At 44.3% G+C, this 72,089-nt stretch overlaps 2 protein-coding genes across 9 annotated transcripts; both read right to left on the bottom strand.

Moving 5' to 3' along the window:
- Positions 1–36,724: 36,724 nt before the first annotated feature.
- LOC123044856 (splicing factor 3B subunit 3) lies at positions 36,725–61,497 on the bottom strand. Of its 8 annotated transcripts, none has more exons than XM_044467728.1 (15): positions 61,262–61,497; positions 55,341–55,461; positions 55,124–55,203; positions 54,092–54,175; positions 51,866–51,954; positions 51,587–51,725; positions 49,566–51,477; positions 46,394–46,704; positions 39,826–40,141; positions 39,006–39,161; positions 38,758–38,896; positions 38,168–38,244; positions 37,738–37,859; positions 37,389–37,497; positions 36,725–37,281 (listed from the first exon to the last, which is right to left on the bottom strand). In XM_044467728.1, exons 2-15 carry the CDS (start codon positions 55,374–55,376, stop codon positions 37,108–37,110), a joined length of 3,744 nt encoding a protein of 1,247 aa, XP_044323663.1. In that variant the 5' UTR covers positions 55,377–55,461; positions 61,262–61,497; the 3' UTR covers positions 36,725–37,107. The 8 variants fall into 8 exon arrangements, 6 of the variants coding, with proteins under 6 accessions (XP_044323663.1, XP_044323659.1, XP_044323660.1 ...); XM_044467724.1 differs by lacking the exon at positions 61,262–61,497 and adding an exon at positions 56,028–56,404 and having other exon boundaries at positions 55,327–55,461; XM_044467725.1 differs by lacking the exon at positions 61,262–61,497 and adding an exon at positions 56,028–56,403 and having other exon boundaries at positions 39,826–40,138; positions 55,327–55,461.
- Positions 61,498–65,479: 3,982 nt separating this feature from the next.
- Positions 65,480–71,280, bottom strand: LOC123044857 (uncharacterized). Its single transcript, XM_044467731.1, has 7 exons — positions 70,892–71,280; positions 70,192–70,326; positions 69,989–70,068; positions 68,959–69,042; positions 66,732–66,820; positions 66,452–66,590; positions 65,480–66,342 (listed from the first exon to the last, which is right to left on the bottom strand). Exons 1-7 carry the CDS (start codon positions 71,132–71,134, stop codon positions 65,670–65,672), a joined length of 1,443 nt encoding a protein of 480 aa, XP_044323666.1. The 5' UTR covers positions 71,135–71,280; the 3' UTR covers positions 65,480–65,669.
- Positions 71,281–72,089: the final 809 nt, after the last annotated feature.

Raw genomic sequence — 72,089 nt, 5'->3', positions numbered from 1 at the left:
GTTGCAATTAATAGGAAGTAATAAGGAAAGAGGTGTTCACATACAAATATATTATCTTGGACATCTTTTATGATTGGGAGCACTCAATAAGTATGACATGCTAAAAGAGTTGACGTCGGACAAGGAAGAGAACGTAATGGTTTATGTTTTCTCACATCTCAGTTAAAGTATATTGTCATTGACCTTCCAAACATGTTGAGCTTGGCTTTCCCCCTCATGCTAGCCAAATTCCTTGCACTAAGTAGAGATACTACTTGTGCTTCCAAATATCCTTAAACCCAGTTTTGCCATGAGATTCCACCATACCTACCTATGGATTGAGTAAGAACCTTCAAGTAAGTTGTCATGTTACAGGCAATAAAAATTGCTATCTAAATATGCATGACTTATTAGTGCAGAGAAAATAAGCTTTATATGATCTTGTTGTGGAAGCAATAACATCGACGAACTGCATAATAAAGGTCCACATACAAGGGGCAATATAAAGTGACGTTCTTTTGCATTAAGATTTTGTGTGTCCAACCATAAACTCACATGACAGCCTCTGCTTCCCTCTGCAAAGGGCCTATCTTTTACTTTATGTTTTTACTGTATGCTTGAGTCAAGGTGATCTTCACCTTTCCCTTTTTCATTTTATCCTTTGGCAAGCTCCTCGTGTTTGAAAGATCATGATATATATATCCAATTGGATGTAAGTTAGCATGCGTTATTATTGTTGACATCACCTAAAGGTGAATACGTTGGGAGGCAACACAATAAGCCCCTGTCTTTCCCAGTGTCAGGCTGAAACTCCATAACCACAAGTATTGCGTGAGTGTTAGCAATTGTAGAAGACTACATGATAGTTGAGTATGTGAACTTGCTGAAAAGCTCTATTCTTGACTCTTTCTGATGTTATGATAAATTGCAATTGCTTCAATGACTGAGATTATAGTTTGTTAGTTCCCAATGAAGTTTCTGAACCATACTTGACATTGTGAACTGATTGTTACTTGAGTATAAGAAATCATATGATAAAATCCATATATGTTGCTGTTACAAGAATGATCATGATGCCCTCATGTCCGTATTTTATTTTTATCGACGCCTCTATCTCTAAACTTGTGGACATATTTTTCGTTATCGGCTTCCGCTTGAGGACAAGCGAGGTCTAAGCGTGGGGGAGTTGATACGTCCATTTTGCATCATGCTTTTATATCAATATTTATTGTATTATGGGCTGTTATTACACATTATATCTCAATACTTATGGCTATTCTCTCTTATTTTACAAGGTTTACCATGAAGAGGGGGGATGCCGGCAGCTGGAATTCTGGCTGGAAAAGGAGCAAACATTGGAAACCTATTCTGCACTGCTCCAAAAATCCTGAAACTCCACGAAACCTATTTTTGGAATTAATAAGAATTATTGAGCGGAAGAAATACCTCAGGGGGCCCACACCCTGGCCAGGAGGGTGGGGGCGCGCCCACCCCTACTGGGCGCGCCCCCCTGTCTCCTGGGCCCCCTGGTGGCCCTCCGGTGTCCATCTTCTGCTATATGAGGGCTTTTACCCTGGAAAAAATCGTGGGCAAGCTTACGGGACGAAACTCCACCGCCACGAGGCGGAACCAATCTAGAGCTCCGGCAGAGCTGTTTTACCGGGGACACTCCCCTCCGGGAGGGGGAAATCATCACCATCGTCATCACCAACGATCCTCTCATCGGGAGGGGGTCAATCTCCATCAACATCTTCACCAGCACCATCTCCTCTCAAAACCCTAGTTCATCTCTTGTATCCAATCTTGTATCAAAACCACAAATTGGTACCTGTGGGTTGCTAGTAGTGTTCATTACTCCTTGTAGTTGATGCTAGTTGGTTTACTTGGTGGAAGATCATATGTTCAGATCCTTAATGCATATTATTACTCCTCTGATTATGAACATGAATATGCTTTGTGAGTAGTTACGTTTGTTCCTGAGGACATGGGTGAAGTCTTGCTATTAGTAGTCGTGTGAATTTGGTATTCGTTCGATATTTTGATGAGATGTATGTTGTCTTTCCTCTAGTGGTGTTATGTGAATGTCGACTACATGACACTTCACCATCATTTGGGCCTAGAGGAAGGCATGGGGAAGTAATAAGTAGATGATGGGTTGCTAGAGTGACGGAAGCTTAAACCCTAGTTTATGAGTTGCTTCGTTAGGGGCTGATTTGGATCCATATGTTTAATATTGTGGTTAGGTTTACCTTAATACTTCTTTTGTAGTTGCGGACGCTTGCAATAGGGGTTAATAATAAGTGGGATCCTTGCCAAGTAAGGGCGGTATCCAAGCACTGGTCCACCCACATATCAAATTATCAAAGTACCGAACACGAATCATATGAGCGTGATGAAAACTAGCTTGACGATAATTCCCATGTGTCCTCGGGAGCTCTTTTCTCATTATTAGAAATTGTCCAGGATTATCCTTTGCTAAAAAGTATTGGGCCACCTTGCTGCACTTTATTTACTTTATTTACTTGTTACTCTCTACAATTTATCTTATCACAAAACTATCTATTACCTACAATTTCAGTGCTTGCAGAGAAAACCTTACTGAAAACCGCTTATCATTTCATTGTGCTCCTCGTTGGGTTTGACACTCTTACTTATCGAAAGGACTACGATAGATCCCCTACACTTGTGGGTCATCAGGCAACTATTAGGAAAAGTCCCAAAAAGACTCCCTCGGGGTCTTCTTTCTTTAGTCCCAAATGCCCACTTTTAGTCCCTAAAAGTCCCTCATGTTTGGTTTAGATGGGACTGACACGGAGTGTTTTTAGTCCCTACACCAAAATGTCCCTGTAAAGAAACACCCTCTAATAATGCCGCTGGAAAATTTTGCCACAGTTAAAAGCAAATTACATGTTTAATGAATTTTATTGTTAATATAATCTCTATGTTAATATTAATCAGTGCCACCGTTTGAGAAATGCTACTGTCTTGCTTTCTTTCCCATTTAGATAAGGTAGATGCTTCTTTTGTTGGCTTCTATGTCATCCACCGTTATTGACCACTAGTTGTTTCCTTTGCACCTCTGTGTAAACAGGGTTATCTACTTCACCTCGTTGCCATTGTGACCTTTTGTTGCACTGCACAAAACACTTTTGTTTTAAGAGTGTTTTGTGCAGTTCAACCAAAATATCACACCGACAACGTTGCTTGATTGCTTGATCTTAGTGGAACTACACAAGAGGAGATCTTACTTCCTATCCATGTTGGCAAATTTGGTTCAGCTCTTCTTCTTGTGAGTTTTTTGAATTCCGCATCATGAGAGGTTAGTACTAGCCTTCTTTCACATGATTCTGTAGTGTGCTTTCATATGTTGTGCTACTTGTATGGTAATGTTGCTTGATTTTAGTGAACTGCACAACAAGACTTCCAATCTGTATGTGCACCGTAATATCCCATTGAGGTAAGATAAGGATATTTCACAACTGTTGGCCTGTATTTTGCCACTTTCATTAGAAAATTAATGTCATTGTTTAGTGTTATACTTGTGCTCCCTAATTGACATGCCAAATCTTACATTGAAGGCGAAGCTTGTTTGTTATTGAACCAAGTGATGAAGGGGAAGAACAAGTGGAAGAAGAACAAAATTCAACACCCGGTGCTGTTATGAAGCACTGGAATTGTGATGACACAAGTAATGATATAGTTTTGCATCTTAATTTATTGCTATGGATGGAACGAGCAATTGGTTTGCCACTGATTTGATGCCACTCTTAATGTAATACGTAATTATCTCTACTTGTGCAAACAGGGATCTTCTTTGAAGATACCATATATTTTAGTGGAACTGCACAAGAAGATGTTGGAAACATTAAACTAATCGAGGAGTATATAGTAAGCATGGCCACCATAGTAGATAGCAACAGATGGTTCTGGAGAAGTGCTTCATCTGTATGCTCTACGGAATAAGCCTCCTGACAAAGGTTGGTACTCGCCCACTAATTTCATCCATATGATTGAGCTTTATCATCTCTACTGGTGTTGTGCTATTGTTTAGATACTGTCATGAAAAAGTGGTATTGTCCTTGAGAAGTGCTTCATTTGTGTTGTTTTAAATATTTCCTTTCCTTTTTTCGAGCAAACAGGGATGCTAGCATTTAGTTCTCCTCTTGTCTTTGCACAATAGGATCATCCTCCTCTGAAGAAGAATATGGAGTACGTGAAGTGACTAGTTCCGATTATGCCAGGATGAAGAAGCCCTGTCTATCTTCTCATCAGAAGGAGCAGTTGAAGGATGGTCACATTATTCCCCACAAGACCAAACTAACTTCAGCTCAAAAGGACAGGCAAATCTCCATTTTTTTGCTGTGATGCGCGAGTACAATATTGTTTTAGGATTTTTTCTGGTGAGTTCCATTTTTCTAAAAGTGTGCTCTACATGGACCATGTAGGTGCCTGTTTAAACTGTCAATTCATAGTACAATTTGCTTTATACTAATCACTTTTTTTGTATTTGTGCAAACAGGGGTGCTCAGCTTGATTTCAATGGGAACTGCACAAAATGTTCATGAATACATCGAATCATTCATTTCCATCACAAGAAAGGAGGTGCCGATAAGTTCAAGGTGTTGCAACATATAAGGGTGAAATCATACAAGCTACGCGCGAATTTGGTTGATTTTGGTCGAACTGCACAAAAAGAACAGCTGGTTTATTTTGCACGAGGTGCCATGTCAATGTCCAAACAAATGGCAAACCCTGCCCATTCCACAATCATAGGCATTTGATATTTTGGAATGGGACAACCTTGTCAAATTTTGCTCATTGATTTTAGCAAGAAGACATGCGTTTGATATTTTCGAATGGGACGCCCTTTGCCGTCAGCAGCGTCGATCAATTTTTTCTTTATTCTTTAGTTGTGAAGTAAATATTGGCTCTGACATGTGAATTGCTGAGATGCATAATCATCGATTGTTTTGAATGTTCTCTATGAATTGCCAGCCTTGTGTGTTTGATTGCAATGTACAGAAACGCTAAAAAGCTGCTCAAACTCTTTGTACTCCTTATGTTCCTTTTTACTTCGCACATTGTGAAAGTGCATACTTTTTTCTATAAGATTGGTCAAAGAAGAGATACTTTGACTGCAGACAAAACTTGTATGCAGACTAGAAAGGACCGGAGGGAGTACATGTGAAACTACTACAAACGAGGTGATCACGCTGGGAATAATGCTAGTATGTATTGTTTTGCATGTTCATCCAATGCCAGTGATACAGGAATTCGAACTAATCGAAATAAATTCATTCATACACGGTCGAATTTCATATAAACATGCCAGATTTCATTACATTTCATACATTCTTCAACTAAAAAGGGGTGCGCTGGAGGTATAATTAATTAAGTGAAGCTACCAACCTGTGTCCCGCTAAGCCGAACAGAAGCTTTAGTGACTTAACTGCAAGTGCAGTTGCATAACTGACAAGTGGCCTATTGGGCCCATGTGTCAGTCAACCAACTGCACAAGCAGTTAAGTAGAAGCAGCGTCCTTCTCCAACACAGCTCTCTGACCCACGTTGCCGCCAAGAAGCTAACTGGCCATCAATGGTCAACCCGCCTAGCTTGGCTTCAACCGGAGGGTAGCAGGGGTGGCCTTACTTGGACTCGAGCGGCGGCGACCTACTGTGTTCTACTCTTCCCCGTTTTTTGTGTGGCGCGGCCTCGTTGGCAGCGGGGCGGGGCCTCGGCGGAGCCGGCGATGTCCTCTGTCTCATTGCCGGCGGGCGGCGCCTCGGCAGAGCGGTGGAAATCCTCCCTCTCTTTGCCAGCAGGGTGGGGCCTCGGCTAAGCCGGCGATGTCCTCTGCCTCGTTGTTGGCGGGGCGGGGCCTCGGCAGAGCCGGCGGTGTCCTCTGCCTCGTTGTTGGCGCCGCGGGGCCTCGGTGGAGCAGGGCCTCATCGACACCAGCAGAGCGGGGACTCGTCGGAGCCGGCATTGTCCTCTGCCTCATCCTTGGTCCCGCCAAACAGTGCCTCGCCCGCTTCATCACCCTCTTTGTAGGCGGCCGCAACCTCCGCCACCCGCATGCGGTACCGCTAGCGCTCGAGGCAGCGCTCGCGACCGGAGCGGTACGAGTCGAGCAGCGCCTCCTGCTCCGCCTGCTCCGTGGCGATCTGCTCCTCCACCTGCAGGTGCTCCTGGAGGAGATGGTGGTTGTAGGCAGCGTTGGCCTGTGCCTCCCAGAACTGCTCCTCATGCTTCTGCCTCACCGTGTCCATATATTGGGCACGGGCCTCGCCAATGGTCATGGTGCAATGCACCAGCGAGGATGGCGCGGAGGAGGGGGTTGGCGCTGGATCGTCGACTACCATGTTCTCCATTAGGATGTCGTCGTCCTCTGGCTGCCTGTCGGCCAGCCAATCAGCAGCAATGGCTGCCATCTCCTTGTGGTCCATCGTCCGCCCGTCCCGAAGAACGCTGGAGCACGAGGAAGCCATGGTGGGCAGTAGTGGTGTGGACAGGAGAAAGGGAATGGATGTGGATGACTGCGGCTATGGCCAGTGTAGCAGTTTATATAGCAATGGTGGGCGGCGGAGGGACGGACGTGCGGCGCCGGAGTAGCCACCTTGGCAACCGTGTATCATTAATGTGGGCGGCAGATGGACGGACGGACGGCACTTGTGTCGTTTGAAGGCGGAGCAATCGCCTGCACCGGGAAGCGGGGCGGGCGGCGCTGACTGTTTCGGGCGGAAAGCGCGTGCGGGCAAGGAGATGACTTTACTTGGACAGGATGACAATGGGGACCCACCAGGGCCATAGCCTCACGTACGCAAGTGCCTCCTTATTATATAAAACTATAATTCTTTTTGTTTCCTCCTGGTTTCCTGACATCACGGTCCCACACCATTGTCAACCTATGTAGTCAATAAACGAGAGAATTGCACAAGAAGCGGCCGACAGCTGGGACCAAGCAGCTCGAGCAGTATTTGTGTTTTTGAGGTGTGAGCACTGCAGAGTTTTTTGATGTTTAGCCCAGATATTAATTTTTCTCCTCTGAACAACAACGAAAACATCATTGTAGGTATTTACTGGGCGGGTTGTGGCCCTTCTAGCCGAGGCCGGATATCCATTCCAGATATTAATTTTTTTCATGCTAAAAATGGCTAGCCCAGCTATACTTTTCTTTAGGAATACCCAGGCAAGGTCAAGTTGTTATTCTCAGCCCGCTGGGCTGCAAATCTTTCCTAGGAGGGATGCATTAGGCTTAACAAGAAAATGGGCTTTAAGACATAATAAATGGGATGTAGTTATAAAAACTGGGCGGTAACTATAATAAAATGCACCAAACGCGTAATTACTTTATAAAATATAATTTTTGGATATTGAAAATTTTAATTTCATTAATTGTTGTGAGCGCAATGTTTCGTTGGATTTTTACATAATATAAATTTATATTAAAATTGTATTTAATCTGACTAGAAATTTTGGGCTAAAAATATTTCGGATCCCATCAAAATGTGGGAAATTATATTGAATTCTGTTTTGTGGTTGAAATGGGTTGTACTTTTAACAAACTGTAAATGGGCTGTAGTAAATTCCATTAGAATTCAAAAATGGGCTGCACATTCTTACAAATCTCAAATGGGCTATAAGTTCTCTGCCACACACTTGTGGCCTTACTAAGTTGACGTGTCCCCTAAAAAAAGAGATTTGACATGTATGCAAGGCTTTGTCAACTTATAGTCAACACACGGTTCTAGCAGCAGTGGCCATTGGATGTCCATCCAATGGATGCCGTGCTTCTTCTTCAATCTCGGATATTCTAGCTTCACCCGCCCAAAAAATGATTCCTCCCCCTGACATCTGGGGCGCACCGTTTCGGAAGCTGACCTGTGGGCCTACTAAGTTGACGCGTACCAAGGGCTTTGTCAACTTAGTCAATATAAACGATTCTAGCTGCAGTGATCATACGATGTCCATCCAATGGTTGTCGTGCTTCTTCAACCTATGGTCTTCTTGCTCCAGCCGCCCAAAGCAGTGCCGGTCGTGCCGCCTGCTCGTGCCTCCCGTGGACAGCTGTGCTGCCGCGGAGGCCTCACCACCCGCTACTACTCCCACCACTGGTCAGGCCATCCCTCCACTCACCCACACCCCCTGTTATTCTGCGGCGACGACAGCCTCACACCGCAGCCGAACCAATGAACCCTCGTACTCCTCTCCACGTGGGCATCCACTGCTGCATCTTCCCCGGCTCCGCGTCGTCCCCTTCCTAGGCCTCGCCGTCGTCCACCGCCGTGGTGAGCTCGGTGCAGCGTGGTCAATGTGGTCAAGGAACGACTTCCATCGGACGTGGACTGTACGTGGAGAGGCTGACAGCTGGGTCCACGGCCGTAGCAAGGAAGTGCCTCCTTATTACGCGGAAAATAATGATTCCTCCCCCTGACAGCTGGGACCCATCGGACAGGCCACTGTATTTTGTGAAAAAAAAGTTTCCCCCCTGACCGCTGGGACCCACCAGCTACATCTTCACACACAAGGAAGTGCGTCTGGGCCAAAATAAACGATTCGCCCCCCTGACTGCTGGGACCCACTAGCTACATCTTCGCATGCAAGGAAGGGCCTGACAGACGAGACCCACCTGGTCGAAGCATACGTAGCGTTGTCATTCTGGTCGCAAACGTGTACGTACATACTGGTCAATGTAGAGGCGCGCACGTTGTGTAGTAGATGCGTGCACGTGTCATAGTAGAGGTGCGCACATAGCATGTACACGTATGTACAGCGGCCAAGGTGCAAGAAAGTAAATATGGCCACGTACGTACATACAGGCGGGGTCTCGAACGCCTACTCGCGCATACGTACGGCCAGGGCTCATGTACATGGCTGGGTCGGAACGGAGAAACAGCGTCGTCGTCATGTTCATGGGGAGCCAACCGGCTGGGTCGGAACGGAGGAAAGTCATCGTGTTCATTGGGAGGGCTTGGACGGAACAGGCGATGGAAACGAGGCCTGGCGTACCACAGAACGGAGGAAACGGCCTTATGTTCGACCGGCCACGTTCGAAACGGGATCCTGTTCATCAGGGGGTTTGGCGTACCGCAAAACGGAGGAAACGGACTTGTGTTGGACCTCCTATGGTCAAAACGGGGTCCTGTTGATCGGGAGGGGTGTGGCGTACCGCAAAACGGAGGAAACGGACTTGTGTTGGAGCGCTACGGTCAAAACGGAGGTCCTGTTCATCAGGAGGGGTGTGGCGTACCGCAAAATGGGACTCCACCGGATATTGTTCATCTCCACCGTCGACCTCCTCCAGCCTCCACGGGCTACTGTTCATCCACCGTCGACCTCCTCCAGCCTCCACGTGCGACTGTTCATCCATGGGCTCCTGTTCATCCAGCCTCCACCGCGCGCTACTCCACCGGCTCCTGTTCAACCACCCCTCTCCATGGGCTCCTGTTCAACCACCCCCCACATGCTACTGTTCATCCACCCCTCCACCATCTACTGTTCATCCAGCCCTCCACGGGGTCGTCCTATTCATCCAGCCCTCCACGGGGTCCTGTTCATCCAGCCCCAACCGGCTCAATCGATCGGGGTCCTGTTCATCCAAAGGCAACACCACGGGGTCCTGTTCATCCACCCCCACCGCTCACTGTTCATCCACCCCCCCCCCATCCCGGCAACGCTCACTGTTCATCCAGAGGCAGCATCAATCGGCTTCAGTTAGCAGCAGTAGTGAAGGAATCACTCGATCGGGTTCAGTTAACAGCCATCGATCGATCGCTCGGGTTCAGTAACGCGTAGCTTGCAGTGCAATCGCTCGGGTTCAGTTAGAGCCCAACGCCTCGCTCGGGTTCAGTTACAACCCAAGGCCTCGCACACACGCGCGTACGTGTACGAGAAAAACGCGCATCGCTCGGCCCCTGACCACCCACCGTAACCGGGAACTCCCCGATATTTTCCTCGCCCTCGCTTCTACCACGGTTTTTTCCGTCAGGGACGGTCCAAAGAATGTCATGCAGCTGCGTCTCCGGCCCGCCCAGGATGAAAAGCCCATTTTTTGTCATGATTTTTTGTCATAGAAGTAGGAGCCCACCACATCTATGATTATACCGGGTTTTGTCACAATTATTGTCATAGAAGTGTCATAAGTATGACAGAAAAAAATCGTTCGGCCCAAAATGTCACAGATGTGTCTTTTTTTGTAGTGTATACATGATCATTGCCTTGGATATCGTCATGATTATTTGCTTTTCTATCAATTGTCCAACAGTAATTTGTTTAACCACCGTATGTTATGTTCAAGAGAGAAGCCTCTAGTGAAAACTATGGCCCCGGGTCTATTTTCATCATATATTAAAATCCAAAAATACCTTGCTGCAATTTTATTTACTTTATTCTATTTTGTATTTTTGTTCGTCTATCTATAAATACGAGATTTGATCCTTGCAATTAACCGCCAAGGGATTGACAACCCCTTGTTTGCGTTGGGTGCAAGTTATTTTGTGTGTAGGTACTGCTAACGATGTGTTGCTTGGTTCTCCTACTGGATTAACAACCTTGGTTCTTAACTAAGGGAAATACTTATCTCTACTGTAATGCATCATCTTATCCTCTTCGGGGAAATCCCAACACAGCTCACAAGTAGCAATACTCTAATGGTCTAAGGAGCAAAATTACATGTTAACACTTTGTGTTATTACAATTGATTACAAACGATACTAACTCAATTCATAACATACAAGATTGGGTCGATTCAATTTGACCGTTCTCCACATCATAATCTCAATGTTGTTTTAGGACTATCGTTACTCTAACGATATCCTAAGATCTGGAAACCGTGATCACCAACAACACTTGAGCTAGTCCTAGAGGTAAGACTAGAAACCTTTTGTCTAACTATTTATCATTCCACACGTACATATGAGTTTTTCACTGAATCGCGTATTCCAGGATCATAGTAGTTATATCATACAATATAAACTCTATAATTACGAATATAGAAATATAATAATACGAATATTATTGCCTCTAGGGGATATTTCCAACAGATGTTTACTTGCCACCAAATCTGATATTGATGATTTAGATTTTAGCAACACTGTTTGATATGCTTTTGTGTGCAAAGAGGCATTATTTTCATTCGAGGACATTGTCGGTGTCAAAACCGGCGGATCTCGGGTAGGAGTGCCCGAACTGTACGTCTAAGGCTAATGGTAACAGGAGGCGGGGGACACAATGTTTACCCAGGTTCGGGCCCTCTCTATGGAGGTAATACCCTACTTCCTGCTTGATTGATCTTGATGAATATGAGTATTACAAGAGTTGATCTACCACGAGATCATAATGGCTAAACCCTAGAAGTCTAGCCTATGAGATTATGATTGTTGTCCTACAGACTAAACCCTTCGGTTTATGTAGACACTGGAGGGGGATAGGGTTACAGAAAGTCGGTTACAGAGAAAGGAATCTACATATCCGAATCGCCAAGCTTGCCTTCCACGCAAAGGAGAGTCCCATCCAGACACGGGACGAAGTCTTCTATCTTATGTCTTCATAGTCCAATAGTTCGGCCACCGTACATAGTCCGGCTAACCGAGGACCCCCTAATCCAGGACTCTCTCAGTAGCCCCCGAACCAAGCTTCAATGACGATGAGTCTGGCGCGCAGATTGTCTTCGGCATTGCTAGGCGGGTTCCCTCTCCGAATACTTTAAAGTACCTAACTTAAATAGTAGTGTTCGGCCTTTCATTTAATGATGCGCTCATCAGCTTCTGCACCTTCATGATTTCAGCTTCCACGTGTCGAGCGAATACGAGAGGTTGGGGCATTTTTGCATTTACCACCCTGACCGTATGAGAAAATTGTCTATTAAAGAGATGGGGATCTTCAGATCTAATCCACACCATCTCCCTCAAACGAGGAATTCGCAGAGCTTGCTCGCCGAAACCACCCCAACATGGCTAGCACTCCCAGCTCTTCCTCATGCCCTCATGGCCCCAAGCAGGGTGATTGGGAAAAGTTTTCCCTATCCCACGGCCAACTGGTGAACCTGCAGACCAAGGGATTTCTTCCCCCCGCAGATCTGGTCCCCGTTCGAGTCGGATTGGCTTCTTTCGATGGCGGGGAATAGGAGGAGAAGTTCCCCAACCCATCCAGGGGGGAACGGGTATGTTTTGTTCCCTATTTGTTGAGGGGCATTGGATTTCCAATCCATTCATTCCTCCGAGGGCTTCTGGAGCACTATGGCCTCCAACTGCACAACTTCACACCTGCCTCCATTCTGCATATTGCGGGTTATGTTGCTCTTTGCGAGCTATTTCTGGGTTGCGAGGCCCATTTCAAGTTATGGAAGAAGTTGTTTTGCCTCGTCCCTCATAATCAGGAGGGGTCGATATTCCAAGTGGGCAGAGCCGAGATATGGCGCATCGTCGGAACCAGATACCTATCCGGCATGCCGAAGAAGGCATCCGAAGAATGGCCTTCTGAATGGTTTTATGTCGAAGATGTTTCCCTTCTCGACCCAATCCGGAGGGGTCTTCCCGAATATTCAAGTACTCCATTGAAGAAGCGCCTCAACTGGCGTCCCCGGAGCCCTAGGGAGGAGGACAGTATGGAAGTCCACCAACTGATGAGCAAGATAAAGACGCTTGCTCAAGCCGGATTGCCAATAGTTGAGGTTATGGCGATATCCATAATGCAAGGGGTTCAGCCACTCCAATATTGTGGGCACCCTATGTGGCACTTCAATGGAGAAGATGATGCCACCCGCTTTGGTCGGAAGGGTCCGGACTCTTCCGCTGCGTTGGCGAAAATACTGTCTGATTTATACAAGGGGGAGGAGGAGGAGTTCACCCACATTAATCCCATGGATGGATTTTCCATGTACAACCCTCCCAGCTGGGTGAGTTTCTGTTCCACTACTCTACTCCATCAACTCTGTAAATCATTTTTCATAAATATTAATCTGTCATTTATAACAGGAATGGTGGAAAGTCACCAGGGAGATCCACAGCCCCACACAACAACCAGAGGACCACAACTAGGCCCTTGATCCCGGATTCAAAGAGGATCTGGACATATTCGTGGAGCTTGGGGAAAGGGTGTTTTACCAGGCGAGTTGCGACGGCACCGAAGTGGCCATCATTGCTGACTATCCCGGTCTCCTCCCTATGTCGCATGTAAGTAATTAGGAGACTTGTCCTTTGGGAGAATTTCCCTCTTCTGCCTTACCCATCGCACTATATTATGCTCTAAAGGGGAGGCGATCGGCACACCCCGCAGCACCAGAGGCGACGCGCAAGCCTTCAAAGAGGAAGGCAAATAGAGATATGGCTGAGTCTTCATTGAAGAGGTATGGTCTTAAATATGCCCCATGGTCGTCATCTTAAAGTATGACACTATCCATTGTGTCTTATCAGGAAAAACATTCGCCGGACTGTGTCTGGGGATCCTGCCGGTCATGCCTCTACTAGCCGGATTTCGGACCCTGTCACAAGGACTGAGGCTAACACGGAAGTGACACCGGATTGTCCTTCTGCGGAGGATTCAGATAAAGTATCTGCCACCAACTCCGAAGTGGAAAGTGCCATGAATCATCAGCGTCGGCGGGCTGCTCTTCGCGACCCTGGTTTTTTCAAAAGAGGCTTTCAACGCCTTCAATTTGGGTGATGCATACATCCAAGCTACTCGAGATGGGCTTTCTAGAGCCACAGATCAGTATTTGAAGGATATGCGGGTAAGTTCATACTTGCACAATTTTGATAACTATATACCATTAGCCCCCGAGACTTGAAGCAGTTTAAGCAACTGATTTGAGGATCGTTGTATACCCAGGTGCTCAAAGAGAACAACGGCCTGTTGTCCCAAGAGCTGAAGAAGTGTCAAGCCCAGCTAAATGCAGCTACCGCCGAACTGGAGAAATCCAAGAAGGCAGCATTTGGTAATGTTCCCCTCTATCGAGAAAACATGATCAAATATCAGGAGTATTAATACAGGTGCAAATCTTATGACAGAGGCACTGGAAGTCGCACGAGCGGAAAATCCAGGAGCTCAGAGGCAACTGGCTGCAGGCGAACATGCATTGACAAAAGTCAGGGTGGAGAAGAACCAACTGCAATATGCCAACACCAAGCTCGGTGAAGAGCTAAAAGATGTGCGAGCCCAGCTAGCTGACTCCATGAAGGAGAATAAGAAGCTACGAGGCGGCATATTTAGTATGTGTTCGGACTTACCTTTACATAGTTCGGCAAGGAAAGAAACTGACAATAATTATGTCTATAGGTATATTGACGGGCCGTCCTGAAGAGGAGGTGTCCGGATCGTCGAGCAATCTACTACAAGAGCTGTCGCAAATGCACGAGCGAGCTCGGAAACCAATGCAAAGTATGGCCAAAGCCTTATGGCCATCCGACTCTCCTCCAGGAAGTATGGAGGGGCTTGTACAGCTATTCAAGGGAGCACCGCGGCGCTTCCGATTATGGAAGATATCGGCCTGCCAGGAAGGTGCGCGAGAAGCCTGGACGATGGTGAAAACTCAGTATACCAAGCTCGACCCGAATCATATGGCCCAGGGCGGACCTGTAGGGTCAAACGGAGAAGAAATTCCCGTTAGCTTGGTGTATGACCAAGTACAAGTAGCCGCCAAGTATTCCCAACAGGATTGTAGGCTAGATAGCTTGTTGGATGGCATAGAGGAAGAAGTGTTTGAGTCTAAGTGACTATGTACTTCATTTGACAAATTATGTCTCTAGCTGAATTGTAAAAAATGCTTGTCATGACAGACCTTTTCGCTTCAACCTCTGGACCCGAAGGTGCGAAGTGCTTCCGAATACCCGCTCGGTAATGTAAACCGGGGTATGCGTGGAAACCAGGCGTAGGGGTCATAGTTGCTTGAACATACAAGTATCCGGCTAGTTATGTTATATTACATTTTGATAGTAAGAAACATCTTCCAGAGAGAATAGTTCTATTAAGGGTTCCTTTCCCTGGGTCAACATGCGTTTAACGTGCACGTCTGGACTGTGATTGAGGAAACCACAGCATACAAAGCATCTGTGGGTTCATAATGTGACAAATAAAAACATCTTTAGACCGCCAATCGAATATTCCCTTAAGAACGCTAGCTTTCGGCTTCACCTAGTCTGAGGTACACATCCGGATGACCCGGTAGTAACTATCGCAGAGGTGCTCCCTTTATGCCCTAGCCGAACTAACGGGAACGTAGGGCATAAGCACAGGAGCCAGGCAACCCATCTTGGCCAAAACTTAAGTCATATCGATGCATATAATGGCGAAGAAAAGGTACATACGTGGAAAAGACACATACGTGGTGAGCTTGATGCTCAGAAAATAATAATAATAAGCTTATATGCCAGAAGCCCCCAAATATAATTGACATACATATTAAGAATTGTATGCGTCGTAGGTGTACGGTTTAGCCGTACGAAAGCTTTACAACTCTAAAAAAGAAAGGTGAGAAGAGAGAAAAAAATAAATAACGGAAACAAAAAAGGGGGAAAGGGGACGAATGAAGAGTCCGGCGCTAGGCATAGAATCTTCGGAGTCTAGCCGCGTTCCATGGGTTAGGCTCTAGGCGGTTGTATGAATCATCACGCAGGCGGTACACTCCTCCGGTGAGAACTTCGTCAATGATGAAGGGACCCTCCCACTTGGGCTTGAGTTTGTCATTTTTCTTCTCCGGCAAGCGTAGAACGAGTTCGCCAACATTATAAGTCTTGGCCCGTACTTCTCTGCTTTGATATCTGCGGGCCTGTTGTTGGTAGAATGCAGAACGGGCTTTTGCGACATCGCGCTCCTCCTCCACGGCATCTAAGCTATCCTGCCGATCTAGCTCGGCTTCTCTCTCTTCATACATGCGCACTCGAGGTGAGTCATGAATAATGTCGCAGGGCAACATGGCCTCTACGCCGTACACCATAAAGAAAGGTGTATATCCGATTGAACGATTGGGCATGGTCCGCAGCCCCTAGAGTACGGAGTCGAGCTCCTCAACCCAGTGCTTATCTGATTCTTTCAAAGACCGCACTAGCCTGGGTTTAATGCCGCTCATAATAAGAACATTGGCGCGTTCGATCTGACCGTTGGTTTGTGGGTGATAGACAGAGGCGTAGTCGAGCTTGATGCCCAGATTGGCACACCAGGCCTTCACCTCATCGGCTGTGAAATTAGAGTCGTTGTCGGTGATGATGCTGTGTGGAACACCATAGCGGTGCACAACACTGGATATAAAGTTTATCACTAGCCCGGCTTTGGCCGTTTTAACTGGTTTGTCCTCTATCCACTTGGTGAATTTATCCACCATGACCGACATATATTTTTCTTATGGCTTCCTCCTTTAAGGGGTTCGACCATATCAAGCCCCCAGACTGCAAAAGGCCAAGTGATGGGGATTGTTTGTGGAGCGGTGGGTGGCATATGGCTTTGGTTTGCGAAAAGCTGGCATCCGACGCAATGTTGGACAAGGTCCTGTGCGTTTGCTCGGGCCGCCGGCCAATAGAAACCTGTACAGAAGGCCTTGCTTACAAGGGCCCGAGCCACGGCGTGGTGACCGCCGAGACCGGCACGAATTTCAGCCAATAGCTGCTGCCCTTCCTCCTCGGAGATACATCTTTGAAGTACTCCGGTAGCGCTTTTCTTATAAAGTTCTCCCTCATGAACCTTGTAGGCTTTAGAGCGCCGCACGATGCAGCGTGCCTCATTCTGGTCCTCAGGAAGTTCCCGCCTATTAAGGTAGGCCAGAAAGGATTCGGTCCATGGGGTGATGACTGCCATGATGAGATGGGCCGATGGTGTGATTTTGGTGGCTGAGCCCACGATGATGTCGGTGTGTTCGGAATCTTGGGTTGTATTCAGGTCCGGATTGGTATTGCCGCTCTCCCCTTGCCACACCACGGAAGCCTTTCTAGAAAGATGTTAGGTGCAATGGGGTTGCGCTTGGCACCGATGCAAGCAAGGACATCCACCGCTTGATTGCTTTCTCGAGTCACATGGTGAAACTCGAGCCCCTCGAACCGAGCCGACATTTTGAGAACGGCATTACGGTAAGCTGCCATCTTCGGATCTTTAGCATCAAAATCTCCATTTATTTGAGATATTGCGAGGTTTGTATCCCTGCGCACTTCCAGGCGGTGTATGCCCATGGAGACGGCCATCCGAAGACCATGCAATAAGGCTTCGTATTCGGCTGCATTGTTGGAGTCCGTGAATAATATGTGTAGGACGTACTGAACAGTGTCTCCCGTGGGGGATGTTAGGACAACGCCTGCCCCTAGGCCTGCCAGCATTTTGGAGCCGTCGAAGTGCATGAACCAGTTTGAATATGTGTCGTACTCTTTAGGGAGTTCGGCCTCTGTCCATTCAGCGATGAAGTCGGCCAATACCTGGGATTTAATGGCCCCGCGCGGTTTGTATGATATGTCGAATGAGAGGATCTCAAAGGCCCACTTGGCAATCCGCCTCGTAGCGTCGCGGTTGTTTATTATGTCATTGAGAGGTACTTTGGAGGCTACCGTTATTGAGCACTCTTGAAAGTAGCGTCGTAGCTTCTGGGATGCCATGAAGACCGCGTATGCTATTTTTTGGTAGTGAGGGTATCGGGATTTGCATGGTGTGAGGACAGTGGATATGTAGTATACCGTCTTCTAGAGCGAGAATTTGTGTCCGTCCTCCTCTCGTTCGACGACGAGTACCGCACGACTTGGTGTGTGGCCGATATGTATAATAACATTGGCTCGCCGACGTTTGGCGTGGCCAGGATTGGGTTGCTTGCTAGAAGAGCCTTTATTTCTTCCAAACTGGCCGTTGCCGCGTCCGTCCACTCGAAGTGATCGGTGCGTCGGAGAAGGCGATAGAGTGGCAATGCCTTTTCCCCTAGTTTGGAGATAAAGCGGCTCAAAGTTGCCACACATCCGGATAGTTTTTGGACTTGTTTGAGGTCTGTTGGCATAGCCAACTATGAAAAAGCTCGGATTTTAGCTGGGTTTGCCTCAATTCCTCTATTGGAAACGATGAAGCCCAGAATCTTTCTGGCGGGAATGCCAAAAACGCATTTTTCCGGATTGAGCTTAATGACATATGTTCAGAGGTTGTCGAATGTAAGACGCAGATCGTCTATTAACGACTCGACGTGTCTGGTTTTGATGACTAAGTCATCCATGTATGCTTCAACTGTCTTGCCGATTTGTTTCTCCAGGCATGTTTGAATCATGCGTTGATAGGTGGCACCGGCGTTTTTAAGCCCGAAAGGCATAGTGTTGAAGCAGAAAGGCCCGTATGGGGTAATAAATGTCGTTGCGGCTTGATCGGACTCCTTCATCTTGATCTGATGGTATCCGTAGTATGCGTCGAGGAAACACAGTGAGCCGTTTCCTGGGTAGCATCGATGATCTGATCGATGTGAGGGAGGGGAAAAGGATCCTTAGGGCAAGCTTTGTTGAGGTCTTTGAAATCGACGCACATGCACCAGGATTTATCCTTCTTTGGTACCATCACAGGTTTTCTAGCCAGACTGGGTGTTTTATCTCTCTGATGAATCCGGCCTCGAGTAACTTGGCTAGCTCCTCTCCCATGTCTTGTCGTTTGGGTTCGGAAAAGCGTCGTAATGTTTGCTTGACCGGCTTGTATCCCTTCAATATGTTTAGGCTATGTTCGGCCAGCCTGCATGGGATTCCTGGCATATCAGAAGGGTGTCAGGGCAAAATGTCCCAGTTTTCGCGTAGGAACGCCCGCAGTGCGGCATCGACCGTGGGGTCCAGCTGTGCCCCGATGGATGTTGTCTTCGTGGGGTCCGTTGGGTGGACATGAAATTTGACTATTTCGTCTGCTGGTTTAAAGGAGGTGGATTTGGATCGCTTATCAAGTATCACGTCGTCCCTATCCACTATGGAGCGCAATGCGGTTAATTCTTCTGCCACGAGGGCTTCAGACAATGCCTCGAGGGCCAAGGCGGCAGTTTTGTTTTCGGCGTGGAGTGCTATGTCCGGATCACTGGCAAGAGTGATGATTCCATTGGGCCCTAGCATCTTGAGTTTCATGTACCTGTAATGGGGTATGGCTTGGAAGCTTGCAAATGCGTCTCGCCCTAACAGGGCGTGATATCCACTGTTGAAAGGGGCCACTTGAAAGGTTATCTCTTCGGACCGATAATTCTCCGGCGTGCCGAATACCACATCGAGTGTGATTTTTCCCGCACATCGCGCCTCCCGACTGGGAATAATTCCTCGGAAGGTCGTATTACTTTGCTCAATGCGGCTCCTGTCTATTTCCATTTTGCTGAGAGTTCCCTCATAAATGAGGTTTAGTCCGCTGCCGCCATCCATGAGCACTTTGGTTAGCCGAAAGTCATCCACATCGGACTGAGGACCAATGCGGCAGGTGCCCAGACTGTTCTGAATTTTGGTTCATCACTGGCGTTGAAAGTTATGGCCGTGTCGTTCCAGGGGTTTATTTTTGCAACTTGGCAGACTTCGGCGAGGCCACGGAGTGCCCTTTTGTGCCTATTATTTGAGGCGTAAGTCTCAGAGACTGTCAATACTATAGGGTTGTTGTCTTCCGTGGGATGTTGCTCCGCGGTGTTTTTGGTGAGTAGATCCTCGCCGCTCTTGGCCACCTCCCGGAGTATCCAACATGCTCGAAGGCTATGGGTTGGTACGGCATCCGGTGTTGTGTGTATTTTGCATGGCCTATCGAGCCATCCCTCTAGAATGTTTCCGTGCCCCGTAATGGGCTTTGATTTTTTTTGTTATTGGATCAGGTGACCGACGAGGGTGCGTCCTTTTTATCCGGACGAGGGGTTTAGTGGAAACTGGTGGCTCCCAAGAGGCTGCCTGAGTTTTCCAAGTGCTTTCCATTGTGCAGTACTTCTGTACTATGGTTTTCCCTCGTCTGTGTAGTTTTTGTAGAATAATGAGGTTGCATCTTCATCGTGGCAATCCTTGATCCTGTCCTTGACCCAAAAGTGATGGACCGTTTCCTGGGACTGTTGTCTGATGTAGGTAAGATTGCTTGTATCTGGGTGGGTGGGTGGATTTAAGTCTGAACCCTGACCCAATCTGGGATCCGAAGCTTGAGAAGATTCTGAGCTTAACAGTTCGGACTCCGGGATATCAACCAATTTTTCCGGCCCATGGTCCGATTCTAAGCTCGAAATGCGGGGCATCTCTTCCCGCGGGTGAGTATCCACCTCTATGAGCTCGGAGATCCAAACATAGATCATCCTCAACATAGGGGAAGAGTCATCGCATTGCTCCTCCACTACTGCTATCTGATGGGTGGTCGGTGGAGATTCAATTTCTCTCTGATCGGGTTTAAGCCCAATCCGATCGTAGTCCATAGCGACTCCCAAGGCGGCGATGCGATCCAGGAGTTCGTTTAAAGACGACAACTCCATAGGATCCATCTGTTCGGAGTATTCTGAGCTGACGCAAAGGCGATTTTCGATGACTCAAGAAGTCATCGTTGGCCCAACGGCCGAACGTGCGGCCATGGTAAAGCCGCCCAGCCGGAGGGTTTGGCCTGAAGCCAGGGCTCCCTCGGAGGTGATGTTGTCCTTGATAACAAGGCGAACCATCAAGCCTATCTTCGACGTCACAGTGGAACTCAATGAAAGTAGCAATGTCGGTGTCAAAACCGGCGGATCTCGGGTAGGGGGTCCCGAACTGTACGTCTAAGGCTAATGGTAACAGGAGGCGGGGGACACAATGTTTACCCAGGTTCGGGCCCTCTCTATGGAGGTAATACCATACTTCCTGCTTGATTGATCTTGATGAATATGAGTATTACAAGAGTTGATCTACCACGAGATCGTAATGGCTAAACCCTAGAAGTCTAGCCTGTGAGATTATGATTGTTGTCCTACAGACCAAACCCTCCGGTTTATATAGACACTGGAGGGGGCTAGGGTTACGCAAAGTCGTTTACAGAGAAAGGAATCTACATATCCGAATCGCCAAGCTTGCCTTCCACGCAAAGGAGAGTCCCATCCGGACACGGGATGAAGTCTTCTATCTTGTGTCTTCATAGTCCAACAATCCGGCCACCGTACATAGTCCGGCTGTCCAAGGACCCCCTAATCCAGGACTCCCTCAGACATGCCTCCCTCTTTGCCTCTTGTTGTCACTAACATTTTGCATGAGTTCGCTGACGTCTTTCCACAAGACGTGCCACCAGGATTACCACCTATTCGAGGTATTGAGCATAAAATTGACTTAATTCTTGGTGCATCACTGCCCAACCATGCGCCATATCGTACAAATCCATAGGACACGAAGGAGATTATGTGTCAAGTACAAGAGTTGCTCGATAATGGTTATATACACGAATCTCTTAGTCCTTGTGTTCCTGTTATACTAGTGCCAAAAAAGGATGGTACATCATGTATGTGTGTTGATTGTAGATCCATTAATTATATTACAATTCATTATCATCATCCTATTCCTAGGCTAGATGATTAATTATATTACAATTCGTTATCATCATCCTATTCCTAGGCTAGATGATATGCTTGATGAATTAAATGGCTCTACCATATTCTCCAAAGTTGATTTGCATAGTGGATACCATCAAATTTGTATGAAATTGGGAGATGAATGGAAAATTGCATTTAAAACTAAGTTTGGGTTATATGAGTGGTTAGTCATGCCTTTTGGGTTAACTAATGCACCTAGTACTTTCATGAGACTAATGAACGAAGTTTTATGTGCTTTCATTGGACAATTGGTGGTAGTCTATTTTGATGATATACTAATTTATAGCAGATCTTTGGAGGAACATTTGGAACATTTACATGTTGTTTTTGTTGCTCTACATGCTGCACGTTTGTTTTGTAACCTTGGGAAGTGCACCTTTTGCACCGACCGAGTATCTTTTCTTGGCTATGTTGTTACTCCACAAGGACTTGAAGTTCATAAAGCCAAGATTGAAGCTATTAAGTGTTGGTCGCAACCCAAAACAGTCACACAAGTACGGAGTTTTCTTGGCCTCGATGGTTTCTATAGGCATTTTGTGAGAGATTTCAGCACCATTGGTGCATCTCTCAGTGAGCTTACAAAGAAGGATGTGCCTTTTTGTACTGCAAAGGAACAAGCCTTCAGGGTATTGAAAGATAAGTTAACACATGCTCCTTCACTCCAACTTCCTGATTTTAGTAAGACTTTTGAGCTTGAAGGTGACACTAGTGGAAGGATTAGGTTATTACAAGATGGTAAACCTATTGCATACTTTTCTGAAAGGGTTCTTATCATTTATGCCACTAGTTGTGTCCCACTACTCAGTTTTGCCACTAGGAATTTCAACTGCTCAAAAATGCCATCGCTTCGATAAGCACATGCTCAAAAATGCCACTGGACACTATTACTTTCAGCTCAAATGACGTTTGCCATGTTATAGTGACATAAATACCTCCCTCTATCTCACTACAATAGAGTGTTGGTCCCACTTGATCCCAACAGCGTTCTTATTTTCTTGTAAAATTATTCGCTTGCTTACTCCTCACAAGTGGGCCCCACACTTATCATTGTGAGATAGAGAGAACTGGCATGTGGATCTAGTGGTATTTTGTCATATAACATGGTTAACGGGTTTGACCCAACAATAACGATGTCTAATGGCATTTTTTAGCAAACATATAACAGAATGATGGCATTTTTGAAATATCTAATAGCATTTTTTTAGCAAGGATCTCACAGAACAATGGCATCTTTGAGCAGTTGTAACTTCTAATGGAAAAACTGAGTAGTGGGACACAAATGGTGGCATAAATGATAAAAAAAGCTAAAAAGTTGAGTGGGCCTGGTCTAAACTATTCTACTTATGATAAGGAATTATATGCTCTTGTTCGGACGTTGAAAACATGGCAACATTATTTATGGCCCAAAGAATTTTTTATACATTCCGATCATGAATCTTTGAAACATATTAAAAGTCAAGCAAAACTAAACCGTAGACATGCTAAATGGGTTGAATTTGTTGATATTTTCCCTTATGTCATTAATCACAAGAAGGGTAAAGAAAATGTTATTGCTGATGCATTGTCTCATCGCTATAATATGCTTTCACAACCTGACTTTAAAATATTTGGTTTGAGACCATCAAATATCAATATGTGCATGACGTGGATTTTAAAGATGTGATGCAGAATTGTAAAGAAGGAAGAACTTGGAACAAGTTTGTCATCAATGATGGATTGTGTCGTGGGGTTAACTCGGTAGATGCCCTAGTGAAAGGACTTAGGTGCGAGGCCATCGCTACAGTGACTAGCTTGAAGGGGTTGAGCGGGACGAAAGACACAAGTTTACCCAGGTTCGGCCCCTCACAATCGAGGTAAAAGCCTACGTCCTGCTTTTAGTTGTATTGCTTGAGTATCGATTACAAGGGAGCGGATTCGCTTGACCAAGCTATCGATTGATTGTAACTTAAGTTTACCCGCCGTAGGGGCTCGCCTTTATATACATAGGTCGAGGCCCTGGGCTTACAAGAGTCCGGGTCGGGTCATACTTCAATACCGACCCTAGTCTAAGTCGCCTTGCCTTGCTTGGTAAGTTGCCATCGGGCGGCTTACACTTTCGGGTCATGCACCGTCTTCTGGCCTTGGGCCTCAGTCCGGCTTAGCACGTAAGTTGCCTCCCTCGCTCCATGTCTTGGTCTCTTGGGCCTGTCTAAGGCCTTACTGTTAAGTCGCCAACATCTTAACTCGGCCCTTCTTGGGCGGGTTATATCGTGGGGTCATATCCCCAACATTAGGCCCCAGATTCGTGGGAACTTGTTCATGTCGATCTTCAATGCTTCTGGTTGGCGAGTCTTCTTTGATTCTTCTTAATGTTTTACCTTGAGCAGATCTTCATAACCCGCCATAAGAAAGAATGATGCCATCTTCATAAATTTCAAAAAAAAGAACTCATGACATCATAGTGGATCTTTCGCATTAATCAATTATTCCGAGAATCGAGGCGCCCCCTTTGTTGCAGTAGTTATTATGTCTCCTCGATTTTTCGTGCATGCCTATTATTGTTCCACCATTTTCTCCTTATAAATAGGCACGGGGGGGCTGCTCTTTTCACTTTTCACCCCCGTCGCATCCTCTTCTTCTTCCTTGTGACACCTGCTACGGCCAGAGCTCTGTCGCATCAGTCGAACCGCACCAGCCGCTCCCGTCGAGGCCGCTGCATCACCCTATTGTTACCAGTACTCTGCGGCACATGCCCGCTCATCTCCATCATCGTCAAGTGCCATTTTTCTGCCCTTCCAGATCTATATTACGTCACCCGAGTTCTTAGGAGTTTGTCGGTGTTCATCGTAGTACTTCATACCTTTGACTAGAACTTGTATCCAATCCAAAAATGCCACAGAAACACTGCGGTAGCTAGTTTAGTATCTATCTTGAATTATGAAAAAATATCTTCTTCTTCAGAATTGATAATAGTTCACTAGCTTTTCCACTGCCACCATTAGGTTTTGCAATTATTTTTCTTTTTGAACTGCATGTAGATTTGCGAATATAGCTACAACTTGCGAAACTTGTTTGCCCACACTTAGCAATATCTTCAGTAAGTCTCTACTTTAGATGACCCACCAGCATGCTGTCGGCTCATACTTTCATACTTTAACCCGTTGTATCCTATCGGCCTGATAGTCACCTCACCCATAGTTAAGGCGGCTCATAATTTCTCAATGGTCCATTATTGTTGAGATATCATGTAATTGCTTAGGCGGCTTACCACTGTAGTTTTAACTTGTCATACACTCATCTGTAGCTTTTAACCTAGCCAAACATGTCTAAAGCTCCCACTTCTTGTGACTGGGAAGCTTCCCAAGTCTCAGAGCTCATGCTCAATGAGTATGTGGATATGGGCATCTTACCAGCTAAAGAAGTTGTCCACTGGCGGGTTCCCGGTCCTGAAACTATTCCTGAGCCCGAAGAGGGTGAAGTTGTGATTTTCACAGATCACCTCCTTCATGGTTTTTCATCGCCCGGGTCAAAAAAAATCCGGGACGCTCTGCATTTTTACAAACTTCATCCTCAAGACATCGGTCCCAACTCCGTCTCCAATCTATGCCAGTTTCAAGTATTCTGTGAAGTATATCTGCAAGAAGAACCCACTGTTGATCTCTTTAAGGATTTCTTTTATATCAACCACCAAATTAACTAAGATGACAGACGGGCCTGATACGCCTCCATCGTATCTATAATTTTTGATTGTTCCATGCCAATATTCTACAACTTTTATATACTTTTGGCAACTTTTTATACTATTTTTGGGACTAACATATTGATCCAGTGCCTAGTGCCAGTTCCTGTCTGTTGCATGTTTTTTGTTTCGCAGAAACCCAATATCAAACGGAGTCCAAACGGGATAAAAACGGACGGAGATTTTTTTGGAATATTTATGATTTTTGGGAAGTGAAATCAACGTGAAACGGTGTCCGGGGTGGCCACGAGACAGGGGGCGCGCCCTCGCCCCCCCCCCCCCCTGGACGCGGCCTGGGCTCTCGTGGGCCACCCATAAGGCAGTTGATGCTCTTCTTTTGGCGCAAGAAAGCTAATTTTATGAGAAAGATCTGGGCAAAAGATTCACCCCAATCGGAGTTACGGATCTCCAGATATAAAGGAAACGGTGAAGGGGTAGAATATAAGAACACGGAAATAGAGAGATAGATCCAATCTTGGAGGGGCTCTCGCCCCTCCCAAGCCATGGGAGCCAAGGACCAGAGGGGAAACCCTTCTCCCATCTAGGGAGAAGGTCAAGGAAGAAGAAGAAGAAGGGGGGCTCTCCCCCCCTTGCTTCCGGTGGCGCCGGAGCGCCGCCGGGGGCCATCATCATCACCGCAATCTTCACCAACACCTCCATCATCTTCACCAACATCTCCATCACCTTCCCCCATCTATATTCAGCGGTCCACACTCCCGAAACCCGTTGTACCCTCTACTTGAACATGGTGCTTTATGCTTCATATTATTTTCCAATGATGTGTTGCCATCCTATGATGTCTGAGTAGATTTTCTTTGTCCTATCGGTGATTGATGAATTGCTATGATTGGTTTTAGTTGCATGTTTTATTATTGGTGCTGTCCTATTGTGCCCTCCGTGTCGCGCAAGAGTGAGGGATCCCCGCTGTAGGGTTTGCAATATGTTTATGATTTGCTTATGGTGGGTGGCGTGAGTGACATGAAGCACAGACCCGAGTAAGTAGGTTGTTTGCGTATGGGATAAAGGGGACTTGATACTTTAATGCTATGGTTGGGTTTTACCTTAATGAACGTTAGTAGTTCCGGATGCTTGCTAATAGTTCCAATCATAAGTGCATAGAATTGCAAGTCAGGGATGACATGTTAGCTTATGCCTCTCCCTCAAATATAATTGCAATAGTGATTACCGGTCTAGTAAAGTAGTCAATTGCTTAGGGACAATTTCACAACTCCTACCACCACTTTTCCACACTCGCTATATTTACTTTATTGCTTCTTTATCTAAACAGCCCCTACTTTTTATTTACGTGTTCTTTATTATCTTGCAAACCTATCCAACAACACCCACAAAGTACTTCTAGTTTCATACTTGTTCTAGGTAAAGCGCACGTCAAGCGTGCGTAGAGTTGTATCAGTGGCCGATGGGACTTGAGAGAGTATTTGTTCTACCTTTAGCTCCTCGTTGGGTTCGACACTCTTACTTATCGAAAGAGGCTACAACTATCCCGTATACTTGCAGGTCATCAAGACCTTTTTCTGGCGCCGTTGCCGGGGAGTCATAGCGTGGGGTGAATATTCTCGTGTGTGCTTGTTTGCTTTATCACTAAGTAATTTTTATTTGATGTTCTTAGTTGTTTTCTATCTTTAGTTATGGGTAGGAAACGCAAAATACCAAAAAAATTAGTTGTACCTACTGAACGAGTGGTTGAAGAACCACTCAAAATCTATCACACTCCTGAAGCTTTTTACTTGGATCATCTTCGATCCCTTTGTGCTCGTGCTGAAACCCCAACTAGCTTAGTTGAGGGCAAATCTTTAGATGAGCATGCTTGTTATGTGCGACACCGTATATCTGAAAAAGGGAAATTATTATGGGATCAAATTCAATGTTTGCGATGCTATGCTTGGAATTTATGTGAAATATATGATGTTACTTGTTGTTCTGAAAACCCTAAGAAACACCTTCCCTACCAATGTGAGTTTATTGATAATGGAATCGTATCTTCGTACGCCAAGGGTGTTTATAATTACTATCATGTTCAACAAATTGAAGAATCTGTTGCTTTTAAGGGTGCTTTTGAAATTGCTTCTTTGATTGAAAAGTATGATGCTACTCTTTACAAATCTGAAAGTTTTGCCATACTTGAATATTGTTATGATAATTATGCTTCTAATGCCTATGTTAAACCATATATTGAGAAATTCTCCGCTGTCCAAGAAGAGACTAATATTTTGCAGGAAGTTATGGAAGAAGAAATTGATGAAACTGTGAGCTCATGGGATGAAAAAGATGATGAGGAGAGCGACGAAAAAAGGAGGAAGAACGGATTAGCTACCTGTGCCCACCTTCTAATGAGAGTAACCCTCCAACTCATACATTATTTGATTCCCCTTCGTGCTTACCGAAGGATGATTGTTATGATCCCTTGAATTTGTTTGAAATATCCCTTTTTGATTATGCTTGCTATGCTTGTGGCCTAGATTCCAATATGAATTATGCTTATGGAGATGAACTTGCTATAGTTCCTTATGTTAAACATGAAATTGTTGCTATTGCACCCACGCATGATAGTCCTATTATCTTTTTGAATTCTCCCAACTACACTATATCGGAGAAGTTTGTGCTTATTAAGGATTATATTGATGGGTTGCCTTTTACCATTGCACGTGATGATTTTTATGAATGTAATATGCATGTGCTTGCTGCTCCTACTTCCAATTATTATGAGAGAGGAACTACATCTCTGCCTCTTTATGTTTCCAACATGATGAAATTGCAAGAAACTACTTATACTATGCATTGGCCTTTACTTGGTGTGCATGAATTGTTCTTTTATGACATGCCGATGCATAGGAAGAGAGTTAGACTTCGTTGTTGCATGATATATGTTACTTTGTGCTCACTGCTAAATTACAAATCATTGTTAATTAAAATTGGCTTTGATATACCTTGGGATCCGGGTGGATTCTTACTTGAGCACTATATGCCTAGCTTAATGGCTTTATAGAAAGCGCTGCCAGGGAGACAACACGGAAGTTTTAGAGAGTCATTTATTTCTGTTGAGTGCTTTTATATAGTTTAAAAACAAAAATAAAGAGGGGAACCTAAAAACTTTTCAAAAAGGAAAGTGAAAGTGAGAAAGACAAGCATTGTTGAAGTGGGAGCTAGCCTTGAACTTTGTTCATGCTCACGGAAACTTTGTGAATCTTAATTACAGAAACTTTTCAACAAAAATAATTATCCCCTTGTATAATTCCATTGTATAATAAAAATAATGTGCTAAGGTTTGCCTTTAGGATGTTTACAATGCTTGTTGGTTTGTACGGTGCAGGACAAAAGCTTTGTCTGTAGTGAACGATTTTACATTTTTAACAGGAACGTCAATTGGTTCTGATTCCTTTTTCACTGTCTTTCTATACAACTTGTTTGTTTTTCCTAATTTGGGTAGAATTTGTGGGGTACCAGAAGTATGGTGAATGTTCAGATTGCTGCAGACTATTCTGTTTTTGACAGATTCTGTTTTTGATGCATAGTTTGCTTGTTTTGATGAATCTATCAATTTATATCAGTGGATTAAGCCATGAAAAAGCTATATTACAGTAGACACAATGCAAAAACAAGATATGAATTGGTTTTAAACAGTACTTAGAGTGGTGATTTGCTTTATTATACTAATGGATCTTACCGAGTTTTCTGTTGAAGTTTTGTGTGGATGAAGTGTCTAAACGAGGAGGTCTCGATATGAGGAAAAGGAAGAGAGGCAAGAGCTCAAGCTTGGGGATGACCGAGGCACCCCAAGTAAATATTCAAGGAGACTCAAGTGTCTAAGCTTGGGGATGCCCCGGAAGGCATCCCCTCTTTCTTCAACAAGTATCGGTATGTTTTCGTATTCGTTTCGTTTATGCATTATGTGCAAGTCTTGGAGCGTCTTTTGCATTTAGTTTTCATTTTTATTTTATGCACCATGCTGGTATGAGATAATCCTTGGTTGATTTATAGAATGCTCATTGTACTTCACTTAAATCTTTTGAGTATGGCTTTATAGAATGCTTCATGTGCTTCACTTATATCGTTTGAAGTCTGGATTGCCTGTTTCTCTTCACATAGAAAACCGCCATTTGTAGAATGCTCTTTTGCTTCACTTATATTTGTTAGAGCGTGGACATATCTTTTGTAGAAAAATTAAACTCTCTTACTTCACTTATATCTTTTTAGAGAGATGACAGGAATTGGTCATTCACATGGTTAGTCATAAAATCCTACATAAACTTGTAGATCGCTGAATATGATATGTTTCATTCCTTGCAATAGTTTTGTGATATAAAGGTGGTGATATTAGAGTCATGCTGGTGGATGGTTGTGGATTGTAGAGACACTTGTGTTGAGGTTTGCAAGTCCCGTAGCATGCACGTATGGTAACCGTTGTGTGACAAATTTGAAGCATGGGGTGTTTCTTTGATTGTCTTCCTTATGAGTGGCGGTCGGGGACGAGCGATGGTCTTTTCCTACCAATCTATCCCCCTAGGGGCATGCGTAGTAGTACTTTGCTTTGAGGGCTAATAAACTTTTGCAATAAGTATATGAGTTCTTTATGACTAATGTGAGTCCATGGATTATACGCACTTTTACCTTTCCATCATTGCTAGCCTCTTCGGTACCGTGCATTGCCCTTTCTCACCTCGAGAGTCAGTGCAAACTTCGCCGGTGCATCCAAACCCCGTGATACGATACGCTCTATCACACATAAGCCTCATTATATCTTCCTCAAAACAGCCACCATACCTACCTATCATGGCATTTCCATAGCCATTCCGAGATATATTGCCATGCAACTTCCATCATCATCATATACATGACTTGAGCATTCATTGTCATATTGCTTTGCATGATCGTAAGATAGCTAGCATGATGTTTTCATGGCTTGTCCATTTTTTGATGTCATTGCTACGCTAGATCATTGCACATCCTGGTACACCGCCGGAAGCATTCATATAGAGTCATACCTTTGTTCTAGTATCGGGTTGTAATATCGAGTTGTAAGTAAATAAAAGTGTGATGATCATCATTATTAGAGCATTGCCCCCCCCCCCCCCCAAAAAAAGGCCAAAAGGAAAAAAAAGAAAAGGCCAAAGAAAAAAAAGAAAAAAAATTAATAAAAAGGGGGGCAATGTTACTATCTCTTTTTCCACACTTGTGCTTCAAAGTAGCATCATGTTTTTCATAAAGATTGTCTCCTATGTTGTCACTTTCATATACTAGTGGGAATTTTCATTACACTGTGTTCGGATGTCTGAATTAGAGCCACTGTATTGGATTTGGTATTGGGTACGTGCCAATTCAGGCGTTCGGATGTTTACGGAAACGAGCGGACCGAAACGAGCCCAATACATAGTGGAAATCGCGTCCACTAGCATAGCCGCCCCGCGATACAGAGGTCTGGGGCTACGATTTGGGTTGAATTGAGCTAACCCGCAAAACGCAATGCTCCAGGAGGCAGCGGCAGCCTGCCCCTTTCGTCCCCGCGTGAGACCCGCCCTTTCCTTCCCGCTCGAGACGAAAGCTTCAAGGCGGCGGCGGCACAGGTATGGATCCCCGCTCCCTGGCCCTTCTCCTCCTCCTCCTCCTCTGTCCGGTGGCAGCGGACCTTCAAGCATGCGCAACTACCGCACCTTTCCCCCTGCAGCGCTCTTCCTCTCCCATCGGAGTCATCGCGGCCCGTGCATCTAGCTGGCCGGCGCGCCCTCGATCCCGCCCAACCCGCTGGTTGCCGCAGCCCCCCCCCATCTCGCCCATATTCTTCTTCCACTTCTCCTCTGCCATCTTCTTCCCCTTCCTCTTCCATCTTCTCCCCCCTTCACTGGATCCCCTTGTTTCTCTTTTGGAGGGTGTGCGAATATTATTTAGTGTTGTCATACATTTTTAGAATATCTATTATTTTTATTCCTATATAATCATTCGTTATACTCACACATTATATAGATTTTGATTTGTTGCATAAAGAACAAAGCGTAAGCAATTCCATAGTTTGTCATCCGAACATGATTTGGTATTGAAACCTCATTGAGATTCTAAGGCCCAATTCCATGAGCATCCAAACATGTGAATTCGTATTCATGTCCATTACAGTTTCCTTTCTGAATTGGAATTGAAACCAAATCAATACGGAGGCCTTCAATACACACATCCGAACACAGCGTTATAGAATTTGGCTTGTATATTCCAACAATGGGTTTCCTCAAATGCCCTAGGTCTTCATGAGCAAGCAAGTGGATGCACACCCACTTAGTTTCTTTTGTTGAGCTTTTATACACTTATAGCTCTTAGTGCACCCGTTGCATGGCAATCCCTACTCCTCACATTGACATCAATTGATGGGCATCTCCATAGCCCGTTGATTAGCCGCGTCGATGTGAGACTTTCTCCTTTTTTGTCTTCTCCACATAACCTCCATCGTTATATTCTATTCCACCTATAGTTCTATATCCATGGCTTGCGCTCATGTATTGCGTGAGGGTTGAAAAAGCTGAAGCGCGTTAAAAAGTATGAACCAATTGCTCGGCTTGTCATCGGGGTTGTGCATGATGGGAGCATTTTGTGTGACGAAAATGAAGCATGGCCAAACTGTATGATTTTGTAGGGATAAGCTTGCTTTGGCCTTGTTGTTTTGAAAAAAATGATTGCTTTATTGGTACACTCGAAGTATTATTGTTTTTATGTCAAATGATAGACTATTGCTTTGAATCACTCGTGTCTTAATATTCATGCCATGATTAGACATATGATCAAGATTATGCTAGGTAGCATTCGACATCAAAAATTATCTTTTTTATCATTTACCTACTCGAGGACGAGTAGGAATTAAGCTTGGGGATGCTGATACGTCGCCGTCGTATCTATAATTTTTTATTGTTCCATGCCAATATTCTACAACTTTTATATACTTTTGGCAACTTTTTATACTATTTTTGGGACTAACATATTGATCCAGTGCCCAGTGTCAGTTCCTGTCTGTTGCATGTTTTTTGTTTCGCAGAAACCCAATATCAAACGGAGTCCAAACGGGATAAAAACGGATGCAGATTTTTTTTTGGCATATTTATGATTTTTCGGAAGTGAAATCAACGCGGAACAGTGTCCGGGGTGGCCACGAGATAGGGGGGCGCGTCCTCCCCCCGGGCGCGGCCTGGGCTCTCGTGGGCCACTCGTAAGGCGGTTGACGCTCTTCTTTTGGCGCAAGAAAGCTAGAGAAATATCTGGGCGAAAGATTCACCCCAATCGGAGTTACGGATCTCTGAATATAAAGGAAACGGTGAAGGGGTAGAATCTAAGAATGCAGAAACAGAGAGATAGATCCAATATCGGAGGGGCTCTCGCTCTCCCAAGCCATGGGAGCCAAGGACCAGAAAGGAAACCCTTCTCCCATCTAGGGAGAAGGTCAACAAAGAAGAAGAAGAAGAAGGGGGGCTCTCCCCCCCTTTCTTCCGGTGGCGCCGGAGCGCCGCCGGGGGCCATCATCATCACCGCGATCTTCACCAACACCTCCATCATCTTCACCAACATCTCCATCACCTTCCCCCATCTATATTCAGCGGTCCACTCTCCCACAACCCGTTGTACCCTCTACTTGAACATGGTGCTTTATGCTTCATATTATTTTCCAATGATGTGTTGCCATCCTATGATGTCTGAGTAGATTTTCTTTGTCCTATCGATGATTGATGAATTGCTATGATTTGTTTGAGTTGCATGTTTTATTATTGGTGCTGTCCTATTGTGCCCTCCGTGTCGCGCAAGCGTGAGGGATCCCCGCTGTAGGGTTTGCAATATGTTTATGATTTGCTTATGGTGGGTGGCGTGAGTGACATGAAGCACAGACCCGAGTAAGTAGGTTGTTTGCGTATGGGATAAAGGGGACTTGATACTTTAATGCTATGGTTGGATTTTACCTTAATGAACGTTAGTAGTTGCGGATGCTTGCTAATAGTTCCAATCATAAGTGCATAGAATTCCAAGTCAGGGATGACATGTTAGCTTATGCCTCTCCCTCAAATATAATTGCAATAGTGATTACCGGTCTAGTAAAGTAGTCAATTGCTTAGGGACAATTTCACAACTCCTACCACCACTTTTCCACACTCGCTATATTTACTTTATTGCTTCTTTATCTAAACAGCCCCTACTTATTATTTATGTGTTCTTTATTATCTTGCAAACCTATCCAACAACACCCACAAAGTACTTCTAGTTTCATACTTGTTCTAGGTAAAGCGAACGTCAAGTGTGCGTAGAGTCGTATCAGTGGCCGATAGGACTTAAGAGAGTATTTGTTCTACCTTTAGCTCCTCGTTGGGTTCGACACTCTTACTTATCGAAAGAGGCTACAACTATCCCGTATACTTGCGGGTCATCAGGGCCCAGTCTAGAACTTGGAGGCGTTTCCATACAGATGCGAAGAGATGTAACCTTCCCCTCAGTCGTACTGCCCAGCCATCCCAAGGGCTAGAACCGCACTTGGTTCTACTGCCGGAACACTGCTCTAGCTGAAGAAAACCCCTTGCTGGGTTATCGCCCCTACCGGCTCAGCACCAGCAGCGAACTCCCTGGTCGATTAACTGCCACAGAACGTGCTCAGTATGCACACGTATTTTTGAAGATAAGGGCTTTAATAGCCAATGGTTTAACTGGAGTCGACTTTACCTGTTGTTGGGTCTCATGGAGGATTGTGCCACTGAGCTGGCGCAGCGGCTTAATGTGTTAGTACACTGGTGATGTGAAAGACCCGCAACGCTACAACCAGAAACCTCTGACTGACAAAGAAATCAATGAAATGGTCAAGTCACTGCTTGGGGAAACTCAAGAAAACTATAATAAAACAGGGTTGAATCCTTTCTGCACTCTTAATTCGGCTCCTGCAGTAAGTTCTTTTGAGTAAACCTTCTTCTTTCCTTATTCATCTTTTATGCCTCATATCCTTTTAAATTGCTGCCAATATATATGTATATAGGCCGGTTCTTCCTTTTGGAATAAGAAAATAACGGCAGTCCCACTAGCTAAGAAGAGCAAAGTGGTGAAGCCTAGCGGTCCGGGTCGCCGTAAGAAATAGACAACAGAAGAGCTACTCCAGCTAAATGAGTCGGAGGTAGAACTTGACTCCCTTGGTCTTCTTTTCATGCAACTTATTGATGCTGATTCCTCTTAGGACAAAGTGGAGACAAGCCATGCCAACGAAGCAGAGGTAGTTACTATCTCCTCCAACTCAGAACCCTTGCCGAGAAGGAAAACACGATGGGTCATCCGGAAAGTAAGATTTTCTCACCCTCTTGCTTACTTGGACCCCTACTTTCTTTTGAAGAAGCAGCAACACGAGTCCAGGCGTTTGACCCGAAGCGGCGGCTCTGAAGATCTCGTGGACAGTTTGTCCCACACGCTGGCTCCTCGTAAACGTCGCAATGAGGTGCCTCATAGCCCGACTCTATCTCTTCCATTAGTCGGTCTCGTGCGGCAACCTCCTAACCCTTCTGATTCCAACTATCAAGGAACGCCGCCGTCAACTGGCGACTCAACTGGGACACAACTTCCGACCTTAGTTGTTATCCAAGGGTAAGTGTTTTCATTTGTTTGACAAAAACTTGTTGTCATATACTCATAAACTTCTTATATTCTTGTCGCAGGGCCAAGGCAAAAACTGGTAAAAAGCAAAAGGTGGGCGGCTCTTCCAAGGCCCCCGAGGCTTCTGAGCTGGAGAAGCAGGTGCTGGAGACCCCTGAGGTCCCAATCTAGAATCCTGGAGATCCTATTAACCAGCAAGATGACCCGCCTCCACAGACTGACGCTGCAGTGTCTGAGCCCATGGACACTGATGCTAACCCGGAAGACAGTCATGATCCGCCAAATCCCACTCTGATCAAACCGGTTGAAGAAATCCCTTCTGAGAAGAGCGTTGATGACGTTACTATCACTGGTACGGGTTATGAGGCGCCAGGAGCATCCACTGTGCTAACCAAGCACACTGCTAAAGAAGAAGCGCCTTCATTGGAGAAGGGCAAGACCAAATTGGATCTGCAAAGCTATGCAGGTTTTAGTGCAGGCGAGTCACACGCAGGCTATCTAAGCCGCCTTTATACAAGCCGTGACATGGAAGCGATCTCTCCCTTTCACATGTGATCATAGCCTCCGATTACAAGGATGTGGTGGATGACTTGAAGAAAGGCATGTGAGGCAAATATGCAAGCATTATCACGGAGATTATAGCAACATCAAGGCAATTTGAAGATGCTCCTTCATCTTCGAAGTACGTGGCTCCATTATTGAGGCATATAGCCTCGCTAAGCACGCTCTAGGACTTTTGTTGGGGGCAGCACTAGGCATCAGACTATTGATGTTTTGCTTCCTCTCAGACTAGTTGGAGACCATTGGATGCAACCTCGATGAGTGGTGGATGAGGCATGGTTGCATGCAGCCCATCCCACGTGAAGGTTACCAGTTTTGAAATCAATCACCATAATTATCACACGTGGCATTTGACTATGTTGCATGCTCTTCCGATAATGGCTCGGAATTGCTGGGTTTTTTAGAAACTAATTATTATAGATTTTAGGCAAATAAATTAGTTACCTTAGCACAATGATTTTCAACATCGGGAAGTACATGTTGTTTCTATTATTTACCGACATTGCTTCCAACACGGCTGAAGTTTGCTTCTATCTAAAGCACGGTGAATGAAATTTGCTTCCAAGTATATTCACAAACTTTCTTTAATTATGTTGCTTTCATATATGATTTTCACTCCAGGACTCTATAATCACGTGTTTCCTTTCATTTCAGACTTGTTTCCATCGTAAGATAAACATACTTGCAATACTACAACCCATGCTTCATAACTTTTGCTATGAGACATGTGTACTTGTATTTTGAAGCACAAGTTTATGACGGTTGAAATATGTCACATGTAATATTGATGCATCTCATGTGTTGGTGAACCATTGTTGAAGCATGAACAAATTAGTACGGACACATTATGGTGGTTGGGTACAAGAAAGAAGCAAACATGTAGATGCTTAAAAGCATATTATGCAATACGCCATATATAGACATTGTGCAAGGCGTTGTCAAAATCCAACGGGAGCCAAGAGGCGTCCGATCGCCATTGTGGGATCAGACTTAAAATTTCCCTTTGTTGGGACGACATATGTGGCTTCTTAATCCTCCGACATAAATTGAATCCCTATGAAGCTTTTTATGATAATTAATAGTGTGGTTAGACTTAAAAACACTTGCGCAAGGACTCGTTTTGAAGCTCCATGGAGGCATCGACTGACCCGGGTGGTAAAAATGCCCCCAAGCAGCAACCTCATATTACGATGAAGTGGAATCTCAGGGTGGGGTGTGCAGCACTTCATGGATGCCATTTTGAAGCTGCAACTGCATGGTGGAGTCGCGACAGTGGTTGCAACAACATTGTTGATCCCATGTCATGTGAAGCGGCCAATTCTTTCAGCAAAATGAGAAGGCAGAGCTCCTTCCTGTTGCTTAAGAACACTTCTATTCAGGATGTCTCAACGTTCGTCAATTCTGAGGATGTTCTTTTGCCAAATTTTATGTACAAAAAGACTTCGGTACTTTACAACGTCTATATAGTACTCCCTCCGTCCGGAAATACTTGTCGGGGGAATGGATGTATCTAGACGCATTTTAGTTTTAGATGCATCCATCTATATCCATTTCCGCGACAAGTATTTTCGGACGGAGGGAGTATTATAAATAGGGAGACGCACGTCACGGCAGGGTATTGACTATTACACTCTTAACATCACCTCAGCACCAAATGTGTACGACCTTGGTCCGGCGGTATTATCTGCAGGTCACGGCAGGGTATTATCTGCAGTACCAAGCCACCAGCGGTATGAGTGAACCAAGTTGGTTGCAGAAAACCTCAGTTCAGCGCATAGTGGACCCGCTCCAACATTCGCATGACCTGGAAAACTGAGATAGACCTGCGTGGTGCCTTTACTGAAGACCCATCGTCAAGTACAGTTTGCTGTTGCTCACTGGTGAGCTCTAAGAATTGCACCAGCATGTCACCATCCAGAATTGAAGGCACTCCCGACTGTAAAATCAACGGCCCACGTCACTAAAGGCTTTCAGAACAACTTTATCACATAGAATTAGCAGTATTTTGTACAGTTGTTCAAAGAGTAAGGATAATTGTCCTACCGGGATACCACGTCGACGAAACTCTGCATGGTCATTTCCCAAGATTGGAGCAGTCAACGGGTGAAGTGAAAGTCTTTCTTGGACATCTTGCAACAGTTGATGCTCCTCACTGCGTTATCAGTTCATAAGCTTCAGAAACTGGGTCAGAACTATTAACAGATGTGTATGAAATATCACTTCAAAAAGGTAGTTACACAGCTCTATGTTCGATGAGAAGACATTAAACAGAACTCCAGTGTAGTACAGTGGCAGGGGAATCAACTGAGCAACGATTGGTTGACATACATGTGAAGGACATTGAGAAGACATGCCCAGAAGAGACCTCTATGTCTCAAATCTCAGAGCATACCTGGTGAGCGGAATCATAACAAAAACACTCCCCAGCAAAGTACTCGCCACAACGCAGTTATAAGCTGATTCCAACACTGGGTCTGCCTCATCACCAATAGGGAGCCGATACTTAAATGCAGCCTACGGTAGATTGCACAAACGAGTTACAACATTCCATTAGTTCTAAATAGTTAGGAAAAGCTAACAGTTAGTGTGATTTTTCCAAGTGAAGGAATAGAAACAGGATAAGCCATAACAAAGAAATAAAACCACGGTTAATGGGTGAGATCCTTAAGGATCTGTTGGGTAGGGGGATTTAGACCCAAAAAATCTTAGAATTAAATACCAAAATTCCTAAACAAATCCCTGCCAACCAAACACTCCCTCGGTGTTCCCTCATGGTAAAATTGAACTGATTAGCCCTAAGACCCTAAGCAATAAAAACTCACCTTCTGGATGCTCATAGCTATTTCGCCCATAAAAAATGAACATTGTACAGCTAAGTTCTTTTCTGGACTTTCAGAAACTGCAAGATATATTTAAAAGATGTCAAAGTACATCTTAAAAGAAAAGTAAGAATGCGATAATTTAGGAAGCAGCTTTGAACAATGAGAAACTGGCATAAACAATGAGAAACAGACATATACAAACGAGGAATCCTAAGCTTCTACTTTAGAACAATACCCACAGCAACATGTCCTCAACCAATTTACGTCAACCAATTTTCTGTGTGCTAAGCTAGGATGTGACTTAAATGTTTAGCACATACTCCCTCCATTTCTAAATATTTGTCTTTCTAGAGATCTCAACAAGTGACTACATACGGAGCAAAATGAGTGAATCTACACTCAAAAATATGTCTATATACATCCGTATGTGATGGTCCATTTGGAATCTCTAAAAAGACAAATATTTAGGAACGGAGGGAGTACATAAGACAAGAAAGTGAGACGATAGGCTATGAATAACCACCACAAAAGTATAAGTGAAATACCACTATCAGACTCATCTACATATACACAAATCAGCTACAGTGTACCTTCCAGTCCAGGGCAGGATAATACAGATATGCTACCACGACGATCTGACACAACAGCAGTTTCACAGTCTAAGAGGACAACATCACCCACCAATCGTTGAGCAGGATCAGCATAAACAAGTTCCAACTTCCTAAGATTCTGATATCAATAAAAAAAGAGAAGAGCAGGATCAGAGGCGATTATAAGAGCATTACTCCATAACAAGAAACATCATCTGTGAAGATGCAACATTTAAACCCAATGTTACCTCGTGATAAGAATAGAAGAGAACACCATCACGACAATCACCCGCTGCAATCTGTGATGCATATGTCTTCAAACAAGTAATAGTAAATCGTGTTCTGCTCACGGCATACTTCTTCATACGATGAGGATTTTCATTCACAAAACCAAATACAGAAAGCTATCAAGATAGAGAGAAAATGGGAAGAGTGTCAGAATGATTCTCCACAATTGATGGTAGTCAAACTAAAACCAAGTTTGAGAAATTTAGCTTAGTAAGTACTCCCTCCGTCGGAGGAATAAAATACGTCTAGATACATCCATTCCTCCGACAAGTATTTCCGGACGGAGGGAGTATATGAAATAACAACAGATAGGAGTTTGATTGCCAGCTGTTATCACAAAAACTGTTTTGTTGGGGAAAATTAACTCTCCCATGGAATATCCTCACAGTTTTAACTTAAAATGACACTGCACCCTATCCTTTCTGTTCTTCCCCACCCAACCAACCCCGCACTTTTCACTGGTCTAGCTGTCAAGCTGATATTGTCACAAAATGCCCGCTACTATGAGCGATGAGGCTACTCTGCCTCTGCACCCACCAACATGCACGTTGTCTCCAAATTGTGAGGGGGGGGGGGGGGGGGGGGGGGCAGAAACCAAGAACGGGAATAAATTGTGATAGCGGAAAGGCTGAGCCCCTTTGCAGAACGAGTGTTATGGCTGTCACAAAACCGAGCTCCTTTGCAATGTTACTTTTCTAGTCTTGCTCATTGCTCTGTCGTTGAGTCAATTTCCAAGTGATTTATCAAAAAGTAGAGCTAAAGAAATAACTGATATCATACCGTATTACCAGCTGCTGCCAACACATATCGGTCTAGATATGGATATACAGCAAGAACTGCACCAGTGAAGGTAACATGAGTCAGTGATCTCAGGTGTCCTGCTATTTGTTCAAATTGAATCTGATTGTAGCAAATATCATCAGGACTGCTGCACATGCTGTTGCTAGAGAATTCTTCATTTGCATATCCAACAATTTCAGGGAATGAGCCCGTATGAGAAGAGGAACTCAAATTAGAAGTCGGAATAAATGAACTGCACTCATGAGGACTTCCAAGAGTATCCAAGCTTAGAACAATTAGGCGTCCTTTGATACTGCTTCATGAGGAGATAATGGTTACAGTTTAAAAAACAGTTCACAGTGACAAGTCATGGAAAAGGAAAAAATAGATTAAGTGCAGCAGCTACAATATAGAACAGAAGAACAAATCAACATAGCATAAAGACAAATGATTAAGCCGCAATCAACTAAATAATGAATGATAAATTGGAACGAAGACCATGTACTAAGCGAGTAATTTGGAAAAGGCATCCACATAAAATCATGGCAGGCAATGACCAGGCGAGAACCAACCTGGAATTACAGGCAACAAAATGGGAACTTGCAAAAAGGGCTACCTGTTTCCCTTTTTGTTTAAGAAAAATATTAAGTTTAAATACAAAATGCTTCAAATTTAACAAATTAAAGGTGGCTAGATCATCGATAGGGTGTCATGTCATGTAGCTTCGATTACAAGGTGCTGCAATAGCAGCCTGGCTAGTGGAAATCATAGTCAAATCAGAACCTTATAGCCTCAAGAGTTGATATCTAATCAAATAATCAGTGCATTAACCAAATGAAATCTAACTTAATTTTAGATACAGCAGCTAACCATAGTTGGCTGCTTCTTGAGCGCACACAACATTCAAGCTTGTAGCCTCTTTGGGAATAGAAAAAGATCAACGTCCATTACAACAGAATTACCTAAGTGCAGATATTTCGAACATTCATTTGCATATGCACCGATTTAAAAATTCACAATTATGTACTGTAACAAAGTCAGGGCATCGATAAAAATTATGCCAGGCATGAATATTTGTATCCGTACAAACAATACATACAAAAATAGACAGAATATGGAAACGGTGCACACAAAGTTACGTATTTTGTACAGGTTACAAATGTGTATAGTTTTTCAGAATTCTTTGCTCGTGCTCTCATATACACATTTGTGAATTTTCCAGATTTTGTTGATATACCCAAATAAAGAAAAACGGAGTGTGGGCATATCCACCCATGTTCACTTGCATATCCACCATCTACACTATGTCTTCCCTGGCAAGAGGCAGCTACTTCATCCTATCCTAAGATTTCACGTGTAGCTTTCATGATGCACCTTGCTTGCCTAGCATTTTCAGAGAATTCTTTAGCCCCTAAGGGAAAAAAGAAAAGAAATTCACGTCCCGATGTGATGAGGAACACTAGATGAGAAGAAAGAAAACACATGCCTTGCAGTTGCGAGAATCTTATCTCCCAGAAGTTGGTGAACCATTTAAAGCTTGATATTGGGTGGATCAAGAAAGGAGTGAATATGAGGATCACCAAACAATGCAACCTGCCACTTTCTTTGGGCAAGCATTATCGCTCAAATTCTTACTCTTGGGAGACATGGATGCCAGCCATGTTCTTCTTGGGAGACCTTGGCAATTTGATGTGGATACTAAACACAAGGGCAAGGAAAATTCTTACTCTTTCATTTGGAACAAGAGAAAGATCGTTATCTTACCAAACAAAACCGAAGGTAATACCTCTAAGGAGGAGGGGAAAACTATGTTAACTATCTCCCATGCCTCTCATGAGTTTATGGAAGACTTGAAGGAGGCAGATTTGTGTGCTGCACTTGTTGTAAAAGGAGAAGAGCACTTGACTGTTGAAATTTCAGCAAAGGTACGTGGTTTATTGGCAGAATTTCAGAACATACTTGGAGAGCCACAAGGCTTGCCACCGATGAGAGGAATTCAACATAGAATTGACTTAATTCCGGGAGCAAGTCTTCCTAATCTTCCACACTATCGAATGAGCCCAAAGGAGCATGATATATTGAAGGAGAAAGTGGAGGAATTGCTGGAAAAGGGGCACATTCGAGAAAGTATTAGCCCATGTGCTGTACCAGCCCTGCTCGCGCCCAAGAAAGATGGATCTTGGCGCATGTGTACGGACAGTAGAACCATTAACAAGATCACTGTAAGGTATAGATTCCCTATTCCCCGTCTGGATGATATGTTGGATCAGCTTAGTGGAGCAAGAGTGTTCACAAAGCTAGATTTAAGAAGCGGATATCATCAAATCCGTATCAGACCCGGGGATGAATGGAAAACCGCCTTCAAGACAAAGGAAGGGTTGTTTGAATGGCTAGTCATGCCATTTGGACTCTCAAATGCACCAAGTACCTTTATGTGCTTAATGAATCATGTCCTTCGACCATTCTTGTCCCACTTTGTTGTGGTCTATTTCGATGACATCTTGATCTATAGCAAGGATGAGGATGAACACTTTGATCACATTCGGAAGGTGCTAGAAGTACTAAAGGAAAATGAGCTCTACGTCAACATGAAGAAATGTGTTTTCCTGCAAACACAGCTTCTTTTCCTAGTATTCGTCGTAACATGTGACGGTATTCGTGTTGATGATTCTAAGGTTGAAGCAATCCGAGAATGGCCAACTCCGAAGACCATTTCTGAGGAAAGATGTTTTCATGGCCTTGCAACTTTCTATAGGCGATTTGTGAAGAATTTCAGCACTATCATGGCACCAATTACCGAGTGTTTGAAGAAAGGAAAGTTCCAATGGACAGAAGCAGCTGAAGCTAGTTTCAATGAGATTAAACAAAAACTATCACAAGCTCCTGTCTTGGTGCTACCTGATTTCAACAAGACTTTTGAGTTAGAGTGATGCAAGTGGAGTAGGCATTGGAGCTGTCCTATCTCAAGAAAGGAAGCCCATTGCTTTCTTTAGTGAGAAGTTAAGTGAAGCTAGACAGAAGTGGAGTACCTATCAGCAAGAATTATATGCCGTTTTCAGAGCGTTGAAAACTTGGGAAGTCTATTTGCTGCCTAAAGAGTTCATATATTATAGCGACCATCAATCCTTGAAGCATTTTAGAAATCAAAAGCATGTTGACCGCATGCTAGCAAGATGGGCAGCATATCTGGAGAGGTTTAACTATCTCATCGTGCATAAATCTGGAATAACTAACAGAGTGGCCGATGCTTTGAGTCGTCGTGCATGCCTCTTGACTTCTTTTGAAGCTGAACTTCCGGACATGGATCAAATAAAGGAGTTGTATGAGGGTGACGAAGATTTTGGCCATGTTTGGGTAAAGCACGCAAGGGGCCAACCATTAGGTGATGACTATTTGATGCAAGATGGATATCTCTTCAAAAATGATCGTTTGTGCATTCCAAGAAGTTCTCTACGTGACAAGCTGGTTAGAGAGCTCCATTCAAGTGATCTTAGTGGCCATGTTGGACGGGACAAGACTATTGCTAGCCTAGAAGCTCGCTACTTTTGGCCACAACTAAAGAGAGATGCTGGAAAGTTTGTTCAGCGATGCCCTATATGTCAAACCTGCAAAGGCCAAGTCCAGAACACAGGGTTATACATGCCTTTGCCTGTTCCTGTCGCTCCATGGGAGGACATCTCTATGGACTTCGTCTTGGGCTTGCCAAGAACAAGACGAGGGAGTGATGTTGTGTTTGTGCTCGTGGACAGATTCTCTAAGATGGCTCATTTCATCCCATGCCGCAAGACAACAGATGCTCATCATGTGGCAAACCTATTCTTTCGAGAAGTGGTCAGACTTCATGGAGTTCCAAGGTCCATCGTCTCAGACCGTGATAGCGAGTTTCTTGCTGCATTTTGGCTCACTTTGTGGAAGCAATTCAACACTGAATTGAAATTTTTTAGCACTGCTCATCCTCAAACAGATGGACAAACGGAAGTGCTGAACAAGTTTTTGGGTAATCTGATCCGTTGCATTTGTGGAGAAAGAAAGGGACAGTGGGATTTGGCTCTATCTCTTGCAGAGTTCTCCTACAATAACTCCAAGCATAGATCCACAGGAAGGAGTCCTTTTTCCATTGTCTACACTAAAGAACACATGTGGTGGACCTGGTAAAGCTACTATCAAGGGGAAACTCAAAATCAGCATTGTCCTTTGCTGATAATTACACTGAGTTATTTGAAGAGATTCGTGGTGTTTTGGAAGCACAAAATCAGAAATATAAACAACTTGCCGACTGCAAAAGGAGGCCGAAATCATTCCAAGTTGGTGATAAGGTGTTGGCCTACCTCCAAAAAGAGAGGCTGCCTTTAGGTGTTAAGGGGAAGCTTAGGCAGCGAAAGTATGGGCCCTTCTCTATCGTGAGGAAGATAAATGATAATGCTTATGTGATAGATCTTCCAAGCGACATGGGTATCTCCAACACTTTCAATGTCGCGGACTTGACTCTCTACCATCCAGAAGAAGCGCTCTATGAAGATAACTCGAGGGCGAGTTCCAAACAAACAGGGGAGAATGATGAGGAACACTAGATGAGAAGAAAGAAAAACACATGCTAAATCTGTTTGGCTACTTCTAGATACTTCTGTTGTGGTCTAGTATTTCTTTTCTTTTCTTTACCCTACCTGATGTTTCTAGAGTTCTCTAGTTATAAGTAGATGTGAGTTGAGAGATGAATCCCAAAATAATGTTTTCTAGAGTGTTCCAGCTATAAGTAGAAGCATGTGAAGGCTTCCCAAAGCCCCTATAAATAGAGGTCCTCACCTCTACTTCGTAACGGAGACTATGTACCCACTACCTATAATAGAACTTGTTGTTCTTATCTAAGATCTTGGAGTAGATCTTGTGCCCTAGGAGTTCTGGATTGAACTCTTGCTGCCCTATCGGCCTAAATTCGCCTCTAGAGCGATATCTAGCACAGCACGTTGAAGCTGTTCCTTCAACACTTGTGTTGTACACATTGTAGCAGCAAGGTGGAGTTGCTCCTCCACAACCTTTGTGCTGCTTCACGATGATTCCTCTTTATGTTCTTATAGTACAACATAAGAAACTAAGAATGAGGTTAAGTGCTTAAACATGGTATGCAAACAAATCATTATAAGATCATTGCAAATGTAAGGTTTTTCATTGTTTGAATGTGCAAAATTATTGGGAATTTAGCTCCAATCCGAAGACGACTTGCTTTACTGCATTTCTTCGGCCGTAGCTTCCAAAACTCCGTGTCAGATCGGTGAGGCAAGAGACGAATTCATCCCTACTTTACTTTTATCCCGCTCTTCTTTTTACATCCACTTTCTTATTCACACTAGGAAATACTAGACAATGCAAATGCGTTGTTACGAAACTATAAAATACGAGGAGTTTAGTCACTGGCTTAGGAAATCATCAAAATATTGTATCCTGCAGCCTTTGCGCGCGGTTCACGATTAAAAAGAACAGAAATACAATGAAAAATCATGCAGCAGGCATTGGAGAACTGTAAGCGATCATTGCAAGACACAACATTTCAAATGTCGAAACATATGTGTAGGCATTAGTAAGTTGACTGCACGGCAGGAGGACAAATGTCTATCGCCGCTTTGGAATTATAATTTGTTCACTCTTATTTCTGTGACTGGAAGAAATTGGTTGGGAAGAAACTGAAAATAAGAGCATTATTTTGAGTTGGAGTCATATTTCTGCATTTGTTATTTGTTGTAACACATGAGTTGGTCATGAGATCTTATGGGTTTCACCTCTAGCCTACCCCAACTTGTTTGGGACTAAAGGCTTTGTTATTGTTGTTGTTGTTGTTGATCTCACACAAAAGCAGTAGTGTACTTGTTTTATTTGTGTTAGGTGCTACATGTGAGTGGAAGTACATTTATTTATCTTTTGGATGGTTGCGAGTCACACATGTGGGTAGGGGTGCATTTGTTTATTGGTGAAGGTTGGTGGTCCCACATGTGAACTCCGCACCAACTCCAACCTTTACAAGTAGGAAAAAAGGAAAGATGCAATCTGTCTACAACAGCATGAACATTCAGGACTAAATAAAAAAAAAAGGCAGCCCGGTGCATGTAGCTCCCGCTTGCGCAGGGTCCGGGGAAGGGTCTGACCACTTTGGGTCTATTGTACGCAGCCTTTCCCTACATTTCTGCAAGAGGCTGTTTCCAGGACTTGAACCCGTGACCTCATGGTCACAAGGCAGCAGCTTTACCACTGCACCAAGGCTCCCCTTCAACATTCAGGACTAAATAAGAATCACAAAAAAATTGACTTAAAAGAGTATGGTGCAAAGTTAGTGAACAACAATAAAGTTAAGTTTTTTTACAAAATGGCGTGAGCTTTACTAATTCATACACATGCCAGAAGAGAAGAAAAAATATGAGAAGGACTGCCAATGAGCAAACAGACAGGCCTGAGGTAAACAGATCAATAATAGCTGGAACACTGAAATTGCAAGTTGAATAAAAAAATATTGCTAATGGATCAAAGATATCTGACAGGACAGCAGCACTTAATTAGAAAGAATAGATGAGATGTTAACCTTTCTGCTTCGCCATTTGGCATCATCGGCCGGTCAGTAGATTTACTTGTCCCAACAATTAACACTTGCTCACTTCCTATTTTCACAATCTGGATGCATTTTGCAGTTTCACCAAGTTCACACTTGAATCGGGAAAGCAAGATCCCATTATTAGGATCTATTTGGACAATATCTGAAGAACATGATGCACCAGTTAAACCAGTTCTCATAACCAACAGTGTTCTACTATCGCTGTGGTATAGCACTTTCCTTGGAGTCCCTCCAACTGAAAACTTTTGTGCATTTAATCTTTTGCCATGAACCATTTCAACCTGACAAAAAAATGGTTTAGACTGGAAAAACTGTAATGCACATGGCGCAAACACTCGTGGGGCACATACGCATGTGCAAGTGAAAAAAATAAAAACATCACAATAACAGCTACAGCAAAAGCCCCAAAGAAAAGTGGTATGCTTTTGTCTAAATTACCTCATACCATATGGCAGACCTAACTGACAGCCTGTTACAGATAGAAGTCTACTACTAATATTAGCACAGTAACCTAACAGGGCATGGTTCCAATGGGACAGGCAAAACTAAGAGGTTGGTCTGACTTGGCCAACATTACCTGTTTCAATATTTGAAACGTCTGATGTCACACACAAAAAAGGCGCATGCAGTATAAAGAAGTGATAACTGCTGATAACTGCTAAAGACCCAGGTTCCCTCCAGGTCTCCAACTACTAACTGACAAAACAGAGTTACGTTAGAATATTTTTAGCAGAACTATTTCCAAAGGTTGATATGGTCCAGCTTGTAAACTGGATGCGAACCTGCAAAGAAAACTGAACTATGATCTGCCCTAGATACTGATTAGCGGACGCTGTCCTGGAAACAGCATTAATCTAGATATTTTATTATTTATGTAAAAAAAAAGGGCAGCCCGGTGCATGTAGCTCCCGCTTGCGCAGGGTCGGGGAAGGGTCCGACCACTTTGGGTCTATAGTACGCAGCCTTTCCCTACAGATAACAGAGATACTAAATCAAGTACCTTGTAGTAATTCAAGAATTACTGATTTAACCAAGTGTTTGGGCAGGTGATAGTGAGACCAATACCTTATTAATTACGATAGGACTACATCAAGGATCAGCCTTTAGCCCATACATTTTTGCCATAGTGATGGAACAGGGTCACAAAGGATATACAAGGAGATATCCCTTGGTGATGATGTGGTCCTAGTTGACGAGACTAGATTGGGTATCCATATGAAATTATAATTGAGACAGACTTTAGAGTCCAAGGGTCTTTAGCAGGACCAAGACCGAGTATATGAGGTGTGACTTTAGTGGTGCTAGGGGTGAGGAGGGAGAGGTTAGCTTAGAAGGACATATAGTGCCTAAGAGGGACACTTCCCGATAATTGGGTTCAATGCTACAAAGCAACGGTGGTATCGATGAGGATGTTAGCCACAGGATCAAAGTGGCTCAAAGGTAAGTTCTACAGGATGGCGATCAGACCTGTGATGCTATATGGAGCGGAGTGTTGGCCTACTAAGAGACAACACATCGAACAAATGAGTGTCGCCGAAATGCACATGCTAAGGTGGATTGTGGACATACAATAAAGGACCGAATTAGGAACAAGGGAATACGTGACAAGGCATCTCTAGCGTACCCCAACTTGCTTGGGACAAAAGGCTTTGTTGTTGTTTGTTTGTTTAACCAAGTGATAAATTAGGAACGAGGGAATACGTGACAAGGCATATCTAGCCTACCCCAACTTGCTTGGGACAAAACGCTTTGTTGTTGTTTGTTTATTTAACCAAGTGATATCTGCATACAATACTTGTTGGCCAGCAAAACATAACTTGTCATGGGACTATATTTGGTTCTTTGGTTAGCCATGGAATTAGCCACCGCTGTAGTTGTTTGGGACGTGAGCAAAGACATAAAAACACTGTTTCTTCGCTCCCAATCCCAGGAAATTATCTCATGCAGGACACAAAATGGGTGTAAGATAGAAAACAGGAGTCGGAGAGGGAAGAAGTATAGATCCCTCCATCTTGGCGTTCACTCCAGTTAAAGCATCTCCAACAGACTCTAATATCGGTATTAGGGGAGCTGGGCCAAAAAATCAGCTCCAACAGATTCCCTTTCCCCAAGAAGTTTTCGGTGAATCACCAATAAATAAACCCAACTCCCCAATATAGAGGGGGAGTTGCTTCTCCCCCCATATTTCAGCCACCCGCCCTCCCACCAGACGCCGCCGCTGCCTGGACCTGCCCCGCCGCCACCGCCTCCAAACACTAGACCACTGCACCACCACCACACCACCTCCACTGACCACCGCACCACCATTCTGAGAGAGAGAGAGAGAGAGAGAGAGAGATCATTGACAAAGTGGGGCTCATATGACAGTTTGAATAGGGATGGGGTTATTGGGGATCTGCAAAAGCAAGCATCCCCATGATCTGAAAAACTGTTATTGGGGATCTGTTGGAGATGCTCTTACAGCCTATCATGGAAATTTGTGCCATCTCCTGACACGGTCGCCAACACAAGAATTCTACCATTACATCTCTCTATTTATGTGTCAGGAAAAAATTTATTTCAAAAATGATTGGAATTTCTCATTTCTCACAAATCTACAATCATTTCCATCTGTCAAATTTAACTACTTGTGTCTATATGAATGGTAAAAGGCAAGCCTGACGCAATGGTAGAGTGTCCCTACTTGTGTTCTGGAGGTCCTGGGTCAAAATTCAGAAATGAACCCCATGCTAGATATTGATTGAAGAGCAGAGGTAGTATACATATTTCTACTTAATAGGCATCAAACAACAGCAGTAATTTCTAATCTGACAGTTGAACTTAATATGCACTATACAATCGTATTATCAATCTATCTATCTCAGTGACTCCCCCTGTTTTCGAGTCGAACGACTAGCCGCGACTAGTCAATGAGTCGTAAATGGAGATCGACTAACACCTCGACTAGTCGAGACTAGTCGATCGGCACGGCACGAATCGTCAAGGGTCGCTAACCCCATAACGACTCGATTCAAAAACCTTGTCTGACTCCATGGCTCGAGATATGCACTATGAGCAATAACGCAATCACCCTGATCCCTCACAAGAGAAGGTGTGCACACATGTTTTGTTTTGTGGATTCAACCAAGTCCTAGTAACTTACCAAATGTAAACAGTTCTCTGCAACAAATAGCAGACCGCTGGGGCAATCCACAGAAGATACTGGAGTCACATGGGACGCAGGCAGAAATGAGATGGATGAATATGCCAAGCTGTGTCTACTAGCATATAATAGCCAAGACCTATCACTGAGAACAATAATATCAGAATTAGCTGAATCACGCAATGGTACCAAGCCTACAGGGGTAATTCCAATATGCCTTATAGCAACCAACTGAAGGAGAGTATTAAGAGAAGGTGCAAAAGACTCCTTGTAAAAGGAAACAGGGAGATACTGGTCTTTGCTTGTTCCTGACTCAAACCTGAGTAGCATGCCATTTCTTAGACCTGCGAGAATGTAGAACCTCTCAGATGCTACAAACCGAACATTTTCAGGTATACAGCCACTAACTGGAGCACCGAGCGCATTGTTCACTGATATAGACCCAATAGAGAGCAGCCTAAATGCTTCATCAGGTTCCAATGAGATGACTTCCACAGAAGGTTTATGAGTTCCAATGACAGCAAACATGCGAACATCAACTTCAGCAGCAGAATTATTCCCTTTTCTCTTCCTAAAATCACCACCAAAAGCAGAAGATGACGTTCTAAGTCTCGAGTCCTCCTCCGGAATGGATATGCAAGATACTTCATATTGCAATTGGACATGCTGTGTCTCATACAACTCGTACTGGAGTGAAGATAATGGTCTGACCCTGAGAATATATAGGCAACAAGGATTTGATGTAGCGACAGCAACAACATCATGTCCAACAGCACCAACACTGATAGTGACATCAGGATACCAGTCAACACAAACTGGAGAAGTTAAGGTGGCGCCCTCAGGGTGAGCATATGATGTAGGCAAACAAAGCTTTACGCCTTTGCTGTGAATTTGCACAAGTAAACCATCAGCTATTAAACCACATGCCAAAGTGCAAACCTCAGGCTGAAATCCCACAGCATCACTGATGTCATTAAAACTCAGTCCTACTGATAGTATTCTTGTTTCCTCAACAAATGCCAATACAAGAAAAGAGTGATATGTATCAGTTCTCTTCATTCTCAACGTCCACAAACCAGTAACACCCTGATAAATAGGTTCAGTCCTCAGAAGTTTCTCCACATTAACACCATTCCTTATAACACGCAATGATCCCTCCGGGCACATTCCACAACATGAAAACAACTGATCCTGCTTCTCACCATGGTAGTCAGCAATTGCTAAATCTAATATTGGTCCTACATTCTGAACTGTACTTTTATGCACCAGTCTACCATGTTCAAGATGAAGGATCATTCCATCTCCCATCTCTACAAACCCTGCTATCATTCCTCTGTCCATCCATAAAAGAGGTTTACAAGGCAAACCCCTATGGACACGCTCAGGCAATACCTTCAATCCTTCCGTATCCCAATTAAATTCCAGAATATGAAATTCTCCATCATCCAAGCAAAAGATCAGCCTCGGTTGTCCTCGCATGGCATCCGGCTCCCAGCTCCATGAGCAAATAACCCTTGATTTCATGCTTCCTGGGTTATCAGCACCGTCAATAGCCATGTAACTGTCATCCATCATTATGTTATTTCCAGAATCTCTCAGTTCTAGCAAAGCACAAGCAGCAACATCGTCATCAACATCTAATCCTCGACATGAATCTTCAACACTGATTTGTTCTCCAACCAGACTTCCTGTCATGCTTATTCTAATGGTACAACAGATGTCCTTTGGGTCCCTAAGATCCACAATTAGAATATCACCAGCACGAAATAGAAGTCCAAAGCCATCCAGCTGAGGAATTTCTGCGATCTCAAGCGCCAAAGGTCCAGGTTCTGAGTAACCAGATAGGTACTGGATGCCACCATCATTGGCAGCTAGTGCATACATTGACAAGTCATTCGCATCAGAGCCCTTCCTGAAACAAAGAAACTATGCCACTTGCACAACCGTACTGGGGAACTGAATAGCAACTGAAGGTACAAAAAAATCAAATAGCAGCTGCATGTAACGAGCCAAGAGCAAACCTGTTAATTATCATTGCTACAACTGGGTAATATTCATCCATCGAGCAGCGAGTCCTCATGAAGCACATGCTCCAAACCGTACCGCGGATATCACTGGTCTTATATACAGCATGCACGATTTTTGCCTTCTCTACAATTTCTGGTGGATAAAATATTTCTCAAATTATGACATGGAAGATCTTCAAATCTGGAATAATGTACTAGATTAGATTGGGCTTGAGCAACAGAAGTAGGAAAGGCACTATTTATATTCAATAGCCACCTTGTCAAAGAAATCACCTTCATTTGGACCATAAACATGCTGAGTCCTTCCAACACGCACAACAGCAAATGCATCCTCGTACGCACTAATAGCAACCCAAGCAGAGCTGATAACAAAAGACAGAACAAATGTTAATAACTAGATGACAAGATCCATTTTCCAAGCGCTCAAAAGGTTGTGCAGACATCATTTTAGGAAAATTCATTCATGACTGCAGTCTACAGTATCATGTTCATATGCACATGAAAGCTTTGCACAATTAACAAATCTTCCTAATGAATATATATCGATATCAGAATCAAAAGAGGACATCCGTAAAATGCCTCACAAGTCACTGAAGGACCATTTTACAAAGTTCAAAAATTTTCTTGGATTACATCCTCCAAATATAAGGTCCATAGGTGTTTGCTTATCAATATTGTAACCTGATAACCAGAACGTTGCATTAGGAATGCAGTGGTATTATTTCTGGAGTCAAAGAAGCGTCAACTATCAACCCTCAGACACGAACAGGAAGTGTAGCGTCAAAAAGTACACAGATATTTCCTCATGCCACATAATCAAATACTCCCACCTAATAGACAGACAGCTGCAAATAAAGCCTGCACTGCAGATAAAGACAAATACGGTGTGTTTGGTTCAGGGAATGAAGTGGAATGTAACGGGTCGGACCTGCACCTGGGAGCGATTCCTGTGTTTAGTTGAAAAAGGGAACGGAACGCACTGGTTCCGTGGAGAGGAATATTCCCCTTATATGCCGAACCGGGTGGTTCCTCCAAATTGGCCGGACCACGCGGAACGCGTCTCTCTCGCGTCGTCCCCCACTCACCAACGAGGAAGGCGTCCTGCGCGGCGCCCCGCTCCCTCTCCCTCGATGGGCATGGCGGCGGCCATACACCTCCCCCTCCTCTACGACACCCCCTCGCCGCGGTTGGATATGCAGCCTCACCGGCGTCTCCTTCCCCTCGTCGGAGATGCAGCTTCGCCGTGTCTCCTGCCCCTCGACCAAGGATCTAGGAAAGGACGGGGCGGCTCCCTCTCGATCCGGCCTCTCCCTCGGCTCGCCCTCTGGAACGACGGCTCCTCCCCCGTCTCTCTCTCGTCAAGCAGCAGCTGATTGCTCCCTCCTCCCGTTCCTCTCACCCAGCAGCAACGATGGCAGGTCAGATGCAGCCGATTTGTTGGGAAGCAGAGCAGATAAGCGGCGGTCGGCTCGGCTCGTCTCCTTCCCGGCAGCTAGCCGGCCGGTGGCATCCACACACCTGGGCGGTAGCAGCACCAACCAGGGAGCAGCCAGTTCGGCAAGCAGCAAGAGAAGCATCAGCGGTGGCAAGAGCAAGCTTCTTCGATTGGCTCTTTCTAACTTGGCATTCTCCGTCCAATAATCAGTAGTACTCAACTTGATTAGTGCTAGCTTTGTGTGCTCTGTGTTGAGACTGGTAGTAACAATTTTTGTTGTCATTAATACTTTGTGATCTAGATTTTGTGCTTCATCAACATTTGTTATTTATTTTCTGAAAAGTTGCTGTGACTACCATTTTTTATATATAAAAAAAAAGGACAGACCCAGTGCATAGAAGCTCCCACACAAGGTGGGGTCTGGGGAGGGATTATAGGAACCTAGTCTTACCCCTGCAAAGTGCAATGCAGAGAGGCTGGTTCGAACCCAGGACCTCTTGGCACAAGTGGGGAGGACTTCACCACTGCGCCAGGCCTGCCCTCTACCATTTTTTATATATAAACAATCAAATATCAGGTTAAATATTTCAGTGATAAATCATTGTGAAATTCAAATGTTGTTCAAAACTATTTATGCTTGCGAGTGGAGTTATAAATTCTTGTGAGCGGAACCAAATTCATTCAATTCAATCTCTCCAGCCAAACACCGAAATGTAACCATTCCATTTCATCTATTGTGCTCAAGCAAACGCAGAGACGGAACCAACCCATTCTAGTGGAATGGAACCATGACATTCCATTCCACTTCGTTCCGCAACCAAACACAGCCATAATAGGCCTAAAATCTTGCAAAGATGTTCTGTGCATAAGTGCACTATAATAAATTCCAGTGATTGAGTAAATTCATAACAGAAGACGTAAAGAAAATAATTGCTCTAAAGAAAGTTTGAGTGGTGTAAGGGTTAATATATCACTGACTGATAACAGAATACCAGAGCTCTGTTGTAAGAAGCATTCTGTCACTTCCATGAACATAAGATTCAGCACTAAGAACTTTCACTCACTCGTGGTCTATAGCCAAAATTCTTCCCAGTTGATCCCTCATATTTCCTGGTTTAGATAACTCGATATTTCCAATTGGAATAAACCTACAAAAAATCCATGCCTATCAACAATAGGTATCTGAATAGTGGACAAACAATCTAAGCAACTCCAATCAATCTCAAACACAACGACATATGTGCAGAATGAAACTTCCATGCCTAAATACCATCAACTAAGTTCACGTTAGGTTTGATTAAGAACCAGCAGATAACATGCTTCCATAAATACTGAACCAGATTAAAGGACAGACCCAGTGCATAGAAGCTCCCACACAAGGTGGGGTCTGGGAAGGGATTATTGGAACCCAGTCTTACCCCTGCAAAATCCAATGCAGAGAGGCTGGTTCGAACCCAGGACCTCTTGGCACATGTGGGGAGGGACTTCACCACTGCGCCAGGCCTGCCCTCAAATACTGAACCAGGTTATTAAATTTATTTACAGGAATCGCCTCACTCTGTTTATTTCATCTGGAAAGTGCAGAGCTGGAAGCATCGAACCATTGTTATGAGCTTTGTTCCCACTTGCTACACTAGAAGCCCATAGGGGAATGTGTAAAAGTAACTTAAAAGTTTGCAACGATAGGCAACAAACCAAGGTACTTTGTAGAATTAGTATAAAGAGTATTGCAATCCGCTCAAATTCTTGCTACTGTTTGCAGTATAGAATGTACAAGCTTCCAGATTCTGAAATTCTAGTTGCTATTTCAGCAGGTGAGTTGGATGCTGAAAGTGATATATTTCTCAAAAAAAAAAAGGATGTTGAAAGTGATATGCATCCTATCCTATATACAAAAATACACATTTCCCCCTATGTCTAAATTGCATGCTATCTTCTAACTTCTTCAAGTCTCACAAGGACCCGGTTATCTATAATCAGAATACTGCTAGAGTACAACGTACTAATTTGCAACAAATTGTTTGCTGCGTAATAAGGAGCTCAAATTTGCATAGAAGAAAAGAGCATTGAAAAAACTAACAAGGACCAGGACTGACCTCTGCATCTGACAACAGAAGCAAAGAAGAGAAAGCTTTCCAGAATCAGAGAGTAGAACCAGAATTTCTTTCCCTTCAATCTGAAAAATACAGCAATTAAATATCATTCAACATGTTAACACCTCAAAAAGCAATTAAAACAGAGACGAGCACAAGAAGAAGAGATGCAAAGTATTATGCTTTGTTACGAAAATGAACAGAACCTCAGGCCAGATACCGAAGTGTTTAAAGCGCCAGTCCAAGACACCAACATCTTTTACAATCCCAAATGTACTTTGCTCGCAGATTGACTGTAAAACACCATCCTCACCAACCACAACTAATTCAAGTGAAGTTCCCTGTAGCAATGACCAACTTTTCAGTAAAATACAGAGTAATAATAAGCAAGAAGCAACAACAGCATCATGCACAAATAATACATCAGCCTTACAACAAGAGATTGATATAACATATGTAGCGCTAAAAACATTTCTACAAGTGTCCGACCTTCTGATTCAGGTTTTACCATGACCACACTCCAAGTAGATTGAGAAATGGAGAAAGAAGACGCCACATTACCGACATAAAATGTTTCGAATTATTACGCTGCTGAACCGAGACAGTGTTAGCCAACCCAATTGATTGAATAACCACGATCTGTTTGTGCCTACAAGTTCCCACAAAACCGGCGACAAATTCCTCACCTATTTACTTGTAGTACTACGAGGGGAGCAATAAGCAAACCCGCCCGGATCCAGACCTCCAAACCCAAACTCTGCGGCACACAGGAGCACCCCTTCCCATTAGACTGGCAAGGAAACCATGATCAAACCCTTCACGTATCGAAGCTCTCCACTACAGCCCGTGATTAGGCAAGCAGGGTCGGGGGGGGGGGGGGGGGGGGGGGGGGGGATGAGGAGCCGACCTTGCAGAGGACGATCTCCCAAAGGTGCTCCGAGCGGAAGTGGCCCCGGGCGACGTGCTGCACGGCGCTGCCATGGAGCACGCGTTTGGCGAGGTAGTGGGTGGCGCTTGCCCCACCCGAGACACCGGCGGAGAAGGCGGAGGCAGAGGTGGAGGGGCCCGATGAGGACGACGCCACCGCTGCTGCCGCAGCAACAGCAGCCGTCATGGCAGAGGCGCCGTCACCGGAGGCGGAGGACTCCATGCGCGCCGCTTCTGGAAGCTTCGGGGAGAGGAGAAACGCTTGCTAGGGTTTGGGAGAGAGGTGGGTGCGGTTGGCTCGGTCACGTCACGTGCCCGACCGGCTGAGGAGAAGACAGGAGGCGGCCCAGGGGCCAGGGGCCTTTCGGTTTTGCTGTCAAAATAAATTACTCCTAAGGCCTTCCACTACGTAGCCGGTGCCCGGCATTTTAACATATAAGGTTGATAGCCAATTTGCCTTCAGGATATGGGTGGGTATGAACTTCTTCTGCCCAAACCCATATCCACGGAAACCTTCTATACCCATCCATTTCAGTACCTATGGACATAAATTGATACCCATGCCCATACCCATCGGGTATCCTATACCCCATGGGTATCCAATGGGTACAATCTAAGGCATTTAATTTTTTTAAAAGTAGAGAAATGAGTCTAAAATTTAAGTGACGATGGACGAGCGGTATAGTATTGATGTGGTCTCCTCCGGTGAGTGGCATCTTGGAGAAACCAAGTGAGTATGAGCAATGGTTAGTGATACCCCAACGTTATGAGAGGCGACAGTGGGAATTGTGGATCGCTAGATCAAGAGATGGACATGTGTTCGATGACGATAAGTTGAGATTTCATCACTTCGAGGAGACACATATGATGTAGGATGAGTGGCGAGCAAGTACCTGTGGCCCTATGTGCTATGGCCGGTTTAGGGAATAAGAGATTTAGGGTGGGCCATGAGAGTTGGATGTTGACTCCACATATCATAGGAGTTAGTTTCATTTAACATTGTTTGTGGGTATTCATTGGGTGACCCATGGGCGCAATTTCATACCTATGCCCTACCCATATATTTTGCGGATATGGATACCCATTACCCGTGGGTACAAAACCTCTCCAAGTCTTGCCCATGCCCATTATTTTCGGGTAGGATACCCACGGGTGCCCATACCCATGGGCAAAATTGCCATCCCTACTCGATTTTCTGTCTTCTCAGCCGTCGGATGATGGTCAAAACGGTCTTCTGTGTGATCTGATACGTTGGATCCTCACGACTTATTTTGACCTCGCAGTAATTTCAGATGGCCAATGACTTGTGGGCTCGGCCTCACCTGCGATTAGCTGGGTTGGCCGTTTTTGGGGGCGCGAGCGGCCTCTCCTCATGCGTCGCGTGCGCATCGTGGGGCAGGTCGTGACCCCTCACAAACTCTAACAAAGTCAAAGGAACATCTAAAAGCAGAGCCCTCCCACCGGCAAGGGTAGGGATTCACCATGCCACCATGATCCTAAGGCCAACAGAGACGAGGCGGACCGGTGGCGGAGCCGGCGAGAGGCAGAGAAACCCTAAACTCTGTACTATCAAGTTAAAATATGTATATTCATTTCATTGTACATAGCAGTCCACCGCGTTTCCAATTAGAGGGGATTAAACCATAATTTTTTTTCATCACGGACATGGTTTTAGCGTGCATCTGCACCATTTGGCGCAACGGGTCCACTAGTGTTAAAATATAGTAGACTGGGCATCGATGGCCTGGTAAATTTCTTTGGCACCCGCCTCACACTGTGCGGGGGCAGCCCCAGAAAATGGGACCCAGATATACATAGAAAAATCAAAGCAAGCCAACCCCTGGTCAATCCTTCACGCGAGTTCCTCTCGTCCACCTTCAGAAAAATGGGGCATCGGAGCAGCGTGTACAGATGGTGGTATATTCTATTGCAATGCTCGAATGGGGCATCGGAGCACGAACTTGCTCCGGTTCCCAGAAAACTTTTTATGGCACCGCATGAGCTATGGAGGGCACCGGTGCCAAATAATGTAAAAGTAGATTTGGCACCTCTTTTGGCCTACATAGTGGAAGGCCTAACTACTCCTTTTTTCTCGAACACTTTATAGGCACAAGCTCTCATATACACGCGCATACACTCACCCTTATGAATACACACGCATATCATACCCCTATGAGCACCTCCGAAAACTTGAGCTGGCATATCATCTTCAAATTTATGAAGTCATCGTAGGCACCTCGTCGTCGACGAGAACGTCTCCTCCCACTGAATGCGCATCATCGAGAATTCTAAAATAAATTCAGAAATAAATACGAGCACCGGGACTTCAACCCTGCTCCTAACCATTCAAGCATAGGTTGGTTCGCTCCTAACTACTCCCTCGATTCTCGGTAAAGAAACACTCTTATATTTCTTTACGCATATAAACATGCCTTTACACCTTAAAACAATAACAACACACACCTAAAAATACTCCCTTCATCCTGTAATTCTTGTTACGAGGGCATTCTTGCAAAAAAAACCTCTAGTTTCTCTCGTTACGAGGGCTCACTTTGTGGAAGCAATTCAACACTGAATTGAAATTTTTTAGCACTGCTCATCCTCAAACAGATGGACAAACGGAAGTGCTGAACAAGTTTTTGGGTAATCTGATCCGTTGCATTTGTGGAGAAAGAAAGGGACAGTGGGATTTGGCTCTATCTCTTGCAGAGTTCTCCTACAATAACTCCAAGCATAGATCCACAGGAAGGAGTCCTTTTTCCATTGTCTACACTAAAGAACACATGTGGTGGACCTGGTAAAGCTACTATCAAGGGGAAACTCAAAATCAGCATTGTCCTTTGCTGATAATTACACTGAGTTATTTGAAGAGATTCGTGGTGTTTTGGAAGCACAAAATCAGAAATATAAACAACTTGCCGACTGCAAAAGGAGGCCGAAATCATTCCAAGTTGGTGATAAGGTGTTGGCCTACCTCCAAAAAGAGAGGCTGCCTTTAGGTGTTAAGGGGAAGCTTAGGCAGCGAAAGTATGGGCCCTTCTCTATCGTGAGGAAGATAAATGATAATGCTTATGTGATAGATCTTCCAAGCGACATGGGTATCTCCAACACTTTCAATGTCGCGGACTTGACTCTCTACCATCCAGAAGAAGCGCTCTATGAAGATAACTCGAGGGCGAGTTCCAAACAAACAGGGGAGAATGATGAGGAACACTAGATGAGAAGAAAGAAAAACACATGCTAAATCTGTTTGGCTACTTCTAGATACTTCTGTTGTGGTCTAGTATTTCTTTTCTTTTCTTTACCCTACCTGATGTTTCTAGAGTTCTCTAGTTATAAGTAGATGTGAGTTGAGAGATGAATCCCAAAATAATGTTTTCTAGAGTGTTCCAGCTATAAGTAGAAGCATGTGAAGGCTTCCCAAAGCCCCTATAAATAGAGGTCCTCACCTCTACTTCGTAACGGAGACTATGTACCCACTACCTATAATAGAACTTGTTGTTCTTATCTAAGATCTTGGAGTAGATCTTGTGCCCTAGGAGTTCTGGATTGAACTCTTGCTGCCCTATCGGCCTAAATTCGCCTCTAGAGCGATATCTAGCACAGCACGTTGAAGCTGTTCCTTCAACACTTGTGTTGTACACATTGTAGCAGCAAGGTGGAGTTGCTCCTCCACAACCTTTGTGCTGCTTCACGATGATTCCTCTTTATGTTCTTATAGTACAACATAAGAAACTAAGAATGAGGTTAAGTGCTTAAACATGGTATGCAAACAAATCATTATAAGATCATTGCAAATGTAAGGTTTTTCATTGTTTGAATGTGCAAAATTATTGGGAATTTAGCTCCAATCCGAAGACGACTTGCTTTACTGCATTTCTTCGGCCGTAGCTTCCAAAACTCCGTGTCAGATCGGTGAGGCAAGAGACGAATTCATCCCTACTTTACTTTTATCCCGCTCTTCTTTTTACATCCACTTTCTTATTCACACTAGGAAATACTAGACAATGCAAATGCGTTGTTACGAAACTATAAAATACGAGGAGTTTAGTCACTGGCTTAGGAAATCATCAAAATATTGTATCCTGCAGCCTTTGCGCGCGGTTCACGATTAAAAAGAACAGAAATACAATGAAAAATCATGCAGCAGGCATTGGAGAACTGTAAGCGATCATTGCAAGACACAACATTTCAAATGTCGAAACATATGTGTAGGCATTAGTAAGTTGACTGCACGGCAGGAGGACAAATGTCTATCGCCGCTTTGGAATTATAATTTGTTCACTCTTATTTCTGTGACTGGAAGAAATTGGTTGGGAAGAAACTGAAAATAAGAGCATTATTTTGAGTTGGAGTCATATTTCTGCATTTGTTATTTGTTGTAACACATGAGTTGGTCATGAGATCTTATGGGTTTCACCTCTAGCCTACCCCAACTTGTTTGGGACTAAAGGCTTTGTTATTGTTGTTGTTGTTGTTGATCTCACACAAAAGCAGTAGTGTACTTGTTTTATTTGTGTTAGGTGCTACATGTGAGTGGAAGTACATTTATTTATCTTTTGGATGGTTGCGAGTCACACATGTGGGTAGGGGTGCATTTGTTTATTGGTGAAGGTTGGTGGTCCCACATGTGAACTCCGCACCAACTCCAACCTTTACAAGTAGGAAAAAAGGAAAGATGCAATCTGTCTACAACAGCATGAACATTCAGGACTAAATAAAAAAAAAAGGCAGCCCGGTGCATGTAGCTCCCGCTTGCGCAGGGTCCGGGGAAGGGTCTGACCACTTTGGGTCTATTGTACGCAGCCTTTCCCTACATTTCTGCAAGAGGCTGTTTCCAGGACTTGAACCCGTGACCTCATGGTCACAAGGCAGCAGCTTTACCACTGCACCAAGGCTCCCCTTCAACATTCAGGACTAAATAAGAATCACAAAAAAATTGACTTAAAAGAGTATGGTGCAAAGTTAGTGAACAACAATAAAGTTAAGTTTTTTTACAAAATGGCGTGAGCTTTACTAATTCATACACATGCCAGAAGAGAAGAAAAAATATGAGAAGGACTGCCAATGAGCAAACAGACAGGCCTGAGGTAAACAGATCAATAATAGCTGGAACACTGAAATTGCAAGTTGAATAAAAAAATATTGCTAATGGATCAAAGATATCTGACAGGACAGCAGCACTTAATTAGAAAGAATAGATGAGATGTTAACCTTTCTGCTTCGCCATTTGGCATCATCGGCCGGTCAGTAGATTTACTTGTCCCAACAATTAACACTTGCTCACTTCCTATTTTCACAATCTGGATGCATTTTGCAGTTTCACCAAGTTCACACTTGAATCGGGAAAGCAAGATCCCATTATTAGGATCTATTTGGACAATATCTGAAGAACATGATGCACCAGTTAAACCAGTTCTCATAACCAACAGTGTTCTACTATCGCTGTGGTATAGCACTTTCCTTGGAGTCCCTCCAACTGAAAACTTTTGTGCATTTAATCTTTTGCCATGAACCATTTCAACCTGACAAAAAAATGGTTTAGACTGGAAAAACTGTAATGCACATGGCGCAAACACTCGTGGGGCACATACGCATGTGCAAGTGAAAAAAATAAAAACATCACAATAACAGCTACAGCAAAAGCCCCAAAGAAAAGTGGTATGCTTTTGTCTAAATTACCTCATACCATATGGCAGACCTAACTGACAGCCTGTTACAGATAGAAGTCTACTACTAATATTAGCACAGTAACCTAACAGGGCATGGTTCCAATGGGACAGGCAAAACTAAGAGGTTGGTCTGACTTGGCCAACATTACCTGTTTCAATATTTGAAACGTCTGATGTCACACACAAAAAAGGCGCATGCAGTATAAAGAAGTGATAACTGCTGATAACTGCTAAAGACCCAGGTTCCCTCCAGGTCTCCAACTACTAACTGACAAAAACAGAGTTACGTTAGAATATTTTTAGCAGAACTATTTCCAAAGGTTGATATGGTCCAGCTTGTAAACTGGATGCGAACCTGCAAAGAAAACTGAACTATGATCTGCCCTAGATACTGATTAGCGGACGCTGTCCTGGAAACAGCATTAATCTAGATATTTTATTATTTATGTAAAAAAAAAGGGCAGCCCGGTGCATGTAGCTCCCGCTTGCGCAGGGTCGGGGAAGGGTCCGACCACTTTGGGTCTATAGTACGCAGCCTTTCCCTACAGATAACAGAGATACTAAATCAAGTACCTTGTAGTAATTCAAGAATTACTGATTTAACCAAGTGTTTGGGCAGGTGATAGTGAGACCAATACCTTATTAATTACGATAGGACTACATCAAGGATCAGCCTTTAGCCCATACATTTTTGCCATAGTGATGGAACAGGGTCACAAAGGATATACAAGGAGATATCCCTTGGTGATGATGTGGTCCTAGTTGACGAGACTAGATTGGGTATCCATATGAAATTATAATTGAGACAGACTTTAGAGTCCAAGGGTCTTTAGCAGGACCAAGACCGAGTATATGAGGTGTGACTTTAGTGGTGCTAGGGGTGAGGAGGGAGAGGTTAGCTTAGAAGGACATATAGTGCCTAAGAGGGACACTTCCCGATAATTGGGTTCAATGCTACAAAGCAACGGTGGTATCGATGAGGATGTTAGCCACAGGATCAAAGTGGCTCAAAGGTAAGTTCTACAGGATGGCGATCAGACCTGTGATGCTATATGGAGCGGAGTGTTGGCCTACTAAGAGACAACACATCGAACAAATGAGTGTCGCCGAAATGCACATGCTAAGGTGGATTGTGGACATACAATAAAGGACCGAATTAGGAACAAGGGAATACGTGACAAGGCATCTCTAGCGTACCCCAACTTGCTTGGGACAAAAGGCTTTGTTGTTGTTTGTTTGTTTAACCAAGTGATAAATTAGGAACGAGGGAATACGTGACAAGGCATATCTAGCCTACCCCAACTTGCTTGGGACAAAACGCTTTGTTGTTGTTTGTTTATTTAACCAAGTGATATCTGCATACAATACTTGTTGGCCAGCAAAACATAACTTGTCATGGGACTATATTTGGTTCTTTGGTTAGCCATGGAATTAGCCACCGCTGTAGTTGTTTGGGACGTGAGCAAAGACATAAAAACACTGTTTCTTCGCTCCCAATCCCAGGAAATTATCTCATGCAGGACACAAAATGGGTGTAAGATAGAAAACAGGAGTCGGAGAGGGAAGAAGTATAGATCCCTCCATCTTGGCGTTCACTCCAGTTAAAGCATCTCCAACAGACTCTAATATCGGTATTAGGGGAGCTGGGCCAAAAAATCAGCTCCAACAGATTCCCTTTCCCCAAGAAGTTTTCGGTGAATCACCAATAAATAAACCCAACTCCCCCAATATAGAGGGGGAGTTGCTTCTCCCCCCATATTTCAGCCACCCGCCCTCCCACCAGACGCCGCCCCGCCGCTGCCTGGACCTGCCCGCCGCCACCGCCTCCAAACACTAGACACTGCACCACCACCACACCACCTCCACTGACCACCGCACCACCATTCTGAGAGAGAGAGAGAGAGAGAGATCATTGACAAAGTGGGGCTCATATGACAGTTTGAATAGGGATGGGGTTATTTGGGATCTGCAAAAGCAAGCATCCCCATGATCTGAAAAACTGTTATTGGGGATCTGTTGGAGATGCTCTTACAGCCTATCATGGAAATTTGTGCCATCTCCTGACACGGTCGCCAACACAAGAATTCTACCATTACATCTCTCTATTTATGTGTCAGGAAAAATTTATTTCAAAAATGATTGGAATTTCTCATTTCTCACAAATCTACAATCATTTCCATCTGTCAAATTTAACTACTTGTGTCTATATGAATGGTAAAAGGCAAGCCTGACGCAATGGTAGAGTGTCCCTACTTGTGTTCTGGAGGTCCTGGGTCAAAATTCAGAAATGAACCCCATGCTAGATATTGATTGAAGAGCAGAGGTAGTATACATATTTCTACTTAATAGGCATCAAACAACAGCAGTAATTTCTAATCTGACAGTTGAACTTAATATGCACTATACAATCGTATTATCAATCTATCTATCTCAGTGACTCCCCCTGTTTTCGAGTCGAACGACTAGCCGCGACTAGTCAATGAGTCGTAAATGGAGATCGACTAACACCTCGACTAGTCGAGACTAGTCGATCGGCACGGCACGAATCGTCAAGGGTCGCTAACCCCATAACGACTCGATTCAAAAACCTTGTCTGACTCCATGGCTCGAGATATGCACTATGAGCAATAACGCAATCACCCTGATCCCTCACAAGAGAAGGTGTGCACACATGTTTTGCTTTGTGGATTCAACCAAGTCCTAGTAACTTACCAAATGTAAACAGTTCTCTGCAACAAATAGCAGACCGCTGGGGCAATCCACAGAAGATACTGGAGTCACATGGGACGCAGGCAGAAATGAGATGGATGAATATGCCAAGCTGTGTCTACTAGCATATAATAGCCAAGACCTATCACTGAGAACAATAATATCAGAATTAGCTGAATCATGCAATGGTACCAAGCCTACAGGGGTAATTCCAATATGCCTTATAGCAACCAACTGAAGGAGAGCATTAAGAGAAGGTGCAAAAGACTCCTTGTAAAAGGAACCAGGGAGATACTGGTCTTTGCTTGTTCCTGACTCAAACCTGAGTAGCATGCCATTTCTTAGACCTGCGAGAATGTAGAACCTCTCAGATGCTACAAACCGAACATTTTCAGGTATACAGCCACTAACTGGAGCACCGAGCGCATTGTTCACTGATATAGACCCAATAGAGAGCAGCCTAAATGCTTCATCAGGTTCCAATGAGATGACTTCCACAGAAGGTTTATGAGTTCCAATGACAGCAAACATGCGAACATCAACTTCAGCAGCAGAATTATTCCCTTTTCTCTTCCTAAAATCACCACCAAAAGCAGAAGATGACGTTCTAAGTCTCAAGTCCTCCTCCGGAATGGATATGCAAGATACTTCATATTGCAATTGGACATGCTGTGTCTCATACAACTCGTACTGGAGTGAAGATAATGGTCTGACCCTGAGAATATATAGGCAACAAGGATTTGATGTAGCAACAGCAACAACATCATGTCCAACAGCACCAACACTGATAGTGACATCAGGATACCAGTCAACACAAACTGGAGAAGTTAAGGTGGCGCCCTCAGGGTGAGCATATGATGTAGGCAAACAAAGCTTTACGCCTTTGCTGTGAATTTGCACAAGTAAACCATCAGCTATTAAACCACATGCCAAAGTGCAAACCTCAGGCTGAAATCCCACAGCATCACTGATGTCATTAAAACTCAGTCCAACTGATAGTATTCTTGTTTCCTCAACAAATGCCAATACAAGAAAAGAGTGATATGTATCAGTTCTCTTCATTCTCAACGTCCACAAACCAGTAACACCCTGATAAATAGGTTCAGTCCTCAGAAGTTTCTCCACATTGACACCATTCCTTATAACACGCAATGATCCCTCAGGGCACATTCCACAACATGAAAACAACTGATCCTGCTTCTCACCATGGTAGTCAGCAATTGCTAAATCCAATATTGGTCCTACATTCTGAACTGTACTTTATGCACCAGTCTACCATGTTCAAGATGAAGGATCATTCCATCTCCCATCTCTACAAACCCTGCTATCATTCCTCTGTCCATCCATAAAAGAGGTTTACAAGGCAAACCCCTATGGACACGCTCAGGCAATACCTTCAATCCTTCCGTATCCCAATTAAATTCCAGAATATGAAATTCTCCATCATCCAAGCAAAAGATCAGCCTCGGTTGTCCTCGCATGGCATCCGGCTCCCAGCTCCATGAGCAAATAACCCTTGATTTCATGCTTCCTGGGTTATCAGCACCGTCAATAGCCATGTAACTGTCGTCCATCATTATGTTATTTCCAGAATCTCTCAGTTCTAGCAAAGCACAAGCAGCAACATCGTCATCAACATCTAATCCTCGACATGAATCTTCAACACTGATTTGTTCTCCAACCAGACTTCCTGTCATGCTTATTCTAATGGTACAACAGATGTCCTTTGGGTCCCTAAGATCCACAATTAGAATATCACCAGCACGAAATAGAAGTCCAAAGCCATCCAGCTGAGGAATTTCTGCGATCTCAAGCGCCAAAGGTCCAGGTTCTGAGTAACCAGATAGGTACTGGATGCCACCATCATTGGCAGCTAGTGCATACATTGACAAGTCATTCGCATCAGAGCCCTTCCTGAAACAAAGAAACTATGCCACTTGCACAACCGTACTGGGGAACTGAATAGCAACTGAAGGTACAAAAAAATCAAATAGCAGCTGCATGTAACGAGCCAAGAGCAAACCTGTTAATTATCATTGCTACAACTGGGTAATATTCATCCATCGAGCAGCGAGTCCTCATGAAGCACATGCTCCAAACCGTACCGCGGATATCACTGGTCTTATATACAGCATGCACGATTTTTGCCTTCTCTACAATTTCTGGTGGATAAAAATATTTCTCAAATTATGACATGGAAGATCTTCAAATCTGGAATAATGTACTAGATTAGATTGGGCTTGAGCAACAGAAGTAGGAAAGGCACTATTTATATTCAATAGCCACCTTGTCAAAGAAATTACCTTCATTTGGACCATAAACATGCTGAGTCCTTCCAACACGCACAACAGCAAATGCATCCTCGTACGCACTAATAGCAACCCAAGCAGAGCTGATAACAAAAGACAGAACAAATGTTAATAACTAGATGACAAGATCCATTTTCCAAGCGCTCAAAAGGTTGTGCAGACATCATTTTAGGAAAATTCATTCATGACTGCAGTCTACAGTATCATGTTCATATGCACATGAAAGCTTTGCACAATTAACAAATCTTCCTAATGAATATATATCGATATCAGAATCAAAAGAGGACATCCGTAAAATGCCTCACAAGTCACTGAAGGACCATTTTACAAAGTTCAAAAATTTTCTTGGATTACATCCTCCAAATATAAGGTCCATAGGTGTTTGCTTATCAATATTGTAACCTGATAACCAGAACGTTGCATTAGGAATGCAGTGGTATTATTTCTGGAGTCAAAGAAGCGTCAACTATCAACCCTCAGACACGAACAGGAAGTGTAGCGTCAAAAAGTACACAGATATTTCCTCATGCCACATAATCAAATACTCCCACCTAATAGACAGACAGCTGCAAAATAAAGCCTGCACTGCAGATAAAGACAAATACGGTGTGTTTGGTTCAGGGAATGAAGTGGAATGTAACGGGTCGGACCTGCACCTGGGAGCGATTCCTGTGTTTAGTTGAAAAAGGGAACGGAACGCACTGGTTCCGTGGAGAGGAATATTCCCCTTATATGCCGAACCGGGTGGTTCCTCCAAATTGGCCGGACCACGCGGAACGCGTCTCTCTCGCGTCGTCCCCCACTCACCAACGAGGAAGGCGTCCTGCGCGGCGCCCCGCTCCCTCTCCCTCGATGGGCATGGCGGCGGCCATACACCTCCCCCTCCTCTACGACACCCCCTCGCCGCGGTTGGATATGCAGCCTCACCGGCGTCTCCTTCCCCTCGTCGGAGATGCAGCTTCGCCGTGTCTCCTGCCCCTCGACCAAGGATCTAGGAAAGGACGGGGCGGCTCCCTCTCGATCCGGCCTCTCCCTCGGCTCGCCCTCTGGAACGACGGCTCCTCCCCCGTCTCTCTCTCGTCAAGCAGCAGCTGATTGCTCCCTCCTCCCGTTCCTCTCACCCAGCAGCAACGATGGCAGGTCAGATGCAGCCGATTTGTTGGGAAGCAGAGCAGATAAGCGGCGGTCGGCTCGGCTCGTCTCCTTCCCGGCAGCTAGCCGGCCGGTGGCATCCACACACCTGGGCGGTAGCAGCACCAACCAGGGAGCAGCCAGTTCGGCAAGCAGCAAGAGAAGCATCAGCGGTGGCAAGAGCAAGCTTCTTCGATTGGCTCTTTCTAACTTGGCATTCTCCGTCCAATAATCAGTAGTACTCAACTTGATTAGTGCTAGCTTTGTGTGCTCTGTGTTGAGACTGGTAGTAACAATTTTTGTTGTCATTAATACTTTGTGATCTAGATTTTGTGCTTCATCAACATTTGTTATTTATTTTCTGAAAAGTTGCTGTGACTACCATTTTTTATATATAAAAAAAAAGGACAGACCCAGTGCATAGAAGCTCCCACACAAGGTGGGGTCTGGGGAGGGATTATAGGAACCTAGTCTTACCCCTGCAAAGTGCAATGCAGAGAGGCTGGTTCGAACCCAGGACCTCTTGGCACAAGTGGGGAGGACTTCACCACTGCGCCAGGCCTGCCCTCTACCATTTTTTATATATAAACAATCAAATATCAGGTTAAATATTTCAGTGATAAATCATTGTGAAATTCAAATGTTGTTCAAAACTATTTATGCTTGCGAGTGGAGTTATAAATTCTTGTGAGCGGAACCAAATTCATTCAATTCAATCTCTCCAGCCAAACACCGAAATGTAACCATTCCATTTCATCTATTGTGCTCAAGCAAACGCAGAGACGGAACCAACCCATTCTAGTGGAATGGAACCATGACATTCCATTCCACTTCGTTCCGCAACCAAACACAGCCATAATAGGCCTAAAATCTTGCAAAGATGTTCTGTGCATAAGTGCACTATAATAAATTCCAGTGATTGAGTAAATTCATAACAGAAGACGTAAAGAAAATAATTGCTCTAAAGAAAGTTTGAGTGGTGTAAGGGTTAATATATCACTGACTGATAACAGAATACCAGAGCTCTGTTGTAAGAAGCATTCTGTCACTTCCATGAACATAAGATTCAGCACTAAGAACTTTCACTCACTCGTGGTCTATAGCCAAAATTCTTCCCAGTTGATCCCTCATATTTCCTGGTTTAGATAACTCGATATTTCCAATTGGAATAAACCTACAAAAAATCCATGCCTATCAACAATAGGTATCTGAATAGTGGACAAACAATCTAAGCAACTCCAATCAATCTCAAACACAACGACATATGTGCAGAATGAAACTTCCATGCCTAAATACCATCAACTAAGTTCACGTTAGGTTTGATTAAGAACCAGCAGATAACATGCTTCCATAAATACTGAACCAGATTAAAGGACAGACCCAGTGCATAGAAGCTCCCACACAAGGTGGGGTCTGGGAAGGGATTATTGGAACCCAGTCTTACCCCTGCAAAATCCAATGCAGAGAGGCTGGTTCGAACCCAGGACCTCTTGGCACATGTGGGGAGGGACTTCACCACTGCGCCAGGCCTGCCCTCAAATACTGAACCAGGTTATTAAATTTATTTACAGGAATCGCCTCACTCTGTTTATTTCATCTGGAAAGTGCAGAGCTGGAAGCATCGAACCATTGTTATGAGCTTTGTTCCCACTTGCTACACTAGAAGCCCATAGGGGAATGTGTAAAAGTAACTTAAAAGTTTGCAACGATAGGCAACAAACCAAGGTACTTTGTAGAATTAGTATAAAGAGTATTGCAATCCGCTCAAATTCTTGCTACTGTTTGCAGTATAGAATGTACAAGCTTCCAGATTCTGAAATTCTAGTTGCTATTTCAGCAGGTGAGTTGGATGCTGAAAGTGATATATTTCTCAAAAAAAAAAGGATGTTGAAAGTGATATGCATCCTATCCTATATACAAAAATACACATTTCCCCCTATGTCTAAATTGCATGCTATCTTCTAACTTCTTCAAGTCTCACAAGGACCCGGTTATCTATAATCAGAATACTGCTAGAGTACAACGTACTAATTTGCAACAAATTGTTTGCTGCGTAATAAGGAGCTCAAATTTGCATAGAAGAAAAGAGCATTGAAAAACTAACAAGGACCAGGACTGACCTCTGCATCTGACAACAGAAGTAAAGAAGAGAAAGCTTTCCAGAATCAGAGAGTAGAACCAGAATTTCTTTCCCTTCAATCTGAAAAATACAGCAATTAAATATCATTCAACATGTTAACACCTCAAAAAGCAATTAAAACAGAGACGAGCACAAGAAGAAGAGATGCAAAGTATTATGCTTTGTTACGAAAATGAACAGAACCTCAGGCCAGATACCGAAGTGTTTAAAGCGCCAGTCCAAGACACCAACATCTTTTACAATCCCAAATGTACTTTGCTCGCAGATTGACTGTAAAACACCATCCTCACCAACCACAACTAATTCAAGTGAAGTTCCCTGTAGCAATGACCAACTTTTCAGTAAAATACAGAGTAATAATAAGCAAGAAGCAACAACAGCATCATGCACAAATAATACATCAGCCTTACAACAAGAGATTGATATAACATATGTAGCGCTAAAAACATTTCTACAAGTGTCCGACCTTCTGATTCAGGTTTACCATGACCACACTCCAAGTAGATTGAGAAATGGAGAAAGAAGACGCCACATTACCGACATAAAATGTTTCGAATTATTACGCTGCTGAACCGAGACAGTGTTAGCCAACCCAATTGATTGAATAACCACGATCTGTTTGTGCCTACAAGTTCCCACAAAACCGGCGACAAATTCCTCACCTATTTACTTGTAGTACTACGAGGGGAGCAATAAGCAAACCCGCCCGGATCCAGACCTCCAAACCCAAACTCTGCGGCACACAGGAGCACCCCTTCCCATTAGACTGGCAAGGAAACCATGATCAAACCCTTCACGTATCGAAGCTCTCCACTACAGCCCGTGATTAGGCAAGCAGGGTCGGGGGGGGGGGGGGGGGGGGGGGGGGGGATGAGGAGCCGACCTTGCAGAGGACGATCTCCCAAAGGTGCTCCGAGCGGAAGTGGCCCCGGGCGACGTGCTGCACGGCGCTGCCATGGAGCACGCGTTTGGCGAGGTAGTGGGTGGCGCTTGCCCCACCCGAGACACCGGCGGAGAAGGCGGAGGCAGAGGTGGAGGGGCCCGATGAGGACGACGCCACCGCTGCTGCCGCAGCAACAGCAGCCGTCATGGCAGAGGCGCCGTCACCGGAGGCGGAGGACTCCATGCGCGCCGCTTCTGGAAGCTTCGGGGAGAGGAGAAACGCTTGCTAGGGTTTGGGAGAGAGGTGGGTGCGGTTGGCTCGGTCACGTCACGTGCCCGACCGGCTGAGGAGAAGACAGGAGGCGGCCCAGGGGCCAGGGGCCTTTCGGTTTTGCTGTCAAAATAAATTACTCCTAAGGCCTTCCACTACGTAGCCGGTGCCCGGCATTTTAACATATAAGGTTGATAGCCAATTTGCCTTCAGGATATGGGTGGGTATGAACTTCTTCTGCCCAAACCCATATCCACGGAAACCTTCTATACCCATCCATTTCAGTACCTATGGACATAAATTGATACCCATGCCCATACCCATCGGGTATCCTATACCCCATGGGTATCCAATGGGTACAATCTAAGGCATTTAATTTTTTTAAAAGTAGAGAAATGAGTCTAAAATTTAAGTGACGATGGACGAGCGGTATAGTATTGATGTGGTCTCCTCCGGTGAGTGGCATCTTGGAGAAACCAAGTGAGTATGAGCAATGGTTAGTGATACCCCAACGTTATGAGAGGCGACAGTGGGAATTGTGGATCGCTAGATCAAGAGATGGACATGTGTTCGATGACGATAAGTTGAGATTTCATCACTTCGAGGAGACACATATGATGTAGGATGAGTGGCGAGCAAGTACCTGTGGCCCTATGTGCTATGGCCGGTTTAGGGAATAAGAGATTTAGGGTGGGCCATGAGAGTTGGATGTTGACTCCACATATCATAGGAGTTAGTTTCATTTAACATTGTTTGTGGGTATTCATTGGGTGACCCATGGGCGCAATTTCATACCTATGCCCTACCCATATATTTTGCGGATATGGATACCCATTACCCGTGGGTACAAAACCTCTCCAAGTCTTGCCCATGCCCATTATTTTCGGGTAGGATACCCACGGGTGCCCATACCCATGGGCAAAATTGC

This window comes from Triticum aestivum, chromosome 2B (assembly GCF_018294505.1).
Source record: "Triticum aestivum cultivar Chinese Spring chromosome 2B, IWGSC CS RefSeq v2.1, whole genome shotgun sequence".
NCBI classification, from domain to species: Eukaryota; Viridiplantae; Streptophyta; class Magnoliopsida; order Poales; family Poaceae; genus Triticum; species Triticum aestivum.
The sequence above is the reverse complement of the archived record's forward strand: the minus strand, read 5'-3'. Positions and strand labels throughout refer to the sequence as shown.

Excerpts from the sequence above, each read along its gene's own strand:
- LOC123044856 (XM_044467724.1), bottom strand. The coding sequence starts at position 56,270 with ATGGAGTCCTCCGCCTCCGGTGACGGCGCCTCTGCCATGACGGCTGCT. Across the intron at positions 51,478-51,586 it reads GTAGCAATGATAATTAACAG|GAAGGGCTCTGATGCGAATG; the intron begins GTTTGCTCTTGG and ends TCTTTGTTTCAG. Across the intron at positions 40,142-46,393 it reads CCAAATGGCGAAGCAGAAAG|CAGTATCAAAGGACGCCTAA; the intron begins GTTAACATCTCA and ends CTCCTCATGAAG.
- LOC123044857 (XM_044467731.1), bottom strand. The coding sequence starts at position 71,134 with ATGGAGTCCTCCGCCTCCGGTGACGGCGCCTCTGCCATGACGGCTGCT. Across the intron at positions 66,821-68,958 it reads ATTTTGGCTATAGACCACGA|CTCTGCTTGGGTTGCTATTA; the intron begins GTGAGTGAAAGT and ends TTTTGTTATCAG. Across the intron at positions 66,591-66,731 it reads TGTTTATGGTCCAAATGAAG|AAATTGTAGAGAAGGCAAAA; the intron begins GTAATTTCTTTG and ends TTTATCCACCAG.